Here is a 72,089-nt window from a genome sequence, read left to right as displayed (position 1 = left end):
ATGCTATATTTGATATACATGTAATTGATGTGTACTTTACTAGTGTTTATAGCAACCCCTCGGTATTTGATACTGGTTCAGTTGCTAAGAGTAGTAACTCGAAACAGGAGTTGCAGAATGAACAGAGACTAGTTAAGGGTGAAGTGACGATGTGTGATGGAAGTGGTTCCAAGATTGATATGATCATCATCGCACACTCCCTATACTTTCGGGATTAGTGTTAAACCTAAATAAATGTTATTTGGTGTTTGCGTTGAGCATGAATATGATTTGATCATGTTTATTGCAAAACGGTTATTCAGTTAAGTTAGAGAATAATTGTTGTTCTGTTTACATGAATAAAACCTTCTATGGTCATACACCCAATGAAAATGGTTCGTTGGATCTCGATCGTAGTGATACACATATTCATAATATTGAAGCCAAAAGATGCAAAGTTAATAATGATAGTGCAACTTATTTGTGGCACTGCCATTTAGGTCATATTGGTGTAAAGCGCAAGAAGAAACTCCATGCTGATGGGCTTTTGGAATCACTTGATTATGAATCATTTTGATGCTTGCGAACCATGCCTCATGGGCAAGATGACCAAGACTCCGTTCTCCGGAACAATGGAGCGAGCAACTGACATATTGGAAATAATACATACTGATGTATGCAGTCCGATGAGTGTTGAGGCTCGCGGCGGGTATCATTATTTTCTGACCTTCGCAGATGATTTGAGCAGATATGGGTATATCTACTTGATGAAACATAAGTCTGAAACATTTGAAAAGTTCAAAGAACTTCAGAGTGAAGTGGAAAATCATCGTGACAAGAAAATAAAGTTTCTACGATCTGATCGCAGAGACAAATATTTGAGTTACAAGTTTGGTCTTCAATTAAAACAATGTGGAATAGTTTCACAAAATCATGCCACCTGGAACACCACAACATAATAGTGTGTCCCAACGTCATAACCATACTATTATTGGATATAGTGCAATCTATGATGTTTCTTACCGATTAATCACTATAGTTTTGGGGTTATGCATTAGAGACAGCTGCATTCACGTTAAAAAGGGCACCATCTAAATCCATTGAGGCGACACCGTATGAACTGTGGTTTGGTAAGAAACCAAAGTTGTCGTTTCTTAAAGTTTGAGGTTGCAATGCTTATGTGGAAAAGTTTCAACCTGATAAGCTCAAACCCAAATCGGAGAAGTGCGTCTTCATAGGATACCCAAAAGAAAATGTTGGGTACGCCTTCTATCACAGATCCAAAGGCAAGTTATTCATTGCTGAGAATGGATCCTTTCTAGAGAAGGAGTTTCTCTCAAAAGAAGTGAGTGGGAGGAAAGTAGAACTTGATGAGGTAACTGTACCTGCTCCCTTATTGGAAAGTAGTTCATCACAGAAATCTGTTTCTGTGACTCCTACACCAATTAGTGAGGAAGCTAATGATGATGATCATGTAACTTCAGATCAAGTTACTACCGAACCTCGTAGGTCAACTAGAGTGAGATCCGCACCAGAGTGGTACGGTAATCATGTTCTGGAGGTCATGTTACTTGACCATGACGAACCTACGAACTATGAGGAAGCAATGATGAGCCCAGATTCCACGAAATGGCTTGAGGCCATGAAATCTGAGATGAGATCCATGTATAAGAACAAAGTATGGACATTGATTGACTTGCCCAAAGATCGGCGAGCCATTGAGATTAAATGGATCTTCAAGAGGAAGACGGACGTTGATAGTAGTGTTACTATCTACAAAGCTAGAATTGTCGCAAAAGGTTTTCAACAAGTTCAAGGTGTTGACTACGATGAGAGTTTCTCACTCGTATCTATGCTTAAGTCTGTCCGAATCATGTTAGCAATTGCCACATTTTATGAAATCTGGCAAACGGATAAAAAAAACTACATTCCTTAATGGATTTATTAAAGAAGAGTTGTATATGATGCAACCAGAAGGTTTTGTCAATCCTAAAGGTGCTAACAAAATTTGCAAGCTCCAGCGATCCATCTATGGACTGGTGCAAGCATCTCGGAGTTGGAATATACGCTTTGATAAGTTGATCAAAGCATATAGTTTTATACAGACTTGCGGTGAAGCCTGTATTTACAAGAAAGTGAGTGGGAGCACTACATCATTTCTGATAAGTATATGTGAATGACATATTGTTGATCGGAGATAATGTAGAATTATTCTGCAAAGCATAAAGTAGTGTTTGAAAGGAGTTTTTCAACGAAAGACCTCGGTGAAGCTGCTTACATATTGAGCATCAAGATCTATAGAGATAGATCAAGGCGCTTGATAAGTTTTTCAATGAGTACATACCTTAACAAGATTTTGAAGTAGTTCAAAATGGAACTGTCAAAGAAAGAGTTCTTGCCTGTGTTACAAGGTACGAAACTGAGTAAGACTCAAAGCCCGACCACGGCAAAAGATAGAAAGAGAATGAAAGTCATTCCCTATGCCTTGGCCATAGGTTCTATAAAATATGCCATGCTATGTACCAGATCTATTGTATACCCTACACTGTTTTTGGCAAGGGAGTATAATAGTGATCTAGGAGTAGATCACTGGACAGCGGTCAAAATTATCCTTAATGGAATAAGGATATGTTTCTCGATTATGGAGGTGACAAAAAGGTTCGTCGTAAAGGATTACGTCGATGCAAATTTTGACACTGATCAAGATGACTCTAAATCTCAATCTGGATACATATTGAAAGTGGGAGCAATTAGCTAGAGTAGCTCCGTGCAGAGCATTGTTGACATAGAAATTTGCAAAATACTTACGGATCTGAATGTGGTAGACCCGTTGACTAAACTTCTCTCACAAGCAAAACATGATCACACCTTAGTACTCTATGGGTGTTAATCACATAGCGATGTGAACTAGATTGTTGACTCTAGTAAACCCTTTGGGTGTTGGTCACATGTCGATATGAACTATGGGTGTTAATCACATGGTGATGTGAACTATTGGTATTAAATCACATGACGATGTGAACTAGATTATTGACTCTAGTGCAAGTGGGAGACTGAAGGAAATATGCCCTAGAGGCAATAATAAAGTTATTATTTATTTCCTTATATCATGATAAATGTTTATTATTCATGCTACAATTGTATTAACCGGAAACATAATACATGTGTGAATACATAGACAAACAGTATGTCACTAGTATGCCTCTACTTGACTAGCTCGTTGATCAAAGATGGTTATGTTTCCTAACCATAGACATGAGTTGTCATTTGATTAATGGGATCACATCATTAGGAGAATGATGTGATTGACTTGACCCATTCCGTTAGCTTAGCACTTGATCGTTTAGTTTGTTGCTATTGCTTTCTTCATGACTTATACATGTTCCTATGACTATGAGATTATGCAACTCCCGTTTACCGGAGGAACACTTTGTGTGCTACCAAACGTCACAACGTAACTGGGTGATTATAAAGGTGCTCTACAAGTGTCTCCAACGGTACTTGTTGGGTTGGCGTATTTTGAGATTAGGATTTGTCACTCCGATTGTCGGAGAGGTATCTCTGGGCCCTCTCGGTAATGCACATAACTTAATCCTTGCAAGCATTGTAACTAATGAGTGAGTTGCGGGATGATGTATTACAGAACGAGTAAAGAGACTTGCCGGTAACGAGATTGAACTAGGTATTGAGATACCGACGATCGAATGTCGGGCAAGTAACATACCGATGACAAAGGGAACAGCGTATGTAGTTATGCGGTCTGACCAATAAAGATCTTCGTAGAATACGTGGGAGCCAATATGAGCATCCAGGTTCCGCTATTGGTTATTGACCGAAGACGTGTCTCGGTCATGTCTACATAGTTCTCGAACCCGTAGGGTCCGCACGCTTAAAGTTCGATGACGGTTATATTATGAGTTTATGTGTTTTGATGTACCGAAGGAGTTCGGAGTCCCGGATGAGATCGGGGACATGACGAGGAGTCTTGAAATGGTCGAGACATAAAGATCGATATATTGGACGACTATATTCGGACATCGGAAAGGTTCCGAATGATTCGGATATTTTTGGGAGTACCGGGGAGTTACGGGAATTCGTATTGGGCCTTAATGGGCCATACGGGAAAGGAGAGAAAGGCCTCAAAGGGTGGCCGCACCCCTCCCCATGGGCTGGTCCAAATTGGACTAGGGAGGGGGGCGCCCCCTTCTTTCCTTCTCCTTTTCCCTTCCCTTTCCTTCTCTCCTACTCCTACTACTTGGAAGGGATCCTAGTTCTACTAGGAAAGGGGGAATCCTACTCCCGGTGGGAGTAGGACTCCCCTAGGGCGCGCCATAGAGAGGGCCGGCCCCTCCCCTCCTCCACTCCTTTATATACATGGCCAGGGGGCACCCCATAGAGACAACAATTGATCCCTTGGATCTCTTAGCCGTGTGCGGTGCCCCCCTCCACCATAATCCACCTCCGTCATATCGTAGCGGTGCTTAGGCGAAGCCCTGCGTCGGTAGAACATCATCATCGTCACCATGCCGTCGTGCTGACCAAACTCTCCCTCAACACTCGACTGGATCGGAGTTCGAGGGACGTCATCGAGTTGAACGTGTGCAGAACTCGGAGGTGTCGTGCGTTCGGTACTTGATCGGTCGGATCGTGAAGACGTACGACTACATCAACCGCGTTGTGCTAACGCTTCCACTTTCGGTCTATGAGGGTACGTGGACAACACTCTCCCCTCTCGTTGCTATGCATCACCATGATCTTGCATGTGCGTAGGAATTTTTTTTGAAATTACTACGTTCCCCAACACGCGATGCTCAGGTACCCCTCTTTAACGTGCAAGCGGTCCGTGCCGAAGAGGGGGGGGAGAGAGCTCACGATGCCCCCAACATTGCTCCTGGAGTAGGTCCTGCACACCAATCATGAGGGGAAACAAGGCCTGTCGTTACGGTCGCCGGCCAACCTAGGGTCACTCTGAGGGAGCGGTCAGGGCACTGACGGCCTGGTGAGGTGGCGCCGTGCGGGGCTGCCACGGCCAGAGCTCGACCACTCAGGTTTATCAACGGTGCAGGGATGGACCCGTGCGCACGCGCCGTGCCAGAGCGAGCGGCTCTTCAGATAGGCATCGATCGAGCAGGTGATTAGGTCAGGTATGTTAAGCACATAGGAGGAAATCCAATTTCAAGCGCAGGTAAAAGAAACCGCCGCTGGGTCGGGCCCGAGCGGCGTGGGGATGATGCAGCCCGAGGGGCGCCCCCAACAAGGTAAGTAAAGAGCATAAACAAAATGGATACATGCCGCAGGGACGAACCCACGTGGCCTGGGAATGGTGCAGCCCTGTGGGTGCTCCCAGCTGAAAGTAGAACTCTAAAAGATGTCACCTGGTGCTGTTGAAGATGAAATGATGCTGAGGAAGTGAGCGATGCACGGTGAAGACGTCGGCCCTCATGAGCCCCCAGGCCCAGGGGCTTCGGGAGGCTCCGGTGGCACGTGCAGGTCTTCGGGGACCATCGCCACCTCCGCCAGGACCGTGCGATGTCTGACCTCCTGAGCCTCCAGAATGCTCCTCAACAGGCGCTGATGTGCGGCAACCGCGCTCGGCAGGCCGAAGGGCATGCGAACGTAGCTGTGAGGTGGTCCCTCGCAGCGCCCTACGGCCGAAGGCCATAGGCGCTCCTGGGACGCAGCTCGGTTGAGCCTTGGTACGTCGACGCAGACACGCAGTCCCCCATCCTCGCCTGGATGTGGGGCCACGGCAGGTAAGCGGCGGCTGCCGCGCATGACTCTAGACTCTTGTAGCTCATGGGTGTTCCTTGCGATGAACTCATGAGGGTTTGGTCTCCTTTGACTTGTACCTTCCTGAGGGAAGCGTGCTTGAAAGCACCCCTCCAAGTGGTGCCCGAGCGCCTCCCTCGCGACCTTAGCAAGGTCGGCGGCTCTCCAAGAGAGAGCCCCCGAGCCCTGCCTGAGGAGGGAGCCGGGCGCGCCTTCCTATGCATGAGAGGGTGGCGCTCCCTGATCGGGCGCGAATCCTGACGCAATACCTCCGGAGGTGCCTGCCTCCTTGTGGCTCGGGCCAGGTGAGGTCTTCTTCTTCCTGAGGGTCGCCTCAGGAGGCCTCCCACTCCTGTGATCTGGGTCTTCGATTGCTTCGACTTGGAACGCACGCTCAAGCGAGCACACTGCGCCCCTTTCTTCACAGGGTACGGTGATGACTCCACCGCTTCCTGGCATCTTGAGGACATTGTGACCATGGTGAGTCACTGCCATAAACTTGGCTAGGGCTGGGTACCCGAGGATGGCGTTGTACAGCAGGCGGATGTGAGCGACGTCGAAGTCGATGAGCTCGGTGCGGTAGTTGTTGCGTTGCCCGAAGGTGACCGGAAGGCGAACCTGCCCAGTTGGAACAGTGGAACCATCGGTGACTCCTGAGAAAGGCTTGGTCGGCTGAAGCTGGTCGTACGACACTTGGAGATTGTCGAACGTCTCGACGAACAGGACGTTGAGTCCTGCCCCGCCATCGATGAGGGTCCTGGTGACCTGCATGTTGCTGATGACTGTGGAGCAAAGCATCGGGAGGACTCCGGCCGTTGCCGCACACTTGAGCTGGTCTGCGGAACTGAATGTGATCACGCACGTAGACCACCTGAGAGGGCGCGTGGCCTCAAGCTTGGGAAGGACTGCATTCACCTCGTGAGCAAACTGCTTGAAGATGCGCTGTGAGGCTGGGGCCTGGGCGCCACCCCAGATGCAAGCAATTGCACGCGGCTCTTGGAAGCCCCCAGCCCCATCGTCTTGGTGTTGGTCTTCGTTCCTCCTTGGTGGAGGCGGCAGAGGAGGGAGGCCTGCGTTGCCGTGCGGGTGGCCCTCACGAGGCTGGTCCCTCCAGCCTCCCTTGCGAGGCTGGTCCTGCAGCGGTCCTCATGAGGGCGGTCACGCCATCCCTAGAGAAGGCCACGGTCGTTGCGCTCTGGGCGTCGGCCATAGCCCCTGTCATTGCGCTCTGGGCGTCGGCCGATTCACCTATCTCGCACTGCTCTGAGCTCTTGACATTCGTTGGTGTTGTGGGTGTGGAGGTCATGGTACACGCAGTACCGTCCGCCCTTGGATGACTCAGGCTGATCCCTGCCTCGCTTGGTGTCCGGTTCCGCTGCTAGAACGGCAGCCCCCTTGCGCTTCACGTCTTTGGCCTTGAACTTCTTTTCTTCCGGGTCGGCTGCCGGGAGCTCGAGGAGGGAGAGACGCCCTTCCTCAGCCCTGGCACACTTGGTCGCCAAGTTGAACAGCTCCAGGGATGTGCACAGGTCTTCATGGATTGCTAGCTCTTCCTTCATCTTGACGTCGCGCACACCGTCGGAGAAGGCTGAGATGATAGCTTCTTCAGTCACCTTGGGGATCTTGAGGCGAGTGTAGTTGAAGCGCTGGATGTACTTCTGCAGGGTTTCTCCTGGCTATTGCTTGATGCGGCGCAGGTCGCTCACGGCCGGGGGCCGGTCGCGAGTACCCTGGAAGTTGGCGATGAAGCGGGTGTGCATCTCGCTCCAGGAGGAGATCATGGCGGGAGCCAGATTCAGGAGCTAGGTGCGGGCGCCGTCCTTGAGCGCCATGGGGAACCAATTTGCCATGACCTTTTCGTCTCCGTTGGCAGCTACGATGCCCAGCTCGTAGAGCTGCAGGAACTCCGCCGGGTCCGCTGTGCCATCGTAGCGGGGAGGGAGGTCAGGCTTGAACTTGTCTGGCCATGTCACACCGCGCAGCTCGGGGGTGAAGGCGAGGCAGCCCGCTGTGGCCACCGGCGCCCTTTGCTGGTGCTGGACTTGTTCTTACGGGTCACCATGCGTCACCACTGGGAGCAGCGCGGGGTCTTGTCGTGGAGGCGCTGGGGCGCGACCTTGGCGCGCCGGCGCTGGGAGCGCGCGGGCACCTTCCCGAGGACGTGGGATCTCTTGGCAGCTCCCTTCTTGCTGCGCAGGCGCTGAACGTGGAGGGTCCCGCCCTGCGGCTGCGCGCCTTGGAGCCAAGGCACCTCCTTGGGGAGGAGGCGGCGGAGGCGCCTCCTGATCCTCGCCCCCTGCACGGGACGGAGGGCGAGGCAGCGAGAGGGACCGCAGGGGGGAGCCCCCTGCGGCACTGACGAGCTCGGTGATGCGGGCGATCCAGTCCTCATAGAGGTCATCGACGGGGCGATAGTGCGGGAGCTCCCGCGCCAAGAGCAGTGAGGCATGCGCATCCATGGGTGCGTGATGGGCATGGGACGACGAGCCTGCTGGAGTCAGCGACGGGGTGGCGGTGCGGCCATCCCGCCGCACCGAAGGATGCTGGGACGAGGCCTGCTGCTCGTTCCCCACCGGGCCGGTGGCGGCGTTGGCGGCGGGCGATGGGGAACGACGAGGGGGCCGCCGACGGGCGCTGTCTGGGTGACGCGAGTGGCGCGAGGAGCCCGGTGCTCGGCGCGAGCCCGACGAGCGTCAGCCATGGACACGACGGAAGATCACACGCGAACAGCGGAAGAAAGATTCCGGCGCACCCCTACCTGGCGCGCCAAATGTCGGATTTCGGGTTCCGGCAGACCCTTGAGGTTCAAACACTGGGGTGTGCGCGGAGATCTCTCCCCTACCGATCTAAGTCCGATCCTCTCATGCGAACTAAGATGAAAATGATGAACAACACAAGAGACACGAGGTTTATACTGGTTCTGGCCACCGTTGTGGTGTAATACCCTACTCCAGTGTGTGGTGTCGTGGATTGCCTCTGGGGCTGATGATGGACAGTACAAGGGAAGAACAGCCTCGCGAGGGGTGTTCTTGAGCTGATGCGGTGTGTTCTACTTAGTCTCTATTGGGTTTTCCCCCTTCTCTCTCTCTCTCTCTCTCTCTCTCTCGCTTTTTTCCCTCCTTTTCTCCCCCTTTCTGCCTCTCGCCTCTTGTGGAGGCTAGCTCTATATATAGAGGCCATGGGCCTCTCCCCGAATAATTGAGCGGGAAGGGTGCCAATAATTGGCCATTTTGAAGGGGAACATCTAGTACAAGTTATCCTGACCAAAGGTGGTCTTTGGTTGCCAAAAGCACTGGTGATGACGTCGTCTTGGGCTCCACGGTGACCTCCGTCCGGCCATTCAGCTGGTCTTGGTCTCGTTGCACCGGAATGGTAACCTTTGCCTGATACCTTGGCATGTGCTTGCCCCCTTTGCACCAAAGGGGAAACAAGGACCCTGCGCAGGCCGGCGCCCGCCTGGCGCCCGCCTGGCCTTGATCGTCATGGCTTGCGTCATGGGATCCTCGTGAGGTACCCTTGCATTGATCTCTCTGCCTCCTCGCGAGCCTGCCTGATGAGGCCGCTCTTGAGGAAGCTTCTTGTCGTCCGCCTCGCGAGGCTTGGCCCCTCGCGAGGGTCTTGAGCTTGGGCTGATGAAGATGGGCCGCGCTGGGCCCCCACCTGAGCCACGCTGCAGGCCGCAGGCAGGCAAGTCTGGGGACCCCCGTTCCCAGAACGCCGACACCGCCCACAGGGCACCGGACCACCACTTCATCACATGACGTATACATGGTTGATACACCCAGAGAGGGCAATGGCGAAGAGACAACGGGGGATGCACCCTCAAAGCAACCCAAGCGCCGACGTCAGCGGTGCCGCTCTAAGTCCCGCCATAGCAAAAACAGCGATAACAACACAAGAGGGAATAATGGTCCACTCGACTCTGGAAGAAACGACAACTGCACCACCCCGGTGGCAAAAAACGATCAAGATGCAAACTACAAACATAGTACGGATCCGACGTCCGAACACAATGACGCCAAGGATAAGCCTCATCAAACCCCGTCTAGGGAAGAAAGCAGTCCGGACGAAGATGCACGCATCATCCCGGAAACACACTTGGAGCAAGAGAACCTCCACAGAAGGCTTATTGCCACAGCGAGGAGCCTGAAGAAACAGAAGCAAAGCCTCAAGGTCGCACAAGATACGCTCAACAGCAAGTGGAACAAAGTAATAAAGTATGCTGGAAGTTACCATAAAAATAGCTATCCAAAGCGCAAGATATTACCGGAATTCGACAATGAGGCCTTAGAGCCCATACAGCCGAAAAGTGATATGGCCAACTGGCCGGATCCACCACCCTGCGAACGCGATAGAGAGGCTAACAAAGTCGCGCATAAGTCAACACACGATCTACGTGAGAACTTGCGTCAAAAATCGGCGCGACCATATCTATCTATGGATCTAGGAAGCGCGCTACGGTACACAACCAACACCGAATACTACAACCGTCCGAACACCATGGCGCATCCCAATACAGGGGCGCCGCACACCCCTTATGTTTCAGTGATGAGGTGCTGGATCACGAATTCCCAGAGGGATTCAAACCGGTGAACATAGAGGTGTATGATGGAACCACAGACCCTGGAGTCTGGATAGAGGACTTCATCCTCCATATTCATATGGCTCGTGGAGACGATCTCCATGCCATTAAATACTTGCCCCTCTAGCTTAAAGGGCCAGCTCGGCATTGGCTGAAAAGCCTCCCCGAAAACTCAATTGGAAGTTGGGAGGAGCTCGAGGACGCTTTTCGGGCCAATTTTCAAGGGACTTATGTCTAACCTCCGGATGCAGACAATTTAAGTCATATAATCCAACAGTCCGGAGAGTCCGCCGGAAAACTTTGGAACAGGTTCCTCACCAAGAAGAACCAAATTGTCGACTGTCCGAACGCCGAAGCCTTAACATCTTTTAAACACAGCGTCCGAGACGAATGGCTCACCAGACACCTCGGTCAAGAAAAACCGAGAACAATGGCAGCCCTAACAAGCCTCATGACCCACTTTTTGTGCGAGCGAGGACAACTGGCTGGCCCGTAGCAGCACCAGCGACCCAAGCACATCCGGAGTCAGGGATGGCAATGGTAAACCACGACGCAACAAAAACAAGCGTCGAAATAAAGAAGGTAGCCCAGATAACACGGTGATAAATGCCGGATTCAGGGGCTCCCGACCAGGTCAGCGGAAAAAGCCTTTCAAAGGCAGCAGAGAAGGACAATTTGGCCTAAACAAAATTCTTGACAAACTCTGTCAGATTCACGGCACCTCAGACAAACCTACAAATCATACCCATAGTGAATGTTGGGTCTTCAAGCAGGCCGGTAAGCTAAACGCTGAACACAAAGGGGAAGAGACACCAAGAGAAGACGAGGATGAACCTCGCCACCAAAACGCCGGAGGACAGAAAAAGTTCCCACCAGAGGTTAAAACAGTAAACGTGATCCATGTGATAAAGAGGAGAAGCAATCACGCACTCTGATGCACACGCGCCATAGAGCCCGTCACCCCTAGGTTCAACCCCTGGTTGGCCTGCCCGATCACTTTTGATCGTAGGGATCACGATACAAATATCCGGCGCGAAGGACTGACAGCCTTGGTGTTAGACCCAATAATAAATGGGTACCATTTCACAAGGGTCCTCGTGGACGCTGGCAGTGATCTAAATCTGATATGTCAGGACATAGTCCGCAAAATGGGGATAGACCCGACACAAATAAGCCACAGTAATACTACCTTCTAGGGAGTAATACCAGGCCAAGAGGCCCGCAGTACGGGCTCTCTACTACTAGAGGTGGTATTTGTTGGAAATATGCCCTAGAGGCAATAATAAAATGGTTATTATTATATTTCTTTGTTCATGATAATTGTCTATTTTTCATGCTATAATTGTGTTCTCTGGAAATCGTAATACATGTGTGAATACATAGACCACAACACGTCCCTAGTGAGCCTCTAGTTGACTAGCTCGTTGATCAAAAGATAGTCATGGTTTCCTGACTATGGACATTGGATGTCATTGATAACAGGATCACATCATTAGGAGAATGATGTGATGGACAAGACCCAATCCTAAGCATAGCTCAAAGATCGTGTAGTTCGTTTGCTGTAGCTTTTCCGAATGTCAAGTATCATTTCCTTAGACCATGAGGTTGTGCAACTCCCGGATACCGTAGGAGTGCCTTGGGTGTGCCAAACGTCACAACGTAACTGGGTGACTATAAAGGTACATTACAGGTATCTCCGAAAGTGTCTGTTGAGTTGGCACGAATCAAGACTGGGATTTGTCACTCCGTATGACGGAGAGGTATCTCTGGGCCCACTCGGTAATGCATCATCATAATGAGCTCAATGTGACCAAGTGGTTGATCACGGTATCATTCATTACGGTACGAGTAAAGTGACTTGCCGGTAACGAGATTGAACGAGGTATTGGGATATCGACGATCGAGTCTCGGGCAAGTAACGTACCGATTGACAAAGGGAATTGTATACGGATTGATTGAATCCTCGACATCATGGTTCATCCAATGAGATCATCGAGGAGCATGTGGGAGCCAACATGGGTATCCAGATCCCGCTGTTGGTTATTGACCGGAGAGTCGTCTCGGTCATGTCTGCATGTCTCCCGAACCCGTAGGGTCTACACACTTAAGGTTCGGTGACGCTAGGGTTGTAGAGATATTAGTATGCAGTAACCCAAAAGTTGTTCGGAGTCCCGGATGAGATCCCAGACGTCACGAAGAGTTCCGGAATGGTCCGGAGGTAAAGATTTATATATAGGAAGTCCAGTTTTGTCCATCGGGAAGGTTTCGGGGGTCGCCGGTATTATACCGGGACCACCGGAAGGGTCTCGGGGGTCCACCGGGTGGGGCCACCTATCCCGTAGGGCCCCATGGGCTGAATTGGGAGGGGAACCAGCCCCTAGTGGGCTGGTGCGCCCCCCCCTTGGGCCTCCCCTGCACCTAGGGTTGGGAAACCCTAGGGGTGGGGGCGCCCCCACTTGGCTTGGGGGGAAGCCACCCCTTGGCCGCCACCCCCATTGGAGATCCATCTCCTAGGGCCGGCACCCCCCCAAGGCCCCTATATAAAGAGGGGGAGGGAGGACAGCCGCACCCCTTGCTCTTGGCGCCTCCCTCTCCCTCCGTAACACCTCTCCTCCCCGCTCGCGCTTGGCGAAGCCTTGCCGGGATCCTGCTGCATCCACCACCACGCTGTCGTGCTGCCGGATCTTCATCAACCTCTCCTACCCCCTTGCTGGATCAAGAAGGAGGAGACATCTTCCCAATCGTACGTGTGTTGAACGCGGAGGTGCTGTCCGTTCGGCACTTGGTCATCGGTGATTTGGATCACGACGAGTACGACTCCATCAACCCCGTTCTCTTGAACGCTTCCGCGCGCGATATACAAGGGTATGTAGATGCACTCCTCTCTCCCTCGTTGCTAGATGACTCCATAGATTGATCTTGGTGATGCATAGAAAATTTTAAAATTCTGCTATGTTCCCCAACAGTGGCATCATGAGCTAGGTCTATGCGTAGTTTCTATGCACGAGTAGAACACAAAGCAGTTGTGGGCGTCGATATTGTCAATTATCTTGCCGTTACTAGTCTTATCTTGATTCGGCGGCATTGTGGGATGAAGCGGCCTGGACCGACCTTACACGTACGCTTACGTGAGACTGGTTCCACCGACTGACATGCACTAGTTGCATAAGGTGGCTGGCGGGTGTCTGTCTCTCCCACTTTAGTCGGATCGGATTCGATGAACAGGGTCCTTATGAAGGGTAAATAGAAATTGGCAATTCACGTTGTGGTTTTGGCGTAGGTAAGAAATGTTCTTGCTAGAAACCTATAGCAGCCACGTAAAAACTTGCAACAACAATTAGAGGACGTCTAACTTGTTTTTGCAGCAAGTGTTTTGTGATGTGATATGGCCAAAGGATGTGATGAATGATATATGTGATGTATGAGATGATCATGTTCTTGTAATAGGAATCACGACTTGCATGTCGATGAGTATGACAACCGGCAGGAGCCATAGGAGTTGTCTTTATTTATTTATGACCTGCATGTCAACATAAACGTCATGTAATTACTTTACTTTATTGCTAAAGCGTTAGCCATAGTAGTAGAAGTAATAGATGATGAGACAACTTCAAGAAGACACGATGATGGAGATCATGGTGTCATGCCGGTGACAACGATGATCATGGAGCCCCGAAGATGGAGATCAAAAGGAGCAAATGATATTGGCCATATCATGTCACTATTTGATTTCATGTGATGTTTATCATGTTTTACATCTTATTTGCTTAGAACGACGGTAGCTTAAATAAGATGATCCCTCGTAATAATTTCAAGAAAGTGTTCCCCCTAACCGTGCACCATTGCAAAGGTTCGTTGTTTCGAAGCACCACGTGATGATCAAGTGTGATAGATTCTAACGTTCGAATACAATGGGTGTAAGCCAGATTTACACACGCAATACACTTAGGTTGACTTGACGAGCCTAGCATGTACAGACATGGCCTCGGAACACAGAAGACCGAAAGGTCGAGCATAAGTCGTATAGAAGATACGATCAACATGAAGATGTTCACCGATGTTGACTAGTCCGTCTCACGTGATGATCGGACACGGCCTAGTTGACTCGGATCATGTTTCACTTAGATGACTAGAGGGATGTCTATCTGAGTGGGAGTTCATTGAGTAATTTGATTAGATGAACTTAATTATCATGAACTTAGTCTAAATTCTTTACAATATGTCTTGTAGATCAAATGGCCCACGTTGTCCTCAACTTTAACGCGTTCCTAGAGAAAACCAAGCTGAAAGATGATGGCAGCAACTATACGGACTGGGTCCGGAACCTGAGGATCATCCTCATAGCTGCCAAGAAAGATTATGTCCTAGAAGCACCGCTAGGTAACGCACCTGTCCCAGAGAACCAAGACGTTATGAACGCTTGGCAGTCACGTGCTGATGATTACTCCCTCGTTCAGTGCGGCATGCTTTACAGCTTAGAATCGGGGCTCCAAAAGCGTTTTGAGAGACACGGAGCATATGAGATGTTCGAAGAGCTGAAAATGGTTTTCCGAGCTCATGCCCGGGTCGAGAGATATGAAGTCTCCGACAAGTTCTTCAGCTGTAAGATGGAGGAAAATAGTTCTGTCAGTGAGCACATACTCAAAATGTCTGGGTTGCATAACCGCTTGACTCAGCTGGGAGTTAATCTCCCGGATGACGCGGTCATTGACAGAATCCTTCAGTCGCTTCCACCGAGCTACAAGAGCTTTGTGATGAACTTCAATATGCAGGGGATGGAAAAGACCATTCCTGAGGTATATTCAATGCTGAAATCAGCAGAGGTGGAAATCAAAAAGGAACATCAAGTGTTGATGGTGAATAAAACCACTAAGTTCAAGAAAGGCAAGGGTAAGAAGAACTTCAAGAAGGACGGCAAGGGAGTTGCCGCGCCCGGTAAGCAAGCTGCCGGGAAGAAGCCAAAGAATGGACCTAAGCCCGAGACTGAGTGTTTTTATTGCAAGGGAAGTGGTCACTGGAAGCGGACCTGCCCCAAATACTTAGCGGACAAGAAGGCCGGCAACACTAAAGGTATATGTGATATACATGTAATTGATGTGTACCTTACCAGTACTCATAGTAGCTCCTGTGTATTTGATACCGGTGCGATTGCTCACATTTGTAACTCAAAGCAGGAGCTGCGGAATAAACGGAGACTGGCGAAGGACGAGGTGACGATGCGCGTAGGGAATGGTTCCAAGGTCGATGTGATCGCCGTCGGCACGCTGCCTCTACATTTACCTATAGGATTAGTTTTAAACCTCAGTAATTGTTATTTAGTGCCAGCTTTGAGCATGAACATTGTATCAGGATCTCGTTTAATTCGAGATGGCTACTCATTTAAATCCGAGAATAATGGTTGTTCTATTTATATGAGAGATATGTTTTATGGTCATGCTCCATTGGTGAATGGTTTATTCTTAATGAATCTCGAGCGTAATGTTACACATATTCATAGTGTGAATACCAAAAGATGTAAGGTTGATAATGATAGTCCCACATACTTGTGGCACTGCCGCCTTGGTCACATAGGTGTCAAATGCATGAAGAAGCTCCATGCAGATGGGCTTTTGGAGTCTCTTGATTACGAATCATTTGACACGTGCAAACCATGCCTCATGGGTAAAATGACCAAGACTCCGTTCTCAGGAACAATGGAGCGAGCAACAAACTTATTGGAAATCATACATACTGATGTGTGCGGTCCAATGAGTGTTGAGGCTCGCGGTGGCTATCGTTATGTTCTCACCCTCACTGATGACTTGAGTAGATATGGGTATGTCTACTTAATGAAACACAAGTCTGAGACCTTTGAAAAGTTCAAGGAATTTCAGAGCGAGGTTGAGAATCAACGTGACAGAAAAATCAAGTTCTTGCGATCAGATGGTGGGGGAGAATACTTGAGTCACAAATTTGGCACACACTTAAGTAAATGTGGAATAGTTTCACAACTCACGCCGCCTGGAACACCTCAGCGTAATGGTGTGTCCGAACGTCGTAATCGCACTCTATTGGATATGGTGCGATCTATGATGTCTCTTACTGATCTACCACTATCATTTTGGGGCTATGCTTTAGAGACTGCCGCATTCACTTTAAATAGGGCTCTGTCGAAATCCGTTGAGATGACACCGTATGAATTATGGTTTGGGAAGAAACCTAAGCTGTCGTTTCTAAAAGTTTGGGAATGCGATGCTTATGTCAAGAAACTTCAACCTGAAAAGCTCGAACCCAAATCGGAAAAATGCGTCTTCATAGGATACCCTAAAGAAACTATTGGGTATACCTTCTACCTCAGATCCGAAGGCAAGTTCTTTGTTGCCAAGAATGGGTCCTTTCTAGAGAAAGAGTTTCTCTCGAAAGAAATAAGTGGGAGGAAAGTAGAACTTGATGAAGTATTACCTCTTGAACCGGTTAGTGGCGCAGCTCAAGAAAATGTTCCTGAGGTGCCTACACCGACTAGAGAGGAAGTTGATGATGATGATCATGAAACTTCAGATCAAGTTGCTACTGAACTTCATAGGTCCACAAGTACACGTTCCGCACCAGAGTGGTACGGCAACCCTGTCTTGGAAATCATGTTGTTAGACAACGGTGAACCTTCAAACTATGAAGAAGCGATGGCGGGCCCGGATTCCGACAAATGGCTGGAAGCCATGAAATCCGAGATAGGATCCATGTATGAAAACGAAGTATGGACTTTGACTGACTTGCCCGTTGATCAGCGAGCCATAGAAAATAAATGGATCTTTAAGAAGAAGACAGACGCGGATGGTAACGTAACCATCTATAAAGCTTGGCTTGTCGCTAAGGGTTATCGACAAGTTCAAGGGGTTGACTACGATGAGATTTTCTCACCCGTAGCGAAGCTGAAGTCCGTCCGAATCATGTTAGCAATTTCCGCATTCTATGATTATGAGATATGGCAAATGGACGTCAAAACGGCATTCCTTAATGGTTTCCTTAAGGAAGAATTGTATATGATGCAGCCGGAAGGTTTTGTCGATCCTAAGAATGCTGACAAGGTGTGCAAGCTCCAACGCTCGATTTATGGGCTGGTGCAAGCATCTCGGAGTTGGAACATTCGTTTTGATGAGATGATCAAAGCATTTGGGTTTACGCAAACTTATGGAGAAGCCTGCATTTACAAGAAAGTGAGTGGGAGCTCCGTAGCATTTCTCATATTGTATGTGGATGACATACTGTTGATGGGAAATGATATAGAATTCTTGGAAAGCATAAAGGCCTACTTGAACAAGTGTTTTTCAATGAAGGATCTTGGAGAAGCTGCTTATATATTAGGCATCAAGATCTATAGAGATAGATCGAGACGCCTCATTGGTCTTTCACAGAGTACGTACCTTGAAAAGATATTAAAGAAGTTCAAAGTGGATCAGTCAAAGAAGGGGTTCTTGCCTGTATTGCAAGGTACGAGATTGAGCACGGCTCAATGCCTGACCACGGCAGAAGATAGAGAAAAGATGAGTGTCGTCCCCTATGCCTCGGCCATAGGGTCTATCATGTATGCTATGCTATGTACCAGACCTGATGTAAACCTTGCCGTAAGTTTGGTAGGAAGGTACCACAGTAATCCCGGCATGGAACATTGGACAACGGTCAAGAATATCCTGAAGTACCTGAAAAGGACTAAGGATATGTTTCTCGTTTATGGAGGTGACGAAGAGCTCGTCGTAAAGGGTTACGTCGATGCTAGCTTCGACACAGATCTGGATGACTCTAAGTCACAAACCGGATACGTGTATATTTTAAATGGCGGGGCAGTAAGCTGGTGCAGTTGCAAGCAAAGCGTTGTGGTGGGATCTACATGTGAAGCAGAGTACATGGCAGCCTCGGAGGCAGCACAAGAAGCAGCCTGGGTTAAGGAGTTCATTACCGACCTAGGAGTCATACCCAATGCGTCGGGCCCGATGACTCTCTTCTGTGACAACACTGGAGCTATTGCCCTTGCTAAGGAGCCCAGGTTTCACAGGAAGACCAGGCATATCAAGCGTCGCTTCAACTCCATTCGTGAAAGTGTTCAAAATGGAGACATAGAGATTTGTAAAGTACATACGGACCTGAATGTGGCAGATCTGTTGACTAAACCTCTCCCTAGAGCAAAACATGATCAACACCAAAACTGCATGGGTGTTCGGTTCATCACAATGTAACTATACTATTGACTCTAGTGCAAGTGGGAGACTGTTGGAAATATGCCCTAGAGGCAATAATAAAATGGTTATTATTATATTTCTTTGTTCATGATAATTGTCTATTATTCATGCTATAATTGTGTTATCCAGAAATCATAATACATGTGTGAATACATAGACCACAACACGTCCCTAGTGAGCCTCTAGTTGACTAGCTCGTTGATCAAAAGATAGTCATGGTTTCCTGACTATGGACATTGGATGTCATTGATAACGGGATCACATCATTAAGAGAATGATGTGATGGACAAGACCCAATCCTAAGCATAGCTCAAAGATCGTGTAGTTCGTTTGCTGTAGCTTTTTCGAATGTCAAGTATCATTTCCTTAGACCATGAGATTGTGCAACTCCCGGATACCGTAGGAGTGCCTTGGGTGTGCCAAACATCACAACATAACTGGGTGACTATAAAGGTACATTACAGGTATCTCCGAAAGTGTCTGTTGGGTTGGCACGAATCAAGACTGGGATTTGTCACTCCGTATGACGGAGAGGTATCTCTGGGCCCACTCGGTAATGCATCATCATAATGAGCTCAATGTGACCAAGTGGTTGATCACGGGATCATGCATTCGGTACGAGTAAAGTGACTTGCCGGTAACGAGATTGAACGAGGTATTGGGATACCGACGATCGAGTCTCGGGCAAGTAACGTACCGATTGACAAAGGGAATTGTATACGGATTGATTGAACCCTCGGCATCGTGGTTCATCCGATGAGATCATCGAGGAGCATGTGGGAGCCAACATGGGTATCCAGATCCCGCTGTTGGTTATTGACCGGAGAGTCGTCTCGGTCATGTCTGCATGTCTCCCGAACCCGTAGGGTCTACACACTTAAGGTTCGGTGACGCTAGGGTTGTATAGATATTAGTATGCAGTAACCCGAAAGTTGTTCGGAGTCCCGGATGAGATCACGGACGTCACAAGGAGTTCCGGAATGGTCCGGAGGTAACGATTTATATATAGGAAGTTCAGTTTTGGCCATCGGGAAGGTTTCGGGGGTCGCCGATATTATACCGGGACCACCGGAAGGGTCCCGGGGGTCCACCGGGTGGGGCCACCTATCCCGGAGGGCCCCATGGGCTGAATTGGGAGGGGAACCAGCCCCTAGTGGGCTGGTGCGCCCCCCCCCTTGGGCCTCCCCTGCGCCTAGGGTTGGGAAACCCTAGGGGTGGGGGCGCCCCCCCCCACTTGGCTTGGGGGGGAAGCCACCCCTTGGCCGCCGCCCCCCTTGGAGATCCATCTCCTAGGGCCGGCGCCCCCCCCCAAGGCCCCTATATAAAGAGGGGGGAGGGAGGGCAGCCGCACCCCTTGCTCTTGGCGCCTCCCTCTCCCTCCGTAACACCTCTCCTCCCCGCTCGCGCTTGGCGAAGCCCTGCCGGGATCCTGCTGCATCCACCACCACGTCGTCGTGCTGCTGGATCTTCATCAACCTCTCCTTCCCCCTTGCTGGATCAAGAAGGAGGAGACGTCTTCCCAACCGTACGTGTGTTGAACACGGAGGTGCTGTCCGTTCGGCACTTGGTCATCGGTGATTTGGATCACGACGAGTACGACTCCATCAACCCCGTTCTCTTGAACGCTTCCACGCGCGATCTACAAGGTTATGTAGATGCACTCCTCTCTCCCTCGTTGCTAGATGACTCCATAGATTGATCTTGGTGATGCGTAGAAAATTTTAAAATTCTGCTACGTTCCCCAACAGTATTCGGTTCTCCCGATAACTTCCGAAGTGAAACGTTAACTTATCACATCGCTCCATTCCGAAGTGATTATCAAGCACTACTAGGAAGGGCGGCTTTCGCTCGTTTTAACACAATACCGCATTATGCTTTTCTCAAGCTCAAGATGCCCGGTCCATGTGGCATCATCACAGTTAGCGGAAATACCGAACGTTTTTTACGTATGGAAGAGGACGCGGCGGCTCTAACAGCCGCGAACTAGACGGCCTCACCAACCAGGAAAAATGGAAGGTCGTCAAGACCACGTACACGGTTAGTCAAATCCGGCGTTCCATCATAATTTCATGAGATTGGTTTTCGAACCCTCATAAAACGATACCAGGGGCTTCCCGCGTGTAATTAGGGCCAACCCGGCTCAACTTGGTTTCTCTTGAATTTTCATAGTTCATTGATAATAACCAGCTCTTCTTTTTTGGCACGGCAACTTTCACCTAAGCTCTTTCCTTTTGCAGATGACAATCGTGCTACACTCGTCCAGGACACGGCACAACGGAGACGCAGGCGCAGACGTGCAGCAGGGACCCGCCCAAAGTTTCTTTTTAGATTAAGAACCTGCGTAAACCTTTTTACTGTCTCTTGTTGCTCACATCCTCCGGATACTCCACACAACCGAGAAGGATGCCGGCGTTATTGGCATGTGGCCACGCCAGGATTTTGGACGTACCTGGACACATGGGGTTTCTTATTAAGGGCACTGTTTAGCCCGGTATATGTTATAAAGACCGAACACCTTAGGGAGTGTTCGGCGTCGCGAGTTTGGCCCTATATGCATCAGCTCCGAATCATGTCTTTGGTCAAATGTTGGGTTTGCCCGGCTCCCACATTTTGGTACCTTACATTCCGTTATATCGGCTAAGGTAGCACTGGGAGAACTACTGCGATTGTGCCCTGGTTCATCCGGATGAGCACCTCAGTAGAGAAAGCCGAAAACTGACTGTCATGATATAGTGGGAGACTGGTCAACCACTCGATGACTCATCAGAATCTTCGGGATTCCTCCACATTAACGAAGGGTCGTTTCCCGGTCATGTACGTATGCGCCCCGTATTCGGACGAGCACAGAAGTACCAGGGGCTATATAGTAGCCCCACTATCAAACTCCTATGGCTAAGTGAAAGTGTTAAAGCAATATAGTCCGATTGCCTCGTTCGCTACGCTATCACCTCCTTAACGGACCAAGACATTGGATCAAGTGTGGATATGCATCTTTTGCGAACACCCCCGCATTATATGCGTGGGGGCGGAAGCCGACGACTGCAAACTTTCAGGTTATACACATAGATACATAAACGGCCGCACAGGAGGCACCATAGTACTTTCGGGCAAAAGTATAAATACAACCTTGATAATTCAATAAAACATTGTTTTTACAATGGGAATACATGTCACTTGAACATAACATTCTTCGAGCATTGAGCCTCTATCGAACAAGCGCCTTCAAGAACTTCTTCAAAGTAGTGCTCGGCAGCCACTCGGCCTACGGCCGAACCCTGTGTCGCAATAGTGGTGGCCTCCATCTCCGCCCAGTATGTCTTGACATGGGAAAAGGCCATCCGCGCACCCTCTATGCACGCCGATCTCTTTACAGCATCGATGTGTGGCACAACACCAAGGAATTGTTGCACTAAGCTAAAGTAGCTATTCAGCCTTGGCCCTCCCGGCCACAGGTGATCCACAACGGACCTCATGGCAAGTCCGGACAACCTATGGAGCTCAGCCCACTCATCCAATCGCTCATTCAACAGCAGCGGATGGACTGGAGCGTGGAACTGTGACCAGAACAGCTTTTCCACTTCGGGACCTTTCTGATCCTTGAAGTACTCGGCCGCATCAGCAGCACTTGCAGCCAAATCCATGTACGTGTCCGCAGAACTCCATAGCCGGTCCAGAGGAGCATACTTCGGATCTCCAAACTTAGTCTGCAACAAGAAGGGCTTCCCAGACACGATATCTGCAGCTTGATTCAGCTCCTCCTTTGTCGCTCTAATTTTGGAGCGGGCTTCCTTGGCAACCACCCGGGCCTTCTCCAGGTCCGTCGCCTTCGCCCGGTTCTCTTCTTCAAGAAGCTGGTAACGGTCAGCGACATATTTTAACTCTACAGCCATCTTGGCTATTTTTTCCTTGCTCTCGCAATGCACGGCCTGTTCGGCCCTTAATTCTTCGGCCGCCTTTAAAGCGGCCGCGTTGCTACTCCTTGCTTGCTCCTTCGCTCGGGCAAGCTCCGCCCAAAGGGTCTCCACGGTGACAGCTCCATCTGCAGTCACAACACATTAAAGATACTGACATCATGCTACTCTTATTATGTGACGATCACCAGAAAAATCACTCACCCTGTGCCTCGTCAAGCCGCTTGTTGACAAGCACGATGTCGGCGTCTGCTGCATCAAGTTGCCGCTTTAGCTCGGCAAAACCATCAGTCCGGCTAGCCACCGGAGCTTCAGCCACCTACACATAAAGGCGGTCTGGTTATTACCTGGGACTATGATCCTCTGTTTGCCGCCGTTTTCGATGACAACCAGAGTCTCAGGGGCTACTATCTGCATAGGGCATATCTAACGTATGCGGTACTATTAAAAACATACATTATTTCACGTACCTCGAAGCCTTTCAGCATACTCATGAAGGCTTCATGCAAACCGCTTTCAGCGGATGAAATCCATTCAATTACCGTACCCATTAGCGTACGATGCGCTTCCGAGACAGCCGCTTGCCCCAGAAGATCCTTCAGCACATTCGACCACACACTGTACGGACCCTTGTTGTCGCTCTCCTTAGGAGCCGGATACTGGGGATTCCGGGCAGCCAAAGGGTTATCCTCTGGCCCTAGTGGATTCGGAGATACCCTTCGCGACGAAACTTCAAGGTCGCCCGCTTCTTGAGATGGGGTGTCTGGGGGAGGCGATTCGCTCTCCATCATCTCCGGAAGAAGATCCCCCAGAGATGAACTCTGTCGAGAAGGGCTACGATCCGGACTACAATTTATAAGCATCGGTTATTGTCTTCGGAAGTAAGGTAGGATGTTTTCACTATTAAGTACTTTTCGATTACTTATAGCTCGGTAGAGGGCTGATCCCTGCGCGGACATTGTGCGGCAAGAATACCCTCTGAGGCAGGACCCTCTAATGAAGATTTCTTCTCCCGTTTTGAAACCTTAGTTTCCGGATCTTCAGAGGTAGTCCTCTTCCTTCCCCGGGGAGGGAGAATGTCAGATTCTTCCCTTTGATTGTCCTCCCTCGCGGAGGTGCTCATTCCCCCGGCTGGAATAAGTAGCGAGTGAGGCCCGCTTTCGCCCTCTTTATTCCCCCCATCATCTTCCTTTGAAGACACTGGATAAGGTGCCGGCTCGAGCATCTTGTCCAATACCGGATTGTCCAAGCCCTGAGGAAGGGGGGCCGAACACCTGATCATCATCGCCTTTGTTATCCAGTCCTGGTCAAAGAGCGGCTCTTTAGAATGATGCCATGATAAGTGAAAGGACAGCAGGTTCGGCATGGGATTACTTACTTGGGCAGCAGGGCGGTTGCAGCTCAGGCCCACGTCCTCGGTGGTGTCCGGACACTCTATCTGGGGTCCGAAGAACGATTTGTACATCTCTTCGTGCGTCATGCCGAGGAAATGCTGAATAACTCGCAGTCCTTCCGGGTTGAATTCCCACATGCGGAGGGGCCGGCGTTTGCAAGGTTGGACTCGACGAACCAGCATAACTTGCATTACCATAACCAGACTGAAGTCTCCCTTGAAGAGATCTTGGATACGGCTCTGCAGTATTGGCACGTCCTTGGCTGGACCCCAGCTCAGCCCCCTGCTGATCCATGACATCAGTTGTGGTGGGGGGCCCGAGCGGAAGGCGGGGGCAGCTACCCACTTGGCACTTCAGGGAGCTGTGATGTAAAACCACTCCCGCTGCCACAATCCGGACACCTCCGAGAAGGAACCCTCTGGCCATGGAGCATCAGCGATCTTGCTTATTAAAGCACCTCCGCACGCTGCGTGCTGCCCCTCAATCATCTTCGACTTCATATCGAAGGTCTTGAGCCACAAGACGAAGTGAGGGGTAATGCATAGGAAGGCCTCACATACAACAATAAATGATGAGATGTGAAGAAGGGAATTCGGGGCCAGATCGTGAAAATCCAACCAGTAATAGAACATAAGACCCCTAACAGAGGGATCCAAAGCGAGGCCTAGCCCTCGGAGGAAGTGGGAGACGAACACAACGCTCTCGTTGGGTTCGGAGTAGGGACGACCTGCCCTCGGGTGGGCAGCCTATGCGGAATTTTGGCGGTCAGATATCTGGCCTCCCTCAACTTCTTGATGTCCTCCTCTGTGACGGAGGAAGGCATCCACCGACCTTAAAGGTTGGATCCGGACATAGTTGAAGGTCTGAAGCACCTGACCTGAGATTTGGGTGCTAGAACTCGAGGCGGGGGAGGGATTCGATTGAGCATGGGAGGGAAAAAAGAAAAAGCCTCGTCCCCTTTATAAAGAGGGTGAATATCAGGCATCCTCCTCGTGGCCGTTTGGGACTTACCTAAGATCTAGGAGTCATACCAATAGGCACGGTTGGGTTACCCACGTTTGTATTGATGAGAATCCCGTGATAAGGGGGACACGATCTCTGCTTTGACAAGACGTGTCAAGAAAACCGCCTCGCGTTATGTGCGGAGCTGGTTGAGGGAAACGGTTTGAATAATGACCAGGTCATGGCGTGATGTCATGCTGTCAAAACGTGTAAGCAGATTAGATTTGTGGAAATATTATTCTCTCTACAGTGGTATGTGGAACTTATTTTGCAGGGTTGGACACTGTCCTTGTATTCAAACTCTTCCATGGTGTATTCGGAGGAGGAACCTGCCTTGCAATGCCGAAGACAACATTGCGCACCAGACTCATCATCATTGAAGCCTGGTTCAGGGGCTACTGAGGGAGTCCTGGATTAGGGGGTCTCCGGACAGCCGGACTATATCCTTTGGCCGGACTGTTGGACTATGAAGGTACAAGATTGAAGACTTCGTCCCGTGTCTGGATGGGACTCTACTTGGCGTGGAAGGCAAGCTAGGCAATACGGATATATATATATATATATATCCACCTTTGTAACCCTAGCCCCCTCCGGTGTCTATATAAACTAGAGGGTTTTAGTCCGTAGGACAACATACAATCATACCATAGGCTAGCTTCTAGGGTTTAGCCTCTTTGATCTCGTGGTAGATCAACTCTTGTAATACTCATATCATCAAGAACAATCAAGCAGGACGTAGGGTATTACCTCCATCAAGAGGGCCCGAACCTGGGTAAACATCGTGTCCCCTGCCTCCTGTTACCATCCACCTTAGACGCACAGTTCGGGACCCCCTACCCGAGATCTGCTAGTTTTGACACCAACATAGAGTCTATCACACCCGATCATCACGTGGTCTCTCAACATGATGAACTGTCGCAACGGTGCATACTCGGGGAGAACACTTATACCTTGAAATTTTAGTTTTTAAGGGATCATCTTATAATGCTACCTCCGTACTAAGCAAAATAAGATGCATAAAAGATAAACATTACATGAAATCAAAATATGTGACATGATATGGCCATCATCATCTTGTGCTTTTGATCTCCATCTCCAAAGCATCGTCATGATCTCCATCGTCACCGGCTCGACACCTTGATCTCCATCGTAGCGTCGTGGTCGTCTCGCCAACTATTGCTTCTACAACTATCGCTAACGCATAGTGATAAAGTAAAGCAATTACATGGCGTTTGCATTTCATACAATAAAGAGACAACCATAAGGCTCCTCCGGTTGCCAGATATCTTACAAAACATGATCATCTCATACAATAACATATATCACATCATGTCTTGACCATATCACATCATAACATACTCTGCAAAAACAAGTTAGACATCCTCTACTTTGTTGTTGCAAGTTTTACGTGGCTGCTACGGGCTTCTAGCAAAAACCGTTCTTACCTATGCATCAAAACCACAACAGTGATTTATCAAGTTTGCTGTTTTAACCTTCAAAAAGGACCGGCCGCAGTCAAATTCGATTCAACTAAAGTAGGAGAAACAGACACCTGCCAGCCACCTTTATGCAAAACTAGTTGCATGTCTGTCGGTGGAACCGGTCTCATGAACATGGTCATGTAAGGTTGGTCTGGGCCGCTTCATCCAACAATACCACCAAATCAAAATAAGACATTGGTGGTAAGCAGTATGACGATCACCACCCACAGCTGATTGTGTTCTACTCATGCATATCATCTACGTATAGACATGGCTCGGATGCCACTGTTGGGAAACGTAGCATGCAATTTCAAAAAAATTCCTATGCTCACGCAAGATCTATCTAGTAGATGCATAGCAACGAGAGGGGGAGAGTGTGTCCATGTACCCTCGTAGACCGAAAGCGGAAGCATTTGACAACGCGGTTGATGTAGTCGAACTTCTTCTAGCTCTGACCAATCAACCACCGAACGTACGGCACCTCCGAGTTCTGCCCACGTTCAGCTCGATGACGTCCCTCACCTTCTTGATCTAGCAAGGTGTCGGGGAAGTAGATGATTTCCGTCAGCATGACGGCGTCGTGACGACAACGGTGAAGTGATTCTCGCAGGGCTTCGCCTAGGCATCGCAAAACTATGACCGGGGGTGTAAACTGTGAAGAGTGGCGCCGCACACGACTAACAATTGTTGGTGTGTGTTCTAGGCGCCCCCTCCCCACGTATATATAGGTGGGAGGGGGAGGGGAGCAGCCATGGGCCGCCCCAAGTAGGAGGAATCTTGCTTGGGGTCCTCCCCCAATTCGGCCTCCCCCTTCCTTTTTTGCCGGAGAGAAAAGGGAAGGGTGAAGGGAGAAAGGAAAGGGGGCCGACCCCCCCCCCCCCTTGTTCCTACATAAGGGGGGGCACCCCTTGTGTGTCGGTGTGCTCCCCTCTTATAGCCCATATGGCCCATATCTTCCCCCTGGGGTTCCGGTAACCCACCCCCCGGTACTCTGATAAATACCCGATACAATCCGAAACACTTCCGGTGTCCGAATACTATCATCCTATATATCAATCTTTACCTCCCGACCAGTTCAAAACTCCTCGTCATGTCTGTGATCTCATCCGGGACTCCGAACCACATTCTGTCACCAAATCACATAAGTCATATAATACTAAATCATCATCAAACATTAAAGCGTGCGGACCCTACGGGTTCGAGAACTATGTAGACATGACTGAGACACCTCTCCGGTGAATAACCAATAGCGGAACCTGGATGCTCATATTGGCTCCTACATATTCTATGAAGATCTTTATCAGTCGAACCGTAATGACAACATACATTATTCCCTTTGTCATCGATATATTACTTGCCCGAGATTCGATCGTCGGTATCTTCATACCTAGTTCAATCTTGTTACCGGCAAGTCTCTTTACTTGTTCTGTAATACATCATCTTGTAACTAACTCATTAGTCACTTTGATTGCAAGGCTTCTTATGATGTGCATTACCGAGAGGGCCCAGAGATACCTCTCCGATACTCGGAGTGACAAATCCCAATCTCGATCTATGCCAACCCAACAAACACCTTCGGAGATACCTGTAGAGCATCTTTATAATTACCCAGTTACGTTGTGACGTTTGATAGCACATAAGGCACTCCTCCGGTATCCGTGAGTTGCATAATCTCATAGGCGAAGGAATATGTATTTGACATGAAGAAAGTAATAGCAATAAAACTGAACGATCAATATGCTAAGCTAACGGATGGGTCATGTCTATCACATCATTCTCCTAATTATGATCCCGTTATCAAATGACAATTCATGTCCATGGTTAGGAAACCTCAACCATCTTTGATAATGAGCTAGTCAAGTAGAGGCTCACTAGGGACACAATGTTTGTCTATGTATTCACACATGTATTAAGGTTTCCGATCAATACAATTCTAGCATGAATAATAAACATTTATCATGAATAAGGAAATATAAAATAACAACTTTATTATGGCCTCTAGGGCATATTTCCTCCATACCCAGCATGTACGAGTATAATAGTGGGCCAAAAGGCCCAATTTGAGAAAACCATAGTGAATCTAAAAAAAGAATAAACTAACGTAAGAATTTCCATGGCCCGCTACAGAAAACTACAATGTGCACATGATTTCATACGAACACAGGGCACATAATTCTTTTTATTATGAATCAAAAAACATCCGAGAACTAAAAGCCAAACTAAATTGCGAAGCCTCCGAAATAAATTTGTAATGTTTCTGGAAATAAATTTGTCATGGTCCAAGAAAAATAAATTGCCATGGTGAAAATAAATTTGCCATTAGCTAGCAATGTTTGCTTAAAATTTGTATTATACCGTTTATCTAGATATTGGTGAAAAACATAAAAAATAGGGTGTTTAACATGTCAAACTAACAAAAAAATTGGTTTCCCTGAAAATTGCCATGTTTTTATATTTTCATTGTCAAGAAACAAAAGAAATCACACACATGAAATTTCCATGATAAAAAAATAAACAAAAATGCCATGCCACTAAAAATAAAATTGCCATGTTATTAAAAATAAAATTGCCATCCACTACAAAATAAAATTTGCATCTTTTAAAAAATAAAATACCATGCTCCTAAAAAATAAAATTGCCATGAAATAATTGATAAGTTTTTATTTGTTCCAAAGAATTGCCATGAATTAGAAAGTTTTATGTCACGATTGAATTAATGAAATTGCCATGTTACATACATGTATATTTGCCAAGGTAGGTCTACTATATTTGCCATGGTAACTCTAATATATTTTCCATAATCCAATTAATTAAACTTCATGACATTAAAAATGAAAATGTCATGTTATTAATGAGTAAGATAAATTTAGGAAGTTGCCATGGGCACATGAAAAATATTCTATTTGATCCAAAGAAATTCCATGAACTAGTTTATGTCATGCTACATACGTACATATATTTGCCATAATCAAATTAATAAAATGCCATGATCCAATTAATAAAATTGTCATGCTATATACATGTATATTTGCCAATGTAAGTTTACTTAATTTGCCATGGTAACTCTAATGTATTTACTATGATCCAATTAATAAAATTGCCATGACATTAAAAATAAAATTTTCGTGCTATTAATGAAAAATTAGGAAGTTGCCATGGGCGCATGAAAAATTCTGTAGGAATTTTGTTTTCTCAGAAACAAGGCAAAATTAGGGATTTGCCAAGCTACATAAGATAAATTTGCCGCATGTCCGATAATTGCCAATAGTATCTACAAATGAAAATGACATGATGGAGTGAATTTGCCATGGAATCTAGAATAAAAAATGTCAAGATGAATACAATTTTTTTCCATGGTCCAATTCAAACAAAATACAGCCCTAGAAAATAAACAAAGAAAACTAGATGGTATGATGCCATGATCCTAAAGAAACACATCATGGCAAAGACGTGAATAAAATTGCCATGATGCACACACCACTTGGCGTGATGCAAAAACACACCATGGCAACAAAAAATGTGTCTAAAATACGAAAAAGGGTTTCCCCCGCTTTATATTATAAAGTAACAACCATTTACATCCAAAGCATCGATACAAACGCACACCATACAAACCCAAGGCGAGATACAAGAAAGCCGGGCAATGAAACACACCCTCAGCGACAACCAAACACCTACAAGATGTGCAACAAGGAACCGCTTAGCGCCGACGGAGACCACCAAGAGCAATCGTTCGGGAGGGTATGTGACGAACCACGCCGGACCGAGGGCTCCAAGACGATGCCTCCAAGAAGAGTACGACCACGGAACGTCGCCACCGTCCGATCCTCAGATCAAGTTTTCACCCGGAGCGAGACGAAGGAGAATGAGCACAACGACGGAGCCTACAAGGAGGAACACGACATCCGCGAACGCCGCCACCGTCGGCCAGTGCACGAACTGGACAGGTGATGAACCCCGATACTTCAAACCCTTCGTCGCATCCCCGATCCGCCAACCACTCGCAGCCATGCCGCCCAAGCAGCCATGCTTGTGTGCCCGCAACCGAGACGCGCAGTCCGCCCACGACATACGCACCTCCCACCGCCAGGACCGCCGCCCTGCCACCAGACCACCGCGACAGCCACCAAAGAGCACACCTTTGGCCAGATCTACGCCCCCAGCCGACTCCGAAGCCACCGGCGGACACCTTGCCACGAGAGGAACCACGACCATATGCCGGTCCGGGGGAAGGGGGAGGTGACGGAGCAGCCCAAGGCCAAGATCGGCGACGGGGCACACGGAGGCGTCCCCGTCCACCAGCCAACCTCCCCCCGAAACCATGTTCGCCCCTGAAGCCACAGGCCCGGACTAGCCGGGGCGCACCGGTCGCCGCTGGACGCCGAAGAAGGGGAAGGGGACCAGATCGGCCGCCGCCGCGCCTAAGGGAAGCCAGCAGGAAGGTCTCCCCGTGCCGAGCGCCGCCGTCCTGCCGCAAAGGGCCCGGCTGAAAGGGGACGCCCACCGCCACTGCTGCCGCGCCGCCCCCCCTCCCCCACCCGAGCCACGGAGAGAGGGCCGCCCGCGACCCGATCGAGCTCGACCCGCAGTGCCAGAGTCGACGTCGGGGCGCTGCAGGGGAGCAGCCGCCGCCGACACCACCCACCGGCCTGCACCGCCTCCATGCCGCCTGTCACGCCGCCGCCACGCCACCGTCGCTGGCCCACGCCGGAGCACAGTTGCGCCGCCGTGCCCGGCAACGAGCACCTCGTCCCGGCCCGAGAGATCCGGCCCGCACCGTTCCCCCCGCGCGAGAAGACAAGAGGACCTCGCCGCCGCCGGCGACGACCGGGCTTCGCCCGCTCGCGCCCCCTGGCGGCGGCGAGGAGGAGGGGAGGGTGGGCGGCGACGCTAGGTTTAGCCTTCCGGACGCTCGCGGGAACGTCGCGGAAGGAGGGGAGGGGAAAGACCCTCACAACCAATCCTGGATACAGCAAATGTGTCTAAAATTGCCATGATGCACACACATTACTTGCCATAATGTGAAAAAACACGTTTAGGCAAATTGTGTGTCAAATTGCCATGGTAGAAAAATGTATATAAACTTGCCACATGCTTACAAACTGGAGTATTTGCCATGATACTCGAGGAACACATCATGGTGACACGCTAGTTCATCACAATGCTCAAAACATGGCAAATTCAAAAATTATGTGCTATGTTCATATGGCAAAAACAAAAAAAGATTGATAATTTTGTCACTAAAAATTTCAACTGCTCACAAATGTCGTCGCTCCTTTATACACAATGCTAAAAAATGCCACTAGACATCATTACTGTTAGCTCAAAACCCATTTACTATATATTATAATAATCAAAATACCCATGGACCAACATGTCAGCTCTCCCTCTATCTCACTATGATAAAGCTTAGGTCCCACTCGATTCCCAACAACATCTTATTTTTCTCTAAAATTATTTGATTGCTTACTGCTGACAAATGAGGCTCTCCCTCTATCTCACTATGATAAAGCTTAGGTCCCACTCGATTCCCAACAGCATCTTATTTTTCTCTAAAATTATTTACTTGCTTACTCCTGACAAGTGAGGCTCACATTTATCATTGTGAAACAGATAGAGCTGACATATGGTCTAAAAATATTTTAATCATATAACATGGTTAACGGGTCTGACCAGCCAGTGTCGATGTCTAATGGAATTTTGAGCAAACATCTAATAATATGATGGCATTTCTTAACTACCTAACGCATTTTTGAGCAAACGTCTCATGAGACGATGATACTTTTGACCAGCTGTAACTTTCCTGGGCACCCGTCAGCACCTCACTTGGGCACCTCCGTCCCTCTCCTTGTGCACTGTTCGATTCCGTCCCACAAAAGTCTCTCGCCTCCCTCAATCCCCTTTGCCCCGCGTCGCCGAAACCCCCGCCTCCTCATCCTCCTCACGCCTCCAAGCCAAGCCAAGCCAAGGCCGTCGGTCTTCGCCGCCTCCTCCGACGCCCCCCTCCTCTACCCGTTCCTCATGCCCTTGAAGCGCCGGCCTGATGCGATTCTGTCCCTCGCTGTAATCAAGCCCTAGTCCGCTTCGATTATTGGCTCTCCGTGGGCAATCGAGAATTCCGCCGGATATTTCTTCTCCAATAACCTACCCAAGGTATCCCGAGCTAATGCTACTCCTACTACCCGTCTGTTTCCACCAAAAATTATTCGGGAGTTGAGCTCAGTCATCGGATTGGACGACATTTCTCCACTGATACGATCGATCCTCTCTCGCACGGCCTGATTTGCCTCCATTGGCAGGTATCGTTTCCAGGAGCCCTGCCCCCAGAGTAGCCAAGAGGCTGGCGTCGGGGGCCGATTTGCTGCTACTTTTGAAGAGTTGGTACCCTGTAGGTGGCCCGTCGGCTGCAGGGTCTTGGTTCGTGGAGTTCTTTTCAGGGCTTTTCTTGGGGAGTCATGGGAGCTTTCTGCTCGTGTTTGCAAGCCGATTACTCCGACCGCCATGGCAACCAGACTTCTGGTGCGTTTAGGAACTGCATGTGCCTCAGGTGTTTTACCCAGCAGCTGATCAACGCTGTAAGTCTCGTCCCCGTTGCTTGATTGCCATAGGGTTGGTGTGATAAAGATTAGTTCGTATGGCTGACTTCTAATTTTGGTCCTAGAAGATCACAATCTTTTAACGTCCAAGTACACATCCTTCTGTTTTTTGTTAAGCACAACCCGATGTGCAAAAGTAATTAAGCATCTGTATTGGATATCATTATACTGATTTCGATGGTAACAATGTGCTCTTCTGTCGGATTACATGGAGTCTCGGGCAAGATTTATCTCATTGTACGAGCACAAGAAAGAACAAATCAACAAGTATCTAGTTAACTACTGTCGCCTTGTTTATACACAACCTTTAGTTCTCTAGTAACTAGCCTTTTGCGGTGAACACCTGGTGTGAATGATAGCTGAAAGAAACCAAAAACATGACACAACCATTGCAAATTGTTTCTTGTTCCACTCACCTGCTGAATTTTCTGTCCCTTGTAATAAGTTAATTACTTTAACATGAATTGAGATTATACAGGCACAAAACCATTACATTTGTATCTCCTTTTTTCAGTACACTGTTCTATTCCGAGTTGGAACGGTCCACTCTGTTTCTCAAGCTATAGAAGCCACCCCGCTTGATTCATCTGAAAGTTCATTCGATACATATCGTTCACCTCCAAGACCACTGCCATATGATGATCCTAGATTCTCCCCTCCTCTGCGTGACTGGTTTGCATCAAGGCAGGATCCTTCAAGCCATTCACCAGAGGAATCAGAACCACTCAGACCAAATCATGATGAGGAAATAGAAACGATGAGTTCAGTCGACAAGCCAAGTAAAACAAACTATGACACAAAAATGAAAAGAAGCAGCTCTGCTTACGGAGATAAGTTGTCCCGAAAGGAATCTGGAAATTATTTCACCTACTTTTCTCCATCTACTGAAGATGAAGATGTCTGTCCAACATGTCTTGAAGGTAATGCTCACTAACTTTCAGTATATTAGTCTACCAGGAAGATGTCAAGTGAGTTTTGTACAGCGCATTAGTTTCATACAGTTAGCAAGACTTGAAGTAGAGCAGTCTAGAAACAATAAGCATTAGTTATGTTATATTGCATGACCGAATCTGATTCATCTTTCTGAACTTTTGTGGCACTAATTTAATTTCTTGGGTAACCCAATCATTCTATACATATTCCATTGCTTTAGAACACCGTGGATGTTAAATAAATTATTCAAATGTGTCGTAAATTTATGTTTATGCTGGTTAATTGAAATAAACTCCCAAATCAGATAACCTGATAGACCATTACCTATCTAATTTGCAGATTATACTTCGGAGAATCCTAGGATAGTAATGCAGTGCTCACATCACTTCCACCTTGGCTGTATCTATGAGTGGATGGAAAGAAGTGAGGCATGCCCTGTTTGTGGAAAGGTAACTTGGTTTTAGCTCTTTGTCCCAATGATCTATTATTACTATTTCCATATGCTGTTACACTTTGTTCTACTATGAGGTCAGTAGTCCATATCTACTTTGGAACAGTGTTGACATTACAGGACATGCCTTTGCATTTTACTTATTTAAGGTGTTGTATTTCTGTGTTTCTTTTTCGATAAAGGGGGACTTTATTATCTCAAAATGTAGCATCAAGTGGATACAAAGCATTATGAGTAACACCCGGCCTCTGCATAACTAGGATGCACACAGCCAAATCCAGAAGTCTGACAAAAATTCATAAAATAAAAACCGGCAAATCGGCAACAAGTAGAGTCCTATAGACCGACACTATGCCTATGTCGAAGGGGGTGGCGGATCGATCTGTAGGTTATGCTGCCACCCATGTTGGGAAAAAACCTCCGTAGCCACATGCTCCAATCGCGTACACACCGCCATGAACAGCGGTTAGTACTTTGGCCGTTGTAGCATGGACCACGTACGTAGCGACTGCGTACACCGGAAAATAACCTGCAGAGGAGAAGCATTTTTGTCATTAAAAACCAAATCATGTCTACATAGCCAAAGGGACCAAATTAAGGCATACACTCCCACCTTGATTAGCGTTTTGAACCTATTTGTAATACCGTCCAACCAATGACCAAAAATATTGGCAACACTTGTGGGCGGATACAAATTTGACGCTATTTGGATGACTGACCACGTAGAACGGGCAAACTTGCATTGGAAAAATAGGTGTTTGATTGTCTCGTCATGAGTACAAAAAGAACACTTCTTACTTCCTGGCCAGTTGCGCCGTGCGAGGTTGTCTTTGGTTAGCACAACTCCCCTACGAAGAATACCACATGAAGATTTTCACTTTTAGTGGAATCTTAGACTTCCAAATTTTCTTATTATTACACGCTGGTACCTCAGTGTGCGTGAGTGCACAGTACATAGTCTACTGTGAAAGACCCTAATATTGTAAGGATCCAGTGAAACACATCCCGGCCTTGTGTCAGGTTAATCGAATCCAGTCAGGATAAAAGATTATGCCATGACACAAGTCGGGGGCCAATCAAATCCCGCCTGAACGAAATATTCGGCGGTGAAGATGTTAGGATCTCACTGGTGTAGCTCGATCTATTGCACTAACTCACGAATTCGTGTCTTAGGTAGCGATTACAAGCTCGGGTACAAGAATGGAAGAAGGGGATCGGGGACTGGAGAGGAACAATGCCGCCGCCGTTCTGATCCACTGGATGACCTAGTCTTCGTGGGAGACGCCTTAAGTAGCCGGGTGGTCGCGTGGGCTCATCGAGTCCACTGTGGCCCAGTGTTGGTTGGGTTGGGCCGCCGGATCCTGGTGGGTCGGGAGGCAGTGATGGAGTCACTGCCGGCTGGGTCCCCCTTGTCGGTGACTGGCAGCAGTAGGGGCGCTGACATCCCCTCCTCCTTGCGACAAGGCTTGCCCCCAAGCCTTTGCTGCTGGAAAACGGGCTTGTAGCGCCACTCGGTCCTCCCAGGTGTCTTCCAGGGCCGACGTGTCGGACCAGCGCACACGAACCTGCTCGATCATGGCACCATTTTTCTTGCGCCAGCGCCGCTGGAGGACTGCGACAGGAACCACAGGAGCATCAGTACGACGCGGGAGTTCAGTTTGAGACAGCGTACCCGGGCGCAGGCAGTGGCGTAGTTGGGACACATGGAAGACAGGGTGCACTTGAGCCTGAGGCGGCAACTCCAATTTGTAGGCCGAATCGTTGATCTTGGCAATGATTTGGTACGGTCCGTAGTACTTGAATGCCAGTTTGTGGTTGGTGGTGGGCGACTGAAGTTTGAATGTAGGGTTGAAGTTTGAGGTAGATCGAGTCGCCCACAGAGAAAGTGCATGGAGATCGTTGTTTGTTCGCCTGGGCCTTCATGTGCTGCTGCGCTCTGTTCACGTGTTGTTGTAGCAGGTCCTGAATGACGGCGCGCTCGTCCAGCCAAGAATGCAGCGCCGGCACGGTGCACTCACCTGTAGAAGTGATCCCCCAATGCCTTGGTTCATGCCCGAACATTGCTTTGAACGGCGACATCTCGATGCTGGAATGATATGAAGTGTTGTACCAAAACTTTGCTAGTGTATCCAGTGGCTCCATCTGGTTGGGCAAGCATGCACGAAACAACGAAGATAAGTTTCGACACACTGATTGACTCGCTCTGTTTGCCCGTCCGTTTGCGGATGGTTGGCCATGCTCAGCCTCAATTTCGTGCCAGCATACTTGAAAAACTCCTACCAGAAGTGACTGGTGAAGACGGGATCGCGATCCGACACAATAGAAGCTGAGAATCCATGGATCCTGTAGACACTGTTCATGTAGAGGAGCACAACTTTGGGTGCAGTATAGGGATGCGCCAGGGGAAGGAAGTGGGTGAACTTGGTGCGCCTGTCTACAATGACCCAAAGGCAGTTGAATTTACCGGACTGCGGAAGCCTGTCGATGAAATCCATAGTGATCATCTCCCAGGGTTGTTGCAGGATCGGTAGGGGTTGGAGCAAACTTGGGGATGCTGCTATGTCCGGCTTGGCTTGCTGGCAGACTGGGCAACAACGCACATAATGCAGAACATGTGTTCATTTTGGGCCACGCGAAAAGACGACGGATGCATCGAAAAGTTGCAGGAAATCCAGAGTGCCCGCCAAGGGGGCTGTCATGAAATGCTGACATGATCTTCTGCTGTAGTGCGGTCGAGCCTCCCAGCCAAATACATCCACGGAATCGGAGAATCCCATTCTGCAAAGTGAAACGGCCTTTGGGGCCTTCCTTCACAGCCAGTTGCTCCAGCAGTTTCTGTGCCTGAGGGTTACAGTTATAACTTGCTACTACATCTTCAAGCCAAGTTGGTTGATAGGAAGTGACAACAGAGAGCATCTCTGAGGAACCCGCACGTGACAGGGCGTCTGCCGCGGTGTTTTGAATACCCTTGTACCGTATGGTATAGCGTAGACCCAGGAGCTTGGTGAAAGCGCGCTGTTGCCAGGGAGTGGAAAGGCGTTGTTCCTCCAGGTGTATCAGACTTTTTTGGTCGGTGTGGATGACGAACTCGCTGTGCTGGAGATAGGGTCGCCATTGGTCGGTGTGGATGATGAACTCGCTGTGCTGGAGATAGTGGCGAGGAGCTGGAAGGTCTTGGGTGAGACGCTGCCGTCCAGCGCCGAACAAGAAATGGCCATAGCGGTGTCACAAGTTGAGGTAGTGACCGTGCTCTCGTTTTGCTCGACGTCCACACCGAAGAGCTCGAGCATTCCCTCCACCACGTGGAGTTGGACCGTGGTGGGGCAGACGTGGTCCTGTCCCTAGCGCTCTCCGCACTTGAAGCAGAGACCCCGAGCTCGGCGGTAGTCGCGAAGCGTATTCACCTTTGGACGTGTCCGCACGCGCCGCCTCAGTGCCGCGACGATCCACGATGCCACTTGGAGGAACTGGGCGCGGTGGAGGTGGAGGTAGTGGCAGCGCTATGCCCGGCCTGTAGTGCACCTTAGGTGGTCGCGACAGCGAGCCAAACGCTCCGTCCGCCACCTCTTCTTGTAAGAGCGCGAGCGCGCATGCTCCAAGTCTGGTGGTCGCTCCACCAAGACCACCGCACGGATATCCTTCCGTAGCCCCTCGACAAAACGAGTGAGAAAATAAAATGGGTGAATTGTGTCAGAATAAGAGCTGAGATGATTAATGATGACTCAAATTGCTCAATGTAACCTGCGACCGTGGATGTTTGGCGCACGGTGTAAAACTGACGAATCAATGTTTGATGGCGATCACGCCCAAAACGCGTACACAAAAGAGCGGTAAACGATTCCCAATCGAAATCCGCAAGTCGCTTCTGAATAGATTGCAACCAAATGGATGCGGAGCCAGAGAAGTTCAGCGCGGCCATAGGCACCCAGGAAGATGGTAGGATGGCAAACATAGCAAAATATTGTTCGCAGAGAGTTTTCCACAATTTTGGGTTATCTCATGCGAACTGGGGGAATTGGATGGATGGGTGTGCCTGGCCTAAGCCGCTGAGTAGCTGACTGGCATGCGCGAATGGGGAAAGGGCAGGGGGTGATGAGGGGGCATCGGACTGATCGTTTGCCGGGAGCGGCGGCGGCGTCTGGAAGGACGCCGCAGGCAGCCCTCGTGTGATGTTGTAGACGTCGTGGCCATCGGGCCCTTGCGAGTTTGCTGCCGCGCCAAACACGGTCCCGATGTGGGTACCGGTCGTCGCAGGCGGATGGTGACTCATCGCTAGCGCCTGGTGCGATGCGCCCTCCGGGCGCGGTGGGGGTGGAGGTGCGTGTTGCAGGGCCGCCATCGGGTCGGTCAGATCGCCGACGTGTCGCTCGAGATCGGGGCGCCACGCCATGAGGTCGTCGACCTTGGCGTTGGAAGCCTGGATCGCGGCGGTGTGCTCCTTGAGGGTGGTCTCCAGGTGCTCCAGGGACGACTGTACGGACGAATCCATGGCGATGAGTCGAGATCGCGCTTGGCGCAGGGATCTCGTCTCCATAAACTGGGCTAGATCGACGCGGAGGAAGGGGGTGGGAGTGGTCTTTGATACCAGATGTTAGGATCTCACTAGTGTAGCTCTTGTTCTATTGCACTAACTCACGAATTCGTGTCTTAGGTAGCGATTACAAGCTCGGGTACAAGAATGGAAGAAGGGGATCGGGGACTCGAGAGGAACAATGCCGCCACCGTTCTGATCCACTAGATGACCTAGTCTTTGTGGGGGACACCTTAAGTAGCCGGGTGGTCGCGTGCGCTCACCGAGTCCACTGCGGCCCATTGTTGGTTGGGTTGGGCCGCCTGATCCTGGTGGGTCGGGAGGCATCGATGGAGTCGCTGCCGGTTGGGTCCCCCTTGTCGGCGACTGGTTCAGGGTTAGCAGCGGTAGGGGCGCTGACAGAAGAACCGAGCACATGCGCAATAGTATTATTCTTTTCACGAGCAATGTTGTATAAGGCTGGATATTGTTCTCTGAGGCTGGCATTGCCTAGCCAGATGTCTTCCCAGAAACAAATCTCCGACCCATCCTTTATTGCGAAAGACCCAAAGCGAAATAGATGTTTCTTTGCCGCCATTAGGCTAGCCCAAAAGTGCGAGTCACCAGGTTTCCAGTATGCCTGAGAAACCGCCTTTTGGCCTAGATACTTGTTGTGTAACATGGTTTGCCAAACACCATTCCCAGTAAGAAGTTTAAATAGCCATTTACCGAGAAGGGCCTCATTCTTGACCTGCAAGGTCATGAATTCCAAAGCCACCTTGGTCTTTAGGCCTACAAACCACGCTCCATTTGGCCAGCCTGTATTTTTTCTTTTCACCATCTCCTTGCCAAAAGAATCTGGATCTAAAGTAGTTTAGTCTTTGTAGGACCCTTTTTGGGAGTTGGAAGAAAGAAAGCATATACAGAACCATGTTTGTGAGGACGGAGTTAATCAAAACCAGCCGACCTCCAACTGAGAGCAGTTTTCCTTTCCAGCTGCTCAACCGTTTCTCTAGACGCTCCTCCACATGTATTCCCAGATATTTAATCGGGAATTGGCCAAGTGCGCAACCAAACAAGTCAGCATAATCGGCCGCCGCCTCAACGACTTCTCCAAAGCAAAACAATTCGCTTCTATGGAAGTTAATTTTGAGGTCCAACATTTGCTCAAACACCGAGAGCAAGAGCTTCAGATTTCAAGCTTTGTCCAGGTCATGTTCCATAAAAAGAATTGTGTCATCGGCATATTGCAAAATAGAGAGGCCACCATCCACAAGGTGCGGCACTACTCCCGCAATCTGTCCATCCTGCTTGGCGCGCTCAATCAGAATAGCCAACATGTCAACAACACTGTTAAATAACATTGGGGACATGGAGTCACCCTGTCGTAGTCCTTTTTTTGTCTGAAAGTAATGACCTATATCATCATTGACTTTGATGGCCACACTACCTCCGGTTACAAAATTTTGGATCCACTGGCGCCATTTATCGGAGAAACCTTTCATCCTTAGGGCCTGTTGGAGAAAAGACCACTTGACCTTGTCATAGGCTTTTTCAAAGTCAATTTTGAATACCACTCCACTCATGTTTTTTCAGTGCATCTCATAGATGGTCTCATGAAGGATTACTACACCATCTAGTATATTCCTTCCTTTCATGAAGGCCGTTTGAGATGGCCATACAGCATGGTCAGCTATCAAGTTTAACCTATTTGTAGCCACTTTGGTGAAAATCTTGAAGCTGACATTAAGGAGGCATATGGGTCTGAACTGCTGGATCCGTTCGGCCTCCTTAATTTTTGGCAACAAAATAATCTTGCCAAAATTTAGCCTAAATAGGTCAAGTCGATCGGCATGAAGACACTTAAACAACTCCAAAAGGTCAGTCTTGATGATATCCCAGAAATTCTGATAGAATTTTGCGGGGAAACCATCAGGGCCTGGAGCTTTGTTGTGTTCCATTTGGAACACTGCCGCTCTCACCTCCTCTTTCGAGAAAAGTGTCGTGAGGATATCGTTCTCTTCCGCCGTGACTTGTGAAATATCATTTGTTCGGGCCTCGTCAAGGGTGACATTCCCTTCATCTGGCGCCCCGAATAGAGATTTGTAGTAGCTGGTGATATACTTTTTGAGCTCCTCCTGACCTTCGATCCGCCCCTCATCCTCTTGGAGACTATGAATACATTTCTTCCTATGTTGACCATTGGCAACCAATTGGAAGTATCTTTGTATTACTATCTCCCATTAGGATGAAGTCAGCTTTGGACCTCTGGTAGTATTTGATCTCCTCTTCGCGCAATAGACGGGCAAGCTTCTCATTAGATTGATTTTTCAATTCAATCTCTTGTTAAGATAAGGTGCGTGTCTCTGCAATTTTGTCGAGGTCATCAATGATGGTACAGAGGTGCTGATTTTCTTTTTTGTACAATCCGTTGGTGTGTTTCGCCCATCCAGAGAGGTGTTGCCTCATGGCCCTTATTTTATAATTCCATCTCTGAATCGATGTACGACCAACGGCGTGCCTCTTCCAAACATTCTTGATTATGTCTACAAAACCATCCCGATGCAGCCATGCCAATTCAAATTTGAAAGGGCGACGGGCAGAATGGCTTGTAGAATTTGAATCAAGAATGATTGGCGCATGATCCGATAATGCCTCGATTCGCTCTAGGGCTCGCGCGGTTACCATAGGAAATTTTAGCTTCCATTCGGTATCCATGAGTATCCTATCAAGCTTCTCGTACGTCGGGACAGAACCCTATCAAGCTTCTCGTACGTTAGGACAGAACGGTTATTAGCCCAAGTGAACTGCCTCCCCGACATACAGGCCTCCTGAAGATCCAAACTGTCAATCACAACATTGAATAGGAAAGGCCAATGAGTATCGAAGCGGTCATTATTTTTTTCTTCTCCTGGTACCTAAGGATATTAAAATCCCCTCCAATAAGCATTGGGTACAGATTATCCTTAGCCAGGTTCACTAGTTCACGGAGAAAAGCAGATTTATGCTCATCTTGGGCAGTCCCATACACTGCGACCAGGCTCCATGTAAAATTATCGGCCCTGTTTCGTAGGTGAAATTTGATATGAAAATCACCGGTCGAAAAAAGCCAACAAGTCCATGGCCGTGGTCTGTATCCCAAGAAGGATTCCTCCGGACCTTCCACGAGCTGGTAGACTGCCATGTGTAGTCGAAACCACTTGATAGGTGATCGAGGACGTGCGGGCGGAAGTCACATTTACCAGCCTCGGAAATTGCCACAAAATCCAATTTGTGTTCTCGCACACAATCACCGACGTGTTTATGTTTAGCCAAGTCTTAGAGACCTCCGCTATTCCAAAACATGCCTCATGTGAAAACCTGAATTGGTGTGGAACTTTTCGCCTTCTTGGGCGGTTTTTGTTTCTTTTTAGAGGACTGCGATTTAGATTTTCGCGAAGACACTGTGAAGTCACAAAACATTGACACGGGTCTTGCATCATCTAAACCCACCTCGGTAACCTCACCAACCAAGTGGGAGATTAGCAGACCATCATATTTGGCATCCGCTTCATCATCGTCCTCGGTTTCGGGGGTTTCGGGGTTTGATAGGGCGTTATTACACTTCGGAGAAACCTTTAAACGGTCAATCTGCAAGTGTTTAAGTGCCCCAACCGACAGATTAATTTCATTATCATTCTTTCCCATAGATACACCAACATTATTTAAGCTACTAGTAATACGAGTGTCTGAAAAGGAAAGAAAAGATTGAGCGGATGAGGTACCTGACGTGGGGTCCAAATTCCTCAAGGCTTGACGACAATCGCCTTCTCAAGGGAGTGCTCATCAGTCGCAGAGGAACCATCAGCAACAAGGGAATGACGGTTACTACGTCGAAGGGGTGTGGTCAGGCCTCCAAACATAGTACCCATCGGCGTCGATAGAGTAGCCGTTGGTGCAGACTTTAACAATGGCGAAGGTGTCCGTACAGTCCCAACGGTTGGCGAGAATGAACGAGGTGTTGAGCCCAGTGGAACCATGGCGACAGCCGCACGAGCCGGTGACGCGACTGGTGGCGCGACAGGACCCACGACCAGCTCTATCGGCGCCGAATCCTTGGCAGAAGCATGTGCTGCAGCTGCATGCTGCATCGGGGCAGCAGCATCTGCCTCCTTGAGCGCCATGCTCGTATGGGCGGCTGGGCCAGTCTCTGTGAGTGGTGCATGGCGCATGCAGCCGAGAGCCATAGGCCGGCCCTCCACGGCCGCTGGCTGTATGGCACATGCAGCCGTGGACCGCGCTTGGTCCACTATTCACGTGAGCAGCAGCGGCTACAAGCAAACCCGTTGCTGCCACATTCACGTCCGGCCGGCCGAACAACCTAGATCTGCTGCCTGTACTGATCTCTGTACGTACTTCATGGGTACTTCATGGGAACAGCCGAACTAGTTTGAGCATCTGACGTCGTATTTTCACCAACAGCTTGGACGTTTTTAGACCTTTTGCTAGCATCTCTGTCAGGCATATCCTCATCCCGGTTAGCGCCGTCCTCATGGTTTTCCCAAATACGTGGGATAAAGTCAACATCCGGGACGTAGTCCTCCTCCTCCACAGCAAACCGAAGCGAATAGCCATTAAGTTTAACATAGACATCTGAGGAGACCGAAGCATCCACTTGAATTCGCACAATACCATGCCGGTGCAAAGAAACCAAATCAACATCTTGTGTGGCTCCTATAACTGATCCAACCGCCCACAAACCGAGGAAATGGCGGAGAGGTGGTGGAATGCCAGTGACGTGAACCCATACAGGCTGCAAAGGAAGAACGGATGTGACCTCCTCAGCTATCCATTCACTGAATGCAACCTTCACTTCAAAAGCTGCCACATGTTTCAAAATCTCAAGGGACGGGAAACAAACTAGGAAAGCATTGTCTCCATGCGGCACGGCTTCCCAATTTCAAGATGACTGGACCGAGGCGATCTTAGTGACCTCTACCTCCACCTCAGCAGCGCACAAAGAACCACCAGAGATCGTGACCAGAGCAGTCGGTAGTGTTGGTGGTGCTAGATGTTCCTTGAAGAGCGAGTCAGGTAGCTGCACGAACATAGCGTTTACCAGACCGCATCCACCGAGCGACGCAATGGGCCTTGGTTGCTTGAGCACAGGACAACGATGCATAGGGTGCTTGTAATTGTCGCAAATATGACAATAGTGTATCACCATGCAGTCCTTGGAGAGATGATCATCTGAACGACATTTGAAGCCCCAAAACCTGCTGAGATCATCGGGTTCGTCGTTGCTGTCCTGGCCGGCATGGGTCCCTTGGTAGCGTTGTTGTTTCGGCCAGCCATTATCGGCGGGGACGGCTGTCGCAGGACGACGGTGTAGGAGTGAAGCGGCGCGACCAGGGAGGACGGGCGGCTGAGCGATGGGTATCGCGTACTAGGGCGACCTGAGCCTTGAAGCAGATCGGCCCTCCTGAGAGTATGGCCCAAACGTGGAGTCGCACGCACTCGTGGCCCACCAGCCGCCGTGAGAGTATTGGATCCAGCGTCCACGTGATTGATGCATGCCGCTGACTTCGCATGATCGATTAGCCGATCCGCATGGAGCGCCTGATTGGAGCATGCAGCTGCGGCAGTTTCGTCCAATGACGCTGCAGCAGTTCCATCCATTGACGCGTTCGTTGCCACCGGCGGCTCCAGCCAGAACACCGCCAGCGCGACTGGCTGCAGTGGTCTCGGCCGCGGGAGAGGCCCTTTCCGAGGGCGGATGGGCACGCCTCGGCGAGCGGGCTTCGCAATCTCCGTTGGTTTGGCGTCGACGGTCCCCTGCTGAGACCTGCATCCATCCGACAATTGATCGGCGAAAAACGAACCAGAATGAATCTGACCTGAAGACGATGATGGTGACTCGGAATCCCGACGTTCCAATACGTGCGATTCCTTGGTGGGAAATCCCATGTCCTCCCAGAATTCCTGGACGATTTCTGCCTTTGATTTCTTCCGGCGAGCAACCGTCGACCAGGGATCCCCGGACCCATCCTGATCTTCACATCAGAGCAGGGCGTTGACCGATTGTACCGGCACCAATGTCTCCTCTAACTGACCAGCTTCGTCTTCATCAATTTGCTCTGTCAGCTAGGATGTCGAATCTTGATCCGGAGCTCGGAGACCCCACTGTATTGGAGAGTTCACCCAGAGCCAAGGTAAGCCGCCGTCGCTCCAGGAAGACACAACCACCCACGCGCACGACACAATCCAGTAACACCATCTCAGTCCCGCTCTGAATCCTCTCCCCTGCCGGTAGATGTTGACCTTCCTGGACCTTGCCGTCGCCATTCCGCAGAAAGCAGAAATCAGGCCGATCTAGGAAGAGCGAGCCGGGCTGCCAGTCCGTCCTGCCGTCGAGGAAGGCCGACGAGAAAGTTGCCGCCCAACACAGCGGTGGCGGTGGATCGGGCGACCTCACCATTCGTAGTTCTCTTTTTAATTGGGTAGGACTCTAATTACTTTATACAATGATTGTGACGGAGCATCTGGTTATTCGTTGAAGTTTGTTCAACAGGGTGTAACTTGATTTCTTAGTACCATTGTGGTGTGGTGTTGCACTTTATTCTACAACGAGATTCAGTAGTCCAAGTTTACTTTGGAACGGTGTGGGCATTGCAGGAAGTGTGTATTACTTCCTTTAGGTGATGTATTATGTGTTTAAATAGGGCCAACTTTTAATTGCATTATGCACCATTTCTACTAGTTTGTTACTTTACTTTATTTTCCCTAAATTCATGATATGAAACTACAGTTACATGATTAACCTACTATATTAATGTAGTGTTCAGATCACCATTCACCGCAAACTGTCCTGATTGCAGGTTCCACACGTGGAACCTGAAAGCAGCTGTATCGCCACAACACTAATTTTAGGAAGTGCCATATCATAAATATGGGTAAGGCTTTCAGCTTATTCCTCGCTCATATTAGATAGGTTGTTAATAGTTCTCATGCATCAGAATACCCAAAAATATGGCGGCTAATAGTCTGGGATTTCTCAGTTTGTTAACCTCCTCATAACCCAAGGCATGGTGTGTGCGAGGCAGCTTACTGCGGGCCGGGTTTATACTTGCATAATTATACAGGGACTATTAAGCCTCTTCGGCTAGGATGATCGGTATTTTTCCTGGGAAGGGAAATTTAACATCTACATTGGAAGATACAGAAAGCAAGGAGAGTGTTGTTTGGGGCTGAATAATTTCTACCTAATTCTGATGTTAAGTCCAGAAAATTTTAAAACTAACAATGGACAATCGCATTTGTTGTTTGGTAAGCTGATTTTGCTGATTTGATGTAGTAAAAAACTCTGATAGATGTGTATTGCTGTCATCGCAATCTATTTCACTGTGTGTTTTCCCTGTATTGACTCTTAACTGATTTGTGCTCCATCGTGATCCTGTGCAGAAAATGGAGTTCAACGAGACAACTTAGACCTCAGACTGGACTAAGTGTCTTGAATTAACATCTCATATGGGAACCTGAAAATATAGGTACCTAGTCCTGCAAATACTCTGTAAATACACCTTTGTAAGTATCGAATCAGCAGCGTGCTCTATTTAGTATACTGGAATTCTTGATATGTTGGAACGGTGCATATAAACATTTATTTCTTTTATTTTTCTTTCAAATGGCCGGCAGGGGAAACTTGTTCCCTTGGTTTGTGCCTCAGCGTTGTTGCGACATGTTTTGATTCTCAAGTGATAGTCACTTGGAGGCTGTAAGTTGATGATATTTGTTAATATAATAATCATATGAATCCCATGGCTCTGTGGAAATCTCTTGTTTCTTGCTGTAGTGTTAGCTCCATGTCTGCTAATCGTGCCGGAGATAACCGTCCAGGAGATTACTTCAGACCTATGTCACATCTTTACAACACTCTAAACCTCCTACTGGCATGGATCCTCAAACCGCATCTGTCCGGGCCACACACGTTTCGCCACGCATGCGTCTGACAACCCTGGCCACCCAAAGCCCTCTCCTTTGCTAGCACACTTTCCTGCATGAAGCGGTCATTGCTGGCAACCCAAAGCCATCTCCTGGCCACCCAAAGCCCTCTCCTTCGCCGGCACACTTACCTGCATGAAGGGGGCAGTGCCGATAACCCTGGCAACCCAAAGCCCTCTCCTTCGCCCACACACTTTTCTATAACCCTGGCAACCTAAAGCCCTCTCCTTTGCCCGCACACTTTCCTGTATGAAGCGGTCAACGTCACATTCATGCTGGCCCAGAGCGGATCCGGCAACTCTGGCCACACAAAGCTCTCCTTCGTCGTCACACTTTCCTGCATGAAGCGGTCAGTGCCGACAACCCTAGCAACCCAAAGCCCTCTCTTGGCCACCCAAAGCCCTCTCCTTTGCCGGCACACTTTCCTACATGAACTCCTTCACCTGCACACTTTCCTACAACCCTGGCAATCTAAAGCCCTCTCCTTTGCACGCACACTTTCCTGTATGAGCGGTCAGCGTCGCATTCATGCCGGTCCAGAGTGGATGCGACCTCTTATTGCAGTTGGCATTGAAGCAGTGTACCGTCCCAAAGTGGATGCGACCTCTTTGGATCCGACATTGAAGCGGCGCGCCAACCGAGATCATCGCCCACGTTGCTTTTCGGTGCATGCGTCGTCTCTCCGTGTTCATTAAACATGTGTGGTTGGCGAGGAACCTACTCCGCCCTCGCATATGGCCGTCACTCGTTCGTCCGTCTGCACCACCATTAACCACTCCATTGCATGGCCTGTTATATGCCTGCTATTTAAATGCCAGGTTCGACAACAATCGCATCCAACCTCCTGCGTTCCCTATCTCCTCTCGGCACCATACCTGCCATGGCCTCGAGTTCCAAAGCCTTGTGGGAGGGCCCGTTGACCGAACATAAGAAGGAGATTACTGGCATTGCCATCAGTTAGTAGTTCGGCAAATGGATGAGCTCTCCGAAGGCGAGCGGTGCAGACGAGCCAATGGAAGAGGCGGTCGTCGATGAGTCGGTGCCACCGTCCTCGCCGGCATCTTCCGGCATCACCATGGGCGAGGCGTGAGCTCACTACACTGACATGGTGTTGGAAGAGTGGCAGTCTATGTTCCGGCACGCGCAGGCCGACCAGGTGTACAACCTCCGCCTCCTCGACGAGCACCGACGTCCGGACGAGCAACTTGCCACCGGCATCATGGCACACATGGACATGGACGAGCAGGAGGTGCTTCTCCTATCCTACCGCATCGTCCGTGACATATGCCACAAGCGATGGCGGCACCGCCTCCTGCAGGCGGAGAAAGAAGCCGCCTTCACTAACATCGATGAGGCGGTAGAGGAATTTTACTAGGGCACCAAAGACGTCGCTAGCTCCGCATTAGCCGCGCCCCGACATCACGACGACAATGTCGCACGTGCACGGGCACCGCTGGCAGCGAGGAAGAATAGAGCATGGGAGGGCGCCGGTGCTTGGGTCCCACGAAGGCCACCACTCCACCCCTCCCGGCAGGCAAGCGGCTAATCGACCTATAATGATGAGCCTACCTAGCTTAGCTTCAACGGGCTTTAGGCCGACAGAATGCGGCGCTGACCACTTCGGGCGGAAAAGTGCGCAGGCGAAGGAGAGGGCTTTGGGTGTACCAGGGTTGTTGGACACGTGCGTGATAGCGGTACAGACACTCTCACATCTCTTCTCTCTCATCTTCTCTTTCCATCAACTCAGCAAAACTACAATATTTAAAGCCTTACAACCAATGTACATCATCTTATTATACTTGTTCTTATAGAAGGCAGAGGGTAAAGTACAAGAAATTAGGCAAGCTCCCACCACAGACCAGTGAAAAGTAAACACCACACATCTCGAACGCACCCAATACAACTCCAACACAAATGGGTCTGCCCTAAACTAACCAACAAAGCCACGTCTCAACCAACGCCCGACCACCTCCAAAGGGCAACGGCTCCAAGGATCTCTCCTTGCCAATGCTGAGTAAATAGGCAGTTTTTTGATTAATCTAATCCAAGAAATGATCATGAACATGGTATTGACAGAATTAACAACATATTGATTACGATCTAGATAAGCACATATTACGCAAACAGTAGACACATCTACATATAATGCTAGTATAGCTAACACAGAAATAAGCAGGGGCAGGATAAACGGGTTATACCCTCCAATAGGCTAGGTAGAAGTCGCGGCGGCAGTGGCATCCTCGGCGGCCTTCTTGTCGGCATTCAAGTTTCTCGGCGGCAGCCTTCTCGGCGTCGGTGGACATGATGACGGGACGACGCGGACGATGTAGAGGAAGTGGACGAACGGCGGCGAGCAGTCGCGTAGGAGACGCTCCCCAAAAACCTAACCGCCCCTCTCCCGTACAAGATCTAGAGAGGCGGGGTTTCTGAGGCCTGCTCTCCCCTTGACCGTGTATGAAGCGGACATGATGGGATCACTGGCGGCAACAACATCAATGGAATGATAGTGGGGGTGGAGGCTGAGATGCGATTTGTTTCATGTATGGCTAGGGTTAGTGAAAGCGCAGGTTATCTCCCAAAGGGGGGGGGGGGTGAATGGGAGATTTCTAGAAATTTGTCAAACTTTGAAGAATTTGACGAAGATCAAAGTGAAGAAATAGAGACGCAAGGGAAACTAAGTCATCACAGAATTAGAGTACATGCAACCAGGATATGTAAGAGTGAAGAACATGCAATCATACAATCATACAAGCATGAGGAATAAGAATTGAGGAAATGAAAGATAGCGTGATGAAATTCTTCAGTTCAACTTCGTCAGAGCATAGATCACAAATTCTTCAGCAGCGGAATAATGTAAGGGACGGTGAGGAATTTGAAACCAGGTTGGCTCGATGAAGACAACGCAATTTGGTAGACCAGTTCCAGTTGCTACATCAACTATACGTCTGGTTGAGGTAGCTGAGTCGCAACTCAAAGGACGCATAGTCCTCACCGTATTCCTCTTGATCTAAGGTCACTAGTCCTCGCCCAATCACTCGTGCTAAGTCTTCAAGGTAGACTTCCAAAACCTTCACAAACTTGTTCACCGGTACACCACAATGACTCTTGGTGTACTCAGACCTTGATGCCTATTGGAAGAATGACAGTCTTCAAAAGTAATAGGCGTCGGATTACATAGATCAATCTCTTTAGTGATGCTCAATCACTTTGGCTCTAGGTTTTTCCTCACTTAGGATTCTCTCAAAGTCGTCGGATGATGGGATGCTCTCAAATGACAAATGTCAAGTTCTCTTGGAGCAGCCAACCAACAAGTAGTTGTAGGGGGCGGCTATTTATAGCCAAGGGGCAACCCAACATGAATTTTCATAAATGCCCTCCTCTGATTCGACCATTGTTAGGATAAGGATCCACTCAACAGTTGGCCCGCGACGCAGCAACGGTCGGAATTTGAACTCTCAAATTCGTCGGGGCACTCAATTTCCTCACTTTTAGGCAGATCACACTAGCGAACTCCTAACTCCTTAGCCTAGCCAAATTCGTCAGTGACCAAATGAACTTTGTCACCGTCGCTAGCAAATGCGTCAGCTGTACTGGAGATTTCCAAAGGCTTCACTCGAAGCGGCTTTTGTGTGTATAGGTTTGATTACGTTTGAGCATCACTTTGGAAATGTGAAATATGTTTCACCTAGACCCCCTTTAACAATACAGTTTTTCCTACGACTCAAATAAGAAAAAACTACAAAACAAAGTCTTCAAGCTTCAAAGTCTTCACATCAATTTCTTTAAAGGCCGTACCAATTTCATCACCAAATTCTTCACTCGAAGAAATCCATTTTTAGGGGTAGTCTTCCATGTGTTAAACCAAATCTTTAGGGACTCTTTCTCCTGTGTACACTCACAAACACATTAGTTCCTCAACCTATTTGTCTTCAATACTCCAAAACCACTAAGGGGGCACTTAATGCACTTACAGTTAGCCGACACCTCACATATATAGGCGCGTCCGGGTGGAGGGACATGGGTTGGACCCATGTCCAAGTCGGCAACAGCGCATGATCTAACGTTTCATATCGTGGTCCACCTGTCAAAGACTCTCCGTTCCTGGCCGGCAAAAATAAGCACATAGGTGTGAGCTTGGCTCGGCTCATTCCAGCAACACGCGACACGTCGTGACGAGGCGTGGCATGGCGAGGCTGGCGGCGAAGGAGGAGCATGGGGGAACCACTTCTCTTCTCAAGCTCTAATAGCATGTGGAAGAGAATCCCTTATGATGCAGGGTGGAACCCTAATGGTCGATCTTTCACGATTTGGAGGGGGATTCCCGAAGAACACGAAGAACACATAAGAAGAAAACACACAAATCAACTAGATCCGATCACACATACGCTAAATCCACATACATAGAGAGGTCACAAAGATCCAAGGACAACAAGGGATGATACAAAGGAACTAGGTCTTCTCAATCCTTGAAGAAAGGAGGTCTTGAATCCACGAAGGATCTTCCCACAAGGGGGTCTTGAATTCACTTGGGGAATCTTCTCCGAGGAGGCCTTGGTCTCCAATGGAGTAGGGGTACAAGTGAATGAGCAAAGCTCTATCTCCAAAATGAGCTATCACAATGCTAACCCTAAAACGTAGGTAGAGGAGGAGTATATATAGTGTAGGGGGCGAAGGGGTACATGGGCCTCGGCCCAGATGCACTGGACGTAGGTAGGGGGGCGGATGTCCAGGTGTCGGGCCGGATCTTCGTGCTGGCACCGGATGTCCGGGGCTGGCACCGGATGTCCGGGGCCAGGCCGGATGTCCGGGCCATGTAGCATGTCAGCTGATGGGCTCCTACTGTTGCTGGAGTTTCCAGGGCCCGAATGTTCGGGGCTGGGGCCGGATGTCCGGGTCCTGGGAGCTTTCTTCATCTTCTTTCGTCGGTCCTCTTCATCCGTGTACTTGGGGACTTGTCCATCTTCACGAGCATCTCCGAGAGGGTGTTTTTCATACCTAACCACACATAACATTCCGGCTTTAGGTAGTAGCCATGTCCCACGCGAGTCATATGAAATATAACTAAGGAGAGATGTCACCTCGGTCACAAGAGCTTTTGCACATGCTCGTTTCATCGGTCCACTTGGAACTTGGTGAGACATAGGTAGGTCCATGGGGATGACCGTAGGATGCTCCGTATCATCTCCCCCCCTTGGGAAAGATCTGACCTCAGATCGAAAACCTCATCACCATGGTAGGGAGAGAGATCCTTGATGTTGAAGATATCGGTCACCGTGTACTTGTCGCGTGGTCCATCGGCTTGAGGTAGTAGCTTGGACTTGTGTTCGTTGGGGAAGCGGTCCTTGCGAAGGCAAAGCCACACAAGATCTTCAATGTTGAATATCATGGGATGCTTGTTGATGTTGAGCTTGGCCACGAGGCGGTGTACTTGACGCTCGATTGCTTGCCTTGTATCTTCATGCACCTTCTTGAGATAGCTCGTTCATGCACTCGCATCCATGTTCATGTGCTCTTGTAGTGGTAGCGGTAGAATGTCCAATGGGGACAACAGATTACAACCGTAGACGACTTCGAAGGGGGACTTGCCGATAGTCGAATGTCGTGATCGATTGTAGGCATACTCGGCGATGGGTAAGCATTCCTCCCACTCCTTGATGTTCTTCTTGATCAACACGCGTAGGAGAGTAGATAGCTTCTGGTTCGTGACCTCTGTTTGGCCGTCGATTTGCAGATGGGAAGAGTGAAAGATCGTGGATGTCGCCTAGAGGGGGGGGGTGAATAGGTGTTTTAAAATAATTACGATTTAGGCTTGAACAAATGCGGAATAAACCTAGCGGTTAATTTGTCAAGCACAAAACCTAAAACAACTAGGCTCACCTATGTGCACCAACAACTTATGCTAAGCAAGATAAGCAACTATGCGATAGCAAGATATATGACAAGAAACAATACGGCTATCACAAAGTAAAGTGCATAAGTAAAGAGCTCAGGTAAGAGATAACCGAGGCACGCGAAGACGACGATGTATCCCGAAGTTCACACCCTTGCGGATGCTAATCTCCGTTTGGAGCGGTGTGGAGGCACAATGCTCCCCAAGAAGCCACTAGGGCCACCGTAATCTCCTCACGCCCTCGCACAATGCAAGATGCCGTGATTCCACTAAGGGACCCTTGAGGGCGGTCACCGAACCCGTACAAATGGCAACCCTTGGGGGCGGTCACCGAACCCGTACACTTTGGCAACCCTTGGGGGCGGTCACCGGTACCCGTCAAATTGCTCGGGGAGATCTCCACAACCTAATTGGAGACCCCGACGCTTGCCCGGAGCTTTACACCACAATGATTGAGCTCCGAACAACACCAACCGTCTAGGGCGCCAAGGCACCCAAGAGGAACAAGCTCTAGGGTGCCCAAACACCCAAGAGTAATAAGCTTCTCAAACTTCACTTCCACGTATCACCGTGGAGAACTCAAACCGATGCACCAAATGCAATGGCAAGGGCACACGGAGTGCCCAAGTCCTTCTCTCTCAAATCCCACCGGAGAAACTAATGCTAGGGAGGAAATTGAGAGGAAGAACAAGAAGGAGAACACCAAGAACTCCAAGATCTATATCCAAGGGGTTCCCCTCACATAGAGGAGAAAGTGATTGGTGGAAATGTGGATCTAGATCTCCTCTCTCTTTTCCCTCAAAAACTAGCAAGAATCCATGGAGGGATTGAGAGTTAGCAAGCTCAAAGAAGGTCAACAATGGGGGAAGAACACGAGCTCAAAAGGTTGGGTCAAAGGGGAAGAAGACCCCCTTTTATAGGAGGGGGAAAATCCAACCGTTATGTGCTCAGCCCGCACACGAGCGGTACTACCGCTCCTGGTCCCGGTACAACCGGGACTCATAGTATACGTGCAGAACCCTACCAGGCAGTACAACCGGGCGACCAGGCGGTAGCACCGGTTGAGAAGAACAACCGGACCAACCGCCCAGCCACCGCTCAACCACCGCATAGGAACAAAAGGGAGTCACCCCTGAGTGCGGTAGTCGAGCGGTACCGGGCCGGTGCAACCGCATGGCCTTGAGCGCTCAGGCGGCTAAGTCCTGAGCGGTAGAACCGCTCCGGACACCGGTGGTACCGGTACGACCGGACCAACCGGGCCACCACCGCCCGAGTACCGCATCAAAACAGAGGCCTGACCGGTACTTGGGCGGTGCCTGGCCGGAACAACCGCCCAAGGCTTTGCTGAGCAAGTTGGCGGTACCACCGCCCGGAAGCAGCGGTACAACGGCTGAGAGCTCCAAGCGGTACTACCACTGGGGCACGCGGTACTACCGCTGGGACCAGACAAAAACCACTCTCAAGAAAACCAGAACTGCCATAACTTCTGCATATGAGCTCCGAATTGAGCAAACTCAAGCTTGTTGGAAACAAGACGACGAGTAGCATCAAAACAGCGACTGGATATAGTAAGAAGAGGCAGGGGAGGTATGCCAACAAATAGAGGAGTGAAACCTCCAACCGAGAAGAACCGGCAAAACCTCCAACATCGAAAACATCATAGAAGATGCATGTGAACTCCGTTTTCGATGAACTCAAGCTTGTCATCAAGATGACCATAAGCTCTAAGACTCTCAAAGAGAACCAAACAAGAACCAAGAAAGATGATTCAAGGATGCAATGGTTTGAGCTCTCAATGAACGATACGATCAAGCTACTCATCGAAAGCCCCCCTTGATAGTACGGCAATCGATCCTATAACCCGGTCTCCCAACTACCATCATGAGACCGGTAAAATATAAAACCTATCAAGGGCAAACCTTTGCCTTGCACATGGTCCACTTGAGCTAGATGATGACGATCTTGACTTCCTCAAGTTGGACCACCTTTCTTGATTGTGTTGGCTCGATGAAGACTAGTTGATTGCTCCCCCATACTCCACTATAGGTGAGCCTTTCTTCCGCACATCTTCACAAGTCCATTGTCACCACAAAGGACGGCAAGCTTAAAGCATTTGATCTCTTCGTGATGCTCCACTTGAACTTGCACACCGCAACCTAACCCCACAAAGAACTCTCACAAAGACCATGGGTTAGTACACAAAGCGTAATTGACAATTCTTACCATACCATGGGATCACTTGATCCCTCTTGGTACATCTTCTGTGCTTTGTGAGTTGATCAACTTGATTCACTCTTGACTTAGTCTTGATCAACCTTGAACCTTTCCAATTCTCTTCATTTGAATGATGTCTTGAAGGTAGACATGAATGATCACACAATCTTCTTCTTCAAGACATGCTTGCAATAAGCTCAACTCTCACATGACCAATCTTTGGATAATTCCTTGAATAACACCTTGGTCGACACAAACTCTCCTTGAAATCAACACATGCACTCCAAGAAAAGCCTATGGACAAAACCTTCAAATATAACTCAAGGAAACCATTAGTCCATAGAGATTGTCATCAATTACCAAAACCAAACATGGGGGCACCGCATGTTCTTTCAAAGAGTAGCTTGATTCCAAGCTTGGCGCACAGGGTCTTCCAAAAGTAGCTTAGGAACTTGACGTCGTGGTCTGAGACAATAGTCTTTGGCACTCCATGTAGATGCAAGATTTCCTTGATGAGGAGGACGTTGTAGATGAGCGGATGGCCATCATGGCTCGAACATTGTCCTTGAGAGTTGCCATTGATGTGTCGAAGTAGTCGCTTGTTCGTTCTTCGGATTGTCACATGTCAGTGGCGAGTTGATCGATGCGGTCGCCCAATGCTTCATTCGCTTGGTGCAAAGCTCTATGCACACCGACTAGTTGAGTCTTGGTGACGTAGTTGTCGGGCTCCTCTTCTTGCTCGATGAAGAGTGGGTTGGTAGAAGTACTTGGCATATCCATCATCTCAAGAAAATATGTGAGTGGAAGAAAGGAAGGACTAGACCAAATGTACCTTATCCGATGATGAAGATGGATCAATGATCACTCAATAATGTATTACGAATTGGTACTAGATCTTGTCAATTCTCACACCTACACAAGTAAATCTTTTGGAGTAGCTTGGTGAGGATGGTGGCACAAAATTTATGCGTTTTTAGCAAGATTCAAATAATGTTACAGAAGATTCACAAATATGCAAGTGAACAAGTAGACCAATAGGAATACGAGGCACACGGAAACACACACACTAATAGATAACTAGGGTCGTGCAACCAAGGAATGAGCTCAAAATGTGGAATCCACAGAAAATGCTCTTGTTGCACAACACTAGAGAGACGCTAGCACGATTGCTCAATAGGTGGATACGAACTTGTGCACTAGTTATAAGAGACAAAAATGCAACGACTTCTATCGCAAGTATGCTATTATGTATGATGTTCCGGTGAGTTTTCTCACGATGATCCAAGATGATCGAGTATGGCAATTTTATGTGCAATGCGGTATGATACTATGGTCTTGCTTACAAGCTCTTTGATCTCTTTTGCTTAAAAGCTCGTTGGCTCTTTCTCTTTTGATCTATTTCTTTGGCAACGTTTGCAAAATGCTCCAACCAAGATAGCAATTGTGTATGCGGGAACAATTTATGACACTAGTGTTGATAAGATGATACCAAGATGAGGTATGTACGCAATTGAAGGTGCGGAATCGATGATCACTAAAGTGCACAAGTAGCATTGCCCGTCAATACTCAAATGGCTAGTCTCGATAGGAAAGCGACGCAAAAGTTTGGCTCGGGGGTTAACAATGCAATGGCACGGAGAATGTACAATGCTGTCATCGATGTTACTGTCCGTGCATATGGTTGGGGTGTCAAAATGACAAAGTGGTCATGTCGATCATGATTCCATGGCGAAGATGAGTGGCGGTGATCTCGGTGTTGAACCATCCCTAAGTAGCCGAAACACGTTAGGAAATGGAAACCGCAACTCAAATTCTCAAAACGAATGTGTCAAAATTGTTTGTGGTGGTAGTGGAAAAACAATGGTGGTATGTTGAAAAATGTGGTGGAAGCTAGTCAAAATTCGGGGAAAATTGGCGAATGGGGTGATGATTTCGGCTGACAAGCGCCAGATGTCCGGGGCTACGGGCCGGATGTTTGGGGGCCCGGTGTTGGGGAACGCAGTAATTTCAAATTTTTTCCTACGCACACGCAAGATCATGGTGATGCGTAGCAACGAGAGGGAAGAGTGTTGTCTACGTACCCTTGTAGACCGTAAGCGGAAGCGTCATGACAACGCGGTTGATGTAGTCGTACGTCTTCACGACACGACCGATCCTAGTACCGAAAGTACGACACCTCCGTGATCTGCACACGTTCGGCTCGGTGATATCCCACGAACTCACGATCCAGCAGAGTGTCGAGGGAGAGCTTCGTCAACACGATGGCGTGATGACGACGATGGCTACCGGAACAGGGCTTCGCCTAAGCACCGCTGCTATATGACCGAGGTGGATTATGGTGGAGGGGGGCACCGCACACGGCTGGAAACAATCAACTTATGTGTTCTAGGGTGCCCCTGCCCCCGTATATAAAGGAGCAAGGGGGGAGGCCGGCCGACCCTTGGGGTGCGCCAGGAGAGGAGGAGTCCTCCTCCTAGTAGGAGTAGGACTCCCCTTTCCTACTCCTACTAGGAGGAGGAAAGAAAGGAGGAGAGGTAGAAGGAAAGGGGGGCGCCGCCCCCCTTCCCTAGTCCAATTCGAACCAGAGGGGGAGGGGGCGCGGGGCCTGCCCTGGCCAGCCCTCTCTCTCCACTAAGGCCCATGTGGCCCATTAGTTCTTCGGGGGGGGGGGGGGGTGGGTGGGAGTTCCGGTAACCCTCCGGGACTCTGGTTTTCTTCGAAATCACCCGGAACACTTCCGGTGTCCGAATATACCCGTCCAGTATATCAATCTTTATGTCTCGACCATTTCGAGACTCCTCGTCATGTCCGTGATCACATCCTGGACTCCGAACTACCTTCGGTACATCAAAACACATAAATTCATAATACCAATCGTCACCGAACGTTAAGCGTGCGGACCCTACGGGTTCGAGAACTATGTAGACATGACCGAGACACGTCTTCGGTCAATAACCAACAACAGAACCTAGATGTTCATATTGGCTCCCACATATTCTATGAAGATCTTTATCGGTCAAACCGCATAACGATATACGTTGTTCCCTTTGTCATCGGTATGTTACTTGCCCGAGATTCGATCGTCGGTATCTCAATACCTAGTTCAATCTTGTTACCGGCAAGTCTCTTTACTCGTTCTGTAATGCTACATCCCGTAAGTAATTCATTAGCTACATTGCTTGCAAGGCTTATAGTGATGTACATTACCGAGAGGGCCCAAAGATACCTCTCCGACAATCGGAGTGACAAATCCTAATCTCGAACTATTCCAACTCAACAAACACCATCGGAGACACCTGTAGAGCACCTTTATAATCACCCAGTTACGTTGTGACGTTTGGTAGCACACAAAGTGTTCCTCCGGTATTCGGGAGTTGCATTATCTCATAGTCATAGGAACATGTATAAGTTATGGAGAAAGCAATAGCAACAAACTAAACGATCATCGTGCTAAGCTAACGGATGGGTCAAGTCAATCACATCATTCTCTAATGATGTGATCCCGTTAATCAAATGACAACTCATGTCTATGGTTAGGAAGCATAACCATCATTGATTCAACGAGCTAGTCAAGTAGAGGCATACTAGTGACACTCTGTTTGTCTATGTATTCACACATGTACTAAGTTTCCGGTTAATACAATTCTAGCATGAATAATAAAAATTTATCATGTTATAAGGAAATATAAATAACAACTTTATTATTGCCTCTAGGGCATATTTCCTTCAGTCTCCCACTTGCACTAGAGTCAATAATCTAGTTCACATCGTCATGTGATTTCTCACCAATAGTTCACATCTTTATGTGATTAGTTCACATCTTCATGTGACTAATACCCAAAGGGTTTACTAGAGTCAATAATCTAGTTCGCATTGCTATATGATTAATACCCAAAGAGTGATCATGTTTTGCTTGTGAGAGAAGTTTAGTCTACGGGTCTGCAATATTCAGATCCGTATGTATTTCGCAAATTTCTATGTCTACAATACTCTGCACGGAGCTACTCTAGCTAATTGCTCCCACTTTCAATATGTATCAAGATCGAGACTTAGAGTCATCTAGACCGATGTAAAAAGCTTGCATCGACGTAACTCTTTACGACGAACTCTTTTATCACCTTCATAACTGAGAAATATTTTCTTAGTCCTCTAAGGATAATTTTGACCGCTGTCTAGTTATCTACTCCTAGATCACTATTGTAATCCCTTGCCAGAATCATGCTAAGGTATACAATAGGACTAGTACACAGCATAGCATACTTTATAGAACCTATGACTGAAGCTTAGGGAATGAATTTTCATTCTCTTTCTATTTTCTGCTGTGGTCGGGTTTTGAGTCTTTACTCAACTTCACACCTTACAACACAGGCAAGAACTCCCTCTTTGACTGTTCCATTTGAACTACTTCAAAATCTTGTCATGGTATGTACTCATTGAAAAATCTTATCAAGCGTCTTGATCTATCTCTATAGATCTTGATGCTCAATGTGTAAGCAGCTTCACCGAGGTCTTTCTTTGAAAAATTCTTATTCAAGTATCCTTTTATGCTATCCAGAAATTCAGTATCATTTCGGATCAACAATATGTCATCCACATATAATATTAGAAATGCTACAGAGCTCCCATTCACTTTCTTGTCAATACAGACTTCTCCAAAAGTCTGTATAAAACTATATGCTTTGATCAACTCATCAAAGCGTATATTCCAACTCCGAGATGCTTGCATCAGTCCATAGATGGATCGCTGGAGCTTGCACACTTTGTTAGCACCTTTAGGATTGACAAAACTTTCTTGTTGTATCATATACAACTCTTCTTTAAGAAATCCATTAAGGAATGCAGTTTTGACATCCATTTTCCATATTTCATAAAATGTGGCAATTGCTAACATGATTCGAACAAACTTAAGCATCGCTACGAGTGAGAAAATCTCATCGTAGTCAAAACCTTGAACTTGTTGAAAACTTTTTTGCGACAATTTGAGCTTTGTAGATAGTAACACTACAATCAGCGTCCGTCTTCCTCTTGAAGATCCATTTATTCTCAATGGCTCGCCGATCATTGCAAGTCAATCAAAGTCCATACTTTATTCTTTATACATGGATCCCATCTCAGATTTAATGGCCTTAAGCCATTTCATGGAATCTGGGCTCATCATCGCTTCCTCATAGTTCGTAGGTTCATCATGGTCTAGTAACATGACTTCCAGAAAGGATTACCGTACTACTCTGGTGCAGACCATACTCTGGTTGTCCTACGAGGTTCGGTAGTAACTTGATCTGAAGTTTCATGATCATCATCATTACCTTCCTCACTAATTGGCGTAGAAATCACTAGAACTGATTTCTGTGATGAACTACTTTCCAATTCGGGAGAAGGTACAATTACCTCATCAAGTTCTACATTCCTCCCACTCACTTCTTTCGAGAGAAACTCCTTCTCTACAAAGGATCCATTTTAAGCAACAAAGATCTTGCCTTCGGATCTGTGATAGAAGGTGTACCCAACAGTTTCTTTTGGGTATCCTATGAAGACGCACTTCTACGATTTGGATTTGAGCTTATCAGGTTGAAACATTTTCACATAAGCATCGCAACCACAAACTTTAAGAAACGACAGCTTGGGTTTCTTGCTAAACCACAGTTCATATGGTGTCGTCTCAATGGATTTTTAGACGGTGCCCTATTTAACGTGAATGCAACTGTCTCTAATGCATAATCCCAAAACGATAGTGGTAATTCAGTAAGAGACATCATATATTGCACCATATCTAATAAAGTACGGTTATGACGTTCGGACACACCATTACATTGTGGTGTTCCAGGTGGCGTGAGTTGCGAAACTATTCCACATTGTTTCAAGTGAAGACCAAACTCGTAACTCAAATATTTGTTTTCCGCGATCAGATCATAGAAACTTCATTTCCTTGTTACGATGATTTTCCACTTCACTCTGAAATTTCTTTGAACTTTTCAAATGTTTCAGACTTATGTTTCATCAAGCAGATATACCCATATCTGCTCAAATCATCTGTGAAGGTCAAAAAATAATGATACCCGCCGCGAGCCTCAACACTCATTGGACCACACATATCAGTATGCATTATTTCCAACAAGTCTGTTGATCGCTCCATTGTTCCGAAGAACATAGTCTTAGTCATCTTGCCCATGAGGCATGGTTCGCAAGCATCAAGTGATTCATAATCAAATGATTCCAAAAGCCCATCAGCATGGAGTTTATTCATGCTCTTTACACCAATATGACCTAAACGGCAGTGCCACATATAAGTTGCACTATCGTTATTAACTTTGCATCTTTTGGCTTCAATATTATGAATATGTGTATCACTACGATTGAGATTCAATAAACCATTTATATTGAGTGTATGACCATAAAAGGTTTTATTCATGTAAATAGAACAACAATTATTCTTTGACTTAAATGAATAACTGTATTGCAATAAACATGATCCAATCATATTTATGCTCAACACAAACAGCAAATAACATTTATTTTAGGTTCAACACTAATCCCAAAGGTAAAGGGAGTGTGCGATTGTGATCTTATCAACCTTGAAATCACTTCCAACTCACATCGTTACCTCGCCCTTAACTAGTCTCTGTTTATTTTGCAACTCCCGTTTCGAGTTACCACTCTTAGCAACTAAACGAGTATCAAATACCGAGGGGTTGCTATAAACACTAGTAAAGTACACACCAATAAAATGTATATCAAATATACCTTTGTTCACTTTGCCATCCTTCTTATCCGCCAAGTATCTAGGGCAGTTCCACTACAGTGACCATTTCCTTTGCAGTAGAAGCACTCAGTTTCAGGGTTGGGTCTAGCTTTGGGCTTCTTCATGGGAGTGGCAACTTGCTTGCCATTCTTCTTGAAGTTCCCTTTCTTTCCCTTGCCCTTTTACTTGAAACTAGTGGTCTTGTCAACCATCAACACTTGATGCTTTTTCTTGGTTTCTACCTTCACCAATTTCAGCATCGCGAATAGCTTGGGAATCGTTTCCGTTATCCCTTGCATATTATAGTTCATCACGAAGTTCTAGTAACTTGGTGATAGTGACTAGAGAACTCTGCCAATCATTATCTTATCTGGAAGATTAACTCCCACTTGATTGAAGTGATTGTAGCACTCAGACATTCTGAGCACATGCTCACTTATGAGCTATTCTCCTCCATCTTGTAGGCAAAGTACTTGTGAGAGGTCTCATATCTCTTAACACGGGCATGAGTCTGAAATACCAATTTCAGCTCTTGGAACATCTCATATGCTCCGTGGCGTTCAAAACGTTTTTGAAGTCCCGGTTCTAAGCCGTAAAGCATGGTGTACTAAACTATCAAGTAGTCATCATACCGAGCTTGTCAGATGTTCATAACGTCTGCATCTGCTCCTGCAACAGTTCTGTCACCTAGTGGTGCATCAAGGACATAATACTTCTGTGCAGCATTGAGGATAATCCTCAGATCACGGAGCTAGTCCGCATCATTGGTACTAACATCTTTGAACATAGTTTTCTCTAGGAACATATCATAAATAAAACGGGGAAGCTATATGCGAGCAATTGATCTACAACATAGATATGCAAATACTATCAGGACTAAGTTCATGATAAATTTAAGTTCAATTAATCATATTACTTAAGAACTCCCACTTAGATAGACATCCCTCTAATCATCTAAGTGATCATGTGATCCATATCAACTAAACCATGTTCGACCATCACGTGAAATGGAGTAGTTTTAAATGGTGAAAATCACTATGTTGATCATATCTACTATATGATTCACGCTCGACCTTTCAGTCTCAGTGTTCCGAGGCCATATCTGCATATGCTAGGCTCGTCAAGTTTAACCCGAGTATTCTGCATGTGCAAAACTGGCTTGCACCCGTTGTATGTGAACGTAGAGCTTATCACACCCGATCATCACGTGGTGTCTTAGCACGAAGAACTGTCGCAACGGTGCATACTCAGGGAGAACACTTGTACCTTGAAATTTAGTGAGGGTTCATCTTATAATGCTACCGTCGTACTAAGCAAAATAGGATGCATAAAAGATAAACATCACATGCAATCAAAATATGTGACATGATATGGCCATCATCATCTTGTGCCTTTGATCTCCATCTCCAAAGTACCGTCATGATCTCCATCGTCACTGGCATGACACCATGATCTCCATCATCTTGATCTCTATCAACGTGTCGTCACATGGCCGTCTCGCCAACTATTGCTTTTGCAACTATTGCTATCACATAGCGATAAAGTAAATCAATTATATGGTGCTTGCATCTTATGCAATAAAGAGACAACCATAAGGCTTATGCCAGTTGCCGATAACTTTAACAAAACATGATCATCTCATACAACAATTTATATCTCATCACATCTTGACCATATCACATCACTGCATGCCCTGCAAAAACAAGTTAGACGTCCTCTACTTTGTCGTTGCAAGTTTTACGTGGCTATGACGGGCTTAGCAAAAACCGTTCTTACCTATGCATCAAAAACCACAACGCGGTATAGTGTTTGCTTTTTGATCTTCAGAAAGAACCCTGTTCATTGAATCCGATTCAACTAAAGTTGGAGAAACAGACACCCACTAGCCACCTGTGTGCGAAGCACATCGGTAGAACCAGTCTCGCGTAAGCGTTCGCATAATGTCGGTCTGAGCCGCTTTATCCAACAATACCGCTGAATCAAGAATCAACTAGTGACGGCAAGCAATATGTATATACCCACGCCCACAACTCCTTTGTGTTCTAATCGTGTATATAACATCTATGCATAGACCTGGCTCAAATGCCACTGCTGGGGATAACAGTAATTTCAAAAAATTTCCTACGCACACGCAAGATCATGGTGATGCATAGCAACGAGAGGGAAGAGTGTTGTCTACGTACCCTTGTAGACCGTAAGTAGAAGAATTATGACAACGCGGTTGATGTAGTCGTACGTCTTCACGATCCGACTGATCCTAGTACCAAAAGTACGGCACCTCCGCGATCTGCACATGTTCCACTCGGTGACTTCCCAAGAACTCACGATCCAGCAGAGTGTTGAGGGAGAGCTTCGTCAGCACGACGGCGTGATGATGGTGATGATGCTGCTACCGGAACAGGGCTTCGCATAAGCACCGCTACGATATGACCGAGGTGGATTATGGTGGAGGGGGGCACCGCACACGGCTGGAAACAATCAACTTGTGTCTTCTAGGGTGCCCCCTGCCCCCGTATATAAAGGAGCAAGGGGGAGGTGTTGGAAATATGCCCTAGAGGCAATAATAAAATGTTTATTATTATATTTCCTTGTTCGTGATAATTGTTTGTTGTTCATGCTTTAATTGTATTAACAGGAAACATTAATACATGTGTGAATACATAGATGACAACATGTCCCTTGTGAGCCTCTAGTTGACTAGCTCGTTGATCAATAGATGGTTATGCTTTCCTGACCATGGACATTGGATGTTGTTGATAATGGGATCACATCATTAGGAGAATGATGTGATGGACAAGACCCAATCCTAAGCATAACACAAGATCGCGTAGTTCGTTTGCTAGAGCTTTTTTGATGTCAAGTATCGTTTCCTTAGACCATGAGATTGTGCAACTCCCGGATACCGTAGGAATGCTTTGGGCGTATCAAATGTCACAATGTAACTGGATGACTATAAAGGTGCACTACAGGTATCTCCGAAAGTGTCAGTTGGGTTGGCACGATCGAGACTGGGATGTGTCAATCCGTGTCACAGAGAGGTATCTCTAGGCCCACTCGGTAATGCATCATCATAATGAGCTCAGTGTGACTAATGAGTTAGCCACGGGATCATGCGTTACGGAACGAGTAAAGAGATTTGCCGGTAACGAGATTGAACAAGGTATAGGGATACCAATGATCGAATCTCGGGCAAGTAACATACCGATGGACAAAGGGAAATTATACGGGATTGATTGAATCCCCGACATCGTGGTTCATCCGGTGAGATCATCGTGGAACATGTGGGAGCCAACATGGGTATCCAGATCCCGCTATTGGTTATTGACCGAAGAGAGGTCTCGGTCATGTCTGCATGGTTCCCGAACCCGTAGGGTCTACACACTTAAGGTTCAGTGATGCTAGAGTTGTTATGGGAAATTGTATGTGGCTACCGAAGGTAGTTCGGAGTCCTAGATGAGATCCCAGACATCACGAGGAGTTCTGGAATGGTCCGGAGGTGAAGATCGATATATTGGACGAAGGGTATTGGAGTCCGGAAGTGTTCCGGGGGTACCAGGCTATGGCCAGCATAACCGAAAGGTGTTTCGGGGGCCCCGACAAGTGTTGCAGGGCCTCATGGGCCAAGGGGAAGGGGGCAAACCAGCCCACTAAGGGGCTGTGCGCCCCCACACCCTTTGCCACATTGCTTGGGGAGGTGGGGCGCCTCCACCTGACTTGGGAGGCAAGCCTCCACCTGGCTTGGCTTGGGGGGAAAGTCTCCCTAGGGTTTTCCTAGGGAGATCCAATCTGCCCTGGCCATCGCCCCCTAGGGGAAACCCTAGGGCGCCTCCCCCTCTCCCCTTCCCCCTATATATAGTGAGGGGGTGGGAGGGCAGCCGTGACCCTTTCCCCTGGCGCAACCCTCTCCTCCCCCAACTCCTCTTCCTCCTCCGTGTTCCCCTGGCGGGGGTGTGGCAGTGGTGACATCCGTAGCACATGAGCAGAAGTAGCAGGCCAGCCCCTGCTAGCGAGGCGCGACAGTGCGGGCCATAGCAAACGGAGAGCGGCAGCACGAGGCGGGTTGCGTTCGGGGTGCGGCTCGACGTTTGGGGCACGCGGGCGCGAGGCCACGCGCGACTGCAATGGAGCAACAACAGATGGCGGCGACAACGGAGCCGTGGGGAGGCAGGTGCGCGGGGAAACAATGGCGGTGAGGGGCGCGTAGGTCCTGCGAGAACGGACGGTGCGAGACGATGACGATTGGGTGGTGAGTGTGCGTGCGAGTGGTGGATGGCGCCGTCGACAGAGAGAAGGGGGAAACGGGGATCGAGGGCACGCTCACCCCCATTGCAGGGGAACACCGGCGAGGCGCGGGGAAGTCCGTCGGGGTAGGGGGTCGAGGAGGTGGGCGACGGATTGGAGGCATGCGGCGTCGGGAGGCCGGTGGATGCACTGACGACGACGACGCGACCGTGTCCAGCTCGGGGATCATGAGGTGCGGGACACCTGCGGGCACTTAGGGTGGAGGTGGTGGCTGTGTGAGACGGCAACGCAGGTAGGCGCGCAGAGCATGATGGCGGCCGGCGGCGTAGCGATGGGGGCGACGGGTGGCGGCGTCGGGGTTGGTTACCCCCGTTCCAGATCAGGGGGAGAGGGAGGAGTGGACCGAGGGGGGAGTGCGGATCGTGGGATGGGGGTTAGGTCACGGTGGGGGGTTAGTAGGAGGGGAGGTAGGCCGTGGCCCAACTGACTGGCTAGCGGGTTTCCCCCAAGTTTTATTTATCTTTCTTTGATTGTTTTTTTTTCTATTTTTTCCTTTTATATGAATTTCCTTTCCTGTTTGATTTTATTTAGTGTTATGAAATACAAAAGTTAAACCTAAAATAATATTATTAACTATATCTCTATCATAAATAATTTGGCACTTTAAATAGTATTTTGTATTTGTTTATGACTTATAGAGCATTTAATTATTTGTTGTACCGCCGTTATAATTAATTTAGTGCACCTAAATTATTTTATGAAAAGATGATTTCTCCACCACAATTACCTATTATTTATTTGCCACATTTCAAACACTTCCGTTTTAACGTTTGAAATCTTTTACCGTTTGACTTGATTTCAAACTTTGAATTCGAACGGGATTTGAATCAGAGTGAGTTTACTAATAGTAACCGAGGTGACGTGGCATCATTAGCAGAGGTTCACTGTAGCTTAATTATCTAGGCTTCACAATTCTCCTCCACTACAAGAAATCTTGTCCCGAGATTTTGAGAGATGGAGTAAGGGGGAAAGATCTGGTTACAAAATTCTAACGAATCTTCTCGGTCTTGGTTGCTCTTCTCGAAGAGGTCGAGCCATTACGTTGATGTCTTCATTTCTCTGCTTCAGGTCATCATGATGAAGTCGGCATCCTTTCTTCGAGAACTCCATCGTACTTACGAAATAATAAAGGATGGGTATTCCAGGAGAACGGACCTATGCAAGGTTGACTATCTGCTCGATGACATCACAGAAGATGGCAGAAGTAACTCTCGAATTGAAACTTAAGAAAATATCGAGAGCAAAGTAAGGAGGTATCATGGGAAGTTTCGAGCGGGCTGGCAATCGTTCGATGCCTGTAACAACGTGTGAAAGGGATCCAGAGCAAGGAGAATAAGTATTGTGTTTGATACCAGAATTGATGATCTCTCGGAAGGTGGCTCACGAATTACATACGAGGCCACGCACGAGGAACAACCTTGGGAACAGGGGGTGTAGAGGAGAGTCAGGTTCCGATCCTGTGGAACTATGGGTTATGGGCCCACCTTGTGGGTTAAAAGTAGGAAGGGCGGTGACGTCTTGCATGATCATATAAGCAAGGCATGTTAGAGGATAGCCTGTCAGTTATGTTGGCAACAACATCGGTACCAAGGGCGAGGGACGAAGAGAACCATTTTCTTGCTCGTTGAATGAGGCGGAACCAATAAGGCAAAGTTCTCATCCAGCGGTGGTTACTGGAATGTCATCAACAAAAGTAACATGGTCTTACTGACAGGGTGGTACAACGAGGTGTTTGCATAAGCAGGAGAATATTACTGCTTAGATCATATAGACCACAAAAAAAGGTTAAACAAAACAATGGAAAGGAAAATGTGATTATTAGATTAAACAGAACAATGGAAAGGAAAATTGATTTTGAACACATGTTCCAGGGGTATATCCTTCCCATGGACAAGCAGAGCATGATATCCATGACAGGATATAATGTAGAAAACCCTTTAGGTAAGGGGATAGAAATTTCATGACATTACCCATACAACGGTGCTTGGATAATTGATAAAGAAATTTTAGCATTGTGCTTCAATTGTTCTTATAGAAAATCGGAGTACCACAAACACTCTTTGAGATAGCATTGATATGGTCTTCAAGCAAAGGTCAGACTTTGGATACACAAAGGATCCATCAGGAACAACTCATATAATAAGTCTTACAATTTCCTCATGGAAGAATGGTTAACCTTGCCAAAATGGAACTATAACAATAGGTCCTTCGGCCAGGTGTGCTAGGCATGACATCACCTTACCGGGTCATATAAAGACCAATGTTATAACTCTTGGAAATATGTTCCAACCATCATATCTGACCGAGATTTAGATCTGATTGTTGTCAGGATACCTCAAAGTCAGGATGCCTGAGAAGAGAAAGGTCTCGACAGAAATTGTCGAGATGACATTGTAAGATTCTCGGGGAAATGAACTATGGAAGCGAGTTCCAAAACAAGAGTTCATCATTAAACCAAGGAGAGGAAGAGGATGTGGCTGATGGTCTCAAAGAAAATTTATCAAGATTAACAAAAGATGGATTTCCACAATTATGTGAACAAGGAGATAACGATTGTCAAATCAAATGATATAATGATGTATGTTTGAGGAAAACATCCACAATTAAACATTGGTTGATAGGTGCACCTGAAATATGGGATGGGTTGCGTGATAAATGTTAGAACGACGACTTAATGAACAAAAGAATTAAAATGAATCAATCGACCATTCACTTCAAAGCAATAGGGTTGCTATAAGTTTTGAATTCACACATCGTAGTTCAATTGTCGGTATTCCGGTTAGAAACAACACGGGGACCAAGAAAGATGGTGATGGTGAGAAGTATCACTATACCAAGAATTCTTAAGAGGTGGAGTAATCCTCACGACATTCTTGACATAAAAGATGGTAATCCTCCAAGGTAAAGAAGAACAAATGCCGGATAGCAAGGAACTCAAGGTATAACACAGAACACGAACAAGTTTGTGTTGGAGGGAAGGCAATAAAGTGGTCGATGGGAACACAAATCATCGAGGGCAAGGATGGTATTTCTCATCATGAATTCAATTGATATCCTGGAAGGGCTCAGAATGCTTATGATGATCATGACACATTTGTCAAGAGATTTCATGAAGATGTAATCGATCGGCGATGACATCAAGTTAAAGGAATGATGAAGTGAAAGGTTATTGGAACCATAGGTATGACACAAACTCGAAATCAAGTTTGTTGTTCAAGGAGAAATGATATGACGAGGAAGATCGACGTAAGATTAGCTCACTGTCAAAATTTGTTCTCCGAGAAGAAGGACCAGGTAGCACAGTTAAAATTAGCATGATCATGAAGTAACCGATCAAGCTAGGAGTGACGTGATGGAGTATTAAACGTCTCAATAATAAAGTACAAGGAGTATTGAATCACAATGTCGATTCGATTCACTAATCAATGTTCTCGGTTGACGACCACCCAGAACCCGTGGAGTGACTATGACGGGGAAAGCTACTACTTCATCAAAAATTCATAACATGTAGTGCAATGGGGTGATATCCTCGAGATACCAGGGGGTAATACTCGAAGGTAGATCAAAATAGAGGTTGGGCAGGCGTACTGATATGAGAAGGCAAGTATTTTACTTGTTCGAGAAATGGGATCAAAGAAAGACAATATGGTCGAAACCACAATTGTAAAAGACCAAATCCCAGATATAATATGAACTTATACCAAGGGAATAATTAATTTAAGAGAAGCTTCCATGATAAGATCTACATTGTGTCCATGGGCATGAACACAAAGTTCAAGGTCGACTCCCACTTCTCCAATGCATAATCATTCATTCACTGCTCTATATATATTAAAAAATGAATTGGGTGTGCAAACCTACCTGGTGAAGTACCAGAAGAGTATGACCCGTGAAAACCTTCGGGTTCATACAGATTAAGGAAGGCATAGGTTCAACCCATCGGGGCACATTAGAAACATATTCAGGAGAATATATACAAGCTCGAAAGTAGAGCATGGTTGAGAAAGCAGATGATACAATTTACCAATGCATTATGTATCCGAGGGAAGGCTCACAAGTTTATTGAATACAAAGGTCACTGCCGGATAAAATCCAACAAAGGAACTGACGGTCCATAACGGAGCTGATGTGAGCATCGGTACTCAAGCAGAGGAAGAAAGAATGTAAGGAGATCAGATTATAGAAACAATTGACTATTTCAAAGCTCTATTGCATAGGAATTATGAATTCTAAGTCAAGGGATCAGAAGCAATGCTCTGATTAGGGATGGATAACTTGAATAGCCTTAGGCGGTACAACCGACGGCAATTTGATTGGTCGAGAACCATTCCAGTTAAAAGAATGGAAGCTCAGCCGGAAAGGTAATTTATAAGGATCAACGATGATTGCGGGCATTCGCAAACATATCGAATCAGATGCTCATTATGACGATGTCAAAGGATGCTAATGAATATCGCTAGTCATATGGAATTAACCATATTGCAAGCAGGTAAGGAAGATCAGGAGCAATAGGCTACCGAGGATTTCGGAAGATCGAATAGCATTCCGAAGAATTTTGTGAAGCACATAAACAATTGGGGATGAACGAATACTCGGTAAGTGCAAGTAATATCCGTAGGGGTATTCATGTGGCAAAGAACTACAAGGCAGTAGGAACAGGGTATTCTCGGAACAATAGATAGAATTTTGGGGTATCTTGTAATAACAAGATCAATGGGGAATGATTGTATGAATGGCACGTGTATGTGGTTATCCATAGAGGTTAATCGATGGAAGGGAATTGCAAAAGCGATGGGCACAAGGTCTCGAGAGAACATCGAAGAGTATCTCCGAAATCTTCTGGGGCACTAAGCAATCATCTGGAGTGAGGGGCTCTCCGGGAGGAAGTAGGCACGAGAACCTAGAGAGTTAGTAAAAATTATTTAACCCGAACAGAAGAGAGATCAGAGTCCCAGAGTATAGACGAGGAGTAAAAGATCCTAATACCACCCAATGGCGACGTGGGCCCATAAGCCACACAACCATGTTAGTAAAAGTTTTGCAATGACTAGACTCGACTTTGGCCAAGGAGTTTGGAAGGGGGATTCCGACAGGCAGTCGGCTCTGATACCAACTTGTGACGCCCCCGATTTGACCGTACACTAATCATACATGAAAATGTGTACGATCCAGATCAAGGACTCACGGGAAGATATCACAACACAACTCTAGACACAAATTAAAATAATACAAGCTTTATATTACAAGCTAGGGGCCTCGAGGGCTCGCATACGTAAGCTCGAATACACCAGAGTCAGCGGAAGCAAAAATATCTGAGTATAGACATAAGTTAAACAAGTTTGCTTAAGAAGGCTAGCACAAATTAGCAACGATCGAAAAGGCAAGGCCTCCTGCCTGGGACCTCCTAACTACTCCTCGAAGCCGAACTCGAACCATCCTTGGGATCCTCTGGCTCCTGGACTCCAACATCTGGTTGCGACATCCGAGAAGAATGGAAAAGGGGGAAAAGAGGGAGCAAACGACCGTGAGTACTCATCCAAAGTACTCGCAAGAAAGGATCTACACTACATATGCATTGGTATCAATGAAATGGGTAGTATTTGTGGACTGAACTGCAAAATGCCAGAATAAGAGGGGGATAGCTAGTCCTATCGAAGACTACGCTTCTGGCAGCCTCCATCTTGAAGTATATAGAAGAGAGTAGCTGGTAAGTTCACCAAATATCATCGCATAGCATAAACCTACCCGGCGATCCTCTCCTCGTTGCCCTGTGAGAGAGCGATCACCGGGCTATATCTAGCACTTGGAAGGGTGTGTCTTATTAAGTATCTAGTTCTAGTTGTCATAAGGTCGAGGTACAACTCCGGGTCGTCCTTTTACCGAGGGACACGGCTATTCGAATAGATCAACTTCCCTGTAGGGGTGCACCACATTACCCAACACGCTCGGTCCCTCTGGCCAGACACACTTTCCTGGGTCATGCCCGGCCTCGGAAGATCAACACGTCGCAGCCCCACCTAGGCACAATAGATAGGTCAGCACGCCGGTCTAAATCCTAAGCGCGCAGGGGTCTGGCCCCATCGCCCATTGCACACCTGCATGTTGCGAGGGCGGCCGATGAGCAGACCTAGAAACCTCCATTA

At 47.9% G+C, this 72,089-nt stretch overlaps 1 protein-coding gene and 2 pseudogenes across 3 annotated transcripts; 1 reads left to right on the top strand and 2 right to left on the bottom strand.

Moving 5' to 3' along the window:
* The first annotated feature begins 32,176 nt into the window (after positions 1–32,176).
* On the top strand, positions 32,177–46,632 carry LOC125551650 (E3 ubiquitin-protein ligase At3g02290). 3 transcript variants are annotated; one of them, XR_007302984.1, is made up of 6 exons: positions 32,177–32,484; positions 32,631–32,906; positions 33,442–33,847; positions 34,200–34,309; positions 45,639–45,753; positions 46,262–46,632. XR_007302984.1 is itself a non-coding variant. In XM_048714921.1 (6 exons), exons 2-5 carry the CDS (start codon positions 32,787–32,789, stop codon positions 45,745–45,747), a joined length of 705 nt encoding a protein of 234 aa, XP_048570878.1. In that variant the 5' UTR covers positions 32,177–32,484; positions 32,631–32,786; the 3' UTR covers positions 45,748–45,753; positions 46,262–46,632. The 3 variants fall into 3 exon arrangements, 2 of the variants coding, with proteins under 2 accessions (XP_048570878.1, XP_048570879.1); XM_048714921.1 differs by having other exon boundaries at positions 45,679–45,753; XM_048714922.2 differs by lacking the exon at positions 45,639–45,753 and having other exon boundaries at positions 32,180–32,484.
* Positions 35,700–38,845, bottom strand: LOC147975497 (uncharacterized; annotated as a pseudogene).
* On the bottom strand, positions 43,218–45,278 carry LOC147975496 (uncharacterized; annotated as a pseudogene).
* Positions 46,633–72,089: the final 25,457 nt, after the last annotated feature.

Source organism: Triticum urartu, chromosome 4A (genome assembly GCF_056163025.1).
Source record: "Triticum urartu cultivar PI428250 chromosome 4A, HENAU_Tu73, whole genome shotgun sequence".
In the NCBI taxonomy this organism is placed as follows: Eukaryota; Viridiplantae; Streptophyta; class Magnoliopsida; order Poales; family Poaceae; genus Triticum; species Triticum urartu.
This window is presented reverse-complemented; position numbering and strand designations above follow the sequence as displayed.

Excerpts from the sequence above, each read along its gene's own strand:
- LOC125551650 (XM_048714921.1), top strand. The coding sequence starts at position 32,787 with ATGGGAGCTTTCTGCTCGTGTTTGCAAGCCGATTACTCCGACCGCCAT. Across the intron at positions 32,907-33,441 it reads CCCAGCAGCTGATCAACGCT|TACACTGTTCTATTCCGAGT; the intron begins GTAAGTCTCGTC and ends TCCTTTTTTCAG. Across the intron at positions 33,848-34,199 it reads CTGTCCAACATGTCTTGAAG|ATTATACTTCGGAGAATCCT; the intron begins GTAATGCTCACT and ends TCTAATTTGCAG.